A 72,089-nucleotide genomic window follows, 5' to 3' on the forward strand; every position below is an offset into this window, starting at 1 on the left:
CCCATAGAGGGCTATGGTGAAAAAGGAAATATCCTCAGATGAAATCTGGAAAGAAGCTTTCTGAGAAACTGCTTAGTGTTCTGTTAATTCATCTCACAATGTTACATCTTTATTTCGTGGATCTCTTTGCTAGCCTTATTTCTGTGGAATCTGAGAACAGATATTTCGGATCCCTTTGAAGACTATAGGGCCAAAGGAAATATCCTCCGATAACAAAGAGAAAGAAGCTTTCTGAGAAACTTCTTTGTGTTCTGTGAAATCATCTCACAGAGTTACAGCTTTCCCCTCAAGAAGCCTTTCGCTAAGACAGTTCTTGTGGAATTGGCAAAGTGATATTTGGAAGCCCACAGAGGGCTAGGGTGAAAAAGGAAATATCCTCAGATGAAATCTGGAAAGAAGCTTTCTGACAAACTGCTTAGTGTTCTGTTAATTCATCTCACAGTGTTACATCTGTAGTTCGTGGACCTCTTTGCTAGCCTTATTTCTGTGGAATCTGAGAACAGATATTTCGGATCCCTTTGAAGACTATGGGGCCAAAGGAATTATCCTCCGATAAGAAAGAGAAAGAAGCTTTCTGAGAAACTTCTTTGTGTTCTGTGAAATCATCTCACAGAGTTACAGCTTTCCCCTCAAGAAGCCTTTTGCTAAGACAGTTCTTGTGGAATTGGCAACGTGATATTTGGAAGCCCATAGAGGGCTGCGGTGAAAAAGGAAATATCCTAAGATGAAATCTGGAAAGAAGCTTTCTGAGAAACTGCTTAGTGTTCTGTTAATTCATCTCACAGAGTTACATCTGTATTTCGTGGATCTCTTTGCTAGCCTTATTTCTGTGGAATCTGAGCACAGATATTTCAGATCCCTTGGAAGACTATAGGGCCAAAGGAAATATCCTCCGATAACAAAGAGAAAGAAGCTTTCTGAGAAACTTCTTTGTGTTCTGTGAAATCATCTCACAGAGTTACAGCTTTCCCCTCAAGAAGCCTTTCGCTAAGACAGTTCTTGTGGAATTGGCAAAGTGATATTTGGAAGCCCATAGAGGGCTAGGTTGAAAAAGGAAATATCCTCAGATGAAATCTGGAAAGAAGCTTTCTGAGAAACTGCTTAGTGTTCTGTTAATTCATCTCACAGTGTTACATCTGTATTTCGTGGACCTCTTTGCTCGCCTTATTTCTGTGGAATCTGAGAACAGATATTTCGGATCCCTTTGAAGACTATAGGGCCAAAGGAAATATCCTCCGATAACAAAGAGAAAGAAGCTTTCTGAGAAACTTCTTTGTGTTCTGTGAAATCATCTCACATACTTACAGCTTTCCCCTCAAGAAGCCTTTTGCTAAGACAGTTCGTGTGGAATTGGCAACGTGATATTTGGAAGCCCCTAGAGGGCTATGGTGAAAAAGGAAATATCCTCACATGAAATCTGGAAAGAAGCTTTCTGAGAAACTGCTTAGTGTTCTTTTAACTCATCTCACAGAGTTACATCTGTATTTCGTGGATCTCTTTGCTAGCCTTATTTCTGTGGAATCTGAGCACAGATATTTCGGATCCCTTTGAAGACTATAGGGCCAAAGGAAATATCCTCCGATAACAAAGAGAAAGAAGCTTTCTGAGAAACTTCTTTGGGTTCTCTGAAATCATCTCACATACTTACAGCTTTCTCCTCAAGAAGCCTTTCGCTAAGACAGTTCTTGTGGAATTGGCAAAGTGATATTTGGAAGCCCATGGAGGGCTATGGTGAAAAAGGAAATATCCTAAGGTGAAATCTGAAAAGAAGCTTTCTGAGAAACTGCTTAGTGTTATGTTAATTCATCTCACAGAGTTACATCTGTATTTCGTGGATCTCTTTCCTAGCCTTATTTCTGTGGAATCTGAGCACAGATATTTCGGATCCCTTTGAAGACTGTAGGGCCAAAGGAAATATCCTCCGATAACAAAGAGAAAGAAGCTTTCTGAGAAACTTCTTTGTGTTCTGTGAAATCATCTCACAGAGTTACAGCTTTCCACTCACGAAGACTTTCGCTAAGACAGTTCTTGTGGAATTGGCAAAGTGATATTTGGAAGCCCATAGAGGGCTATGGTGAAAAAGGAAATATCCTCAGATGAAATCTGGAAAGAAGCTTTCTGAGAAACTGCTTAGTGTTCTGTTAATTCATCTCACAGTGTTACATCTGTATTTCGTGGATCTCTTTGCTACCCTTATTTCTGTGGAATCTGAGAACAGATATTTCGGATCCCTTGGAAGACTATAGGGCCAAAGGTAATATCCTCCGGTAACAAAGAGAAAGAAGCTTTCTGAGAAACTTCTTTGTGTACTGTGAAATCATTCTCACAGAGTTACAGCTTTCCCCTCAAGAAGCCTTTCGCTAAGACAGTTCTTGTGGAATTGGCAAAGTGATATTTGGAAGCCCCTAGAGGCCTAGGGTGAAAAAGGAAATATTCTCAGATGAAATCTGGAAAGAAGCTTTCTGAGAAACTGCTTAGTGTTCTGTTAATTCATCTCACAGAGTTACATCTGTATTTCGTGGATCTCTTTGCTAACCTTATTTCTGTGGAATCTGAGCACAGACATTTCGGATCCCTTGGAAGACTATAGGGCCAAAGGAAATATCCTCCGATAACAAAGAGAAAGAAGCTTTCTGAGAAACTGCTTTGTGTTCTGTGAAATCATCTCACAGAGTTACAGCTTTCCCCTCAAGAAGCCTTTCTCTAAGACAGTTCTTGTGGAATTGGCAAAGTGATATTTGGAAGCCCATAGAGGGCTAGGGTGAAAAAGGAAATATCCTCAGATGAAATCTGGAAAGAAGCTTTCTGAGAAACCGCTTAGTGTTCTGTGACTTCCACTCACAGAGTTACATCTGTATTTCGTGGATCTCTTTGCTAGCCTTATTTCTGTGGAATCTGAGCACAGATATTTCGGATCCCTTTGAAGACTATAGGGCCAAAGGAAATATCCTCGGATAACAAAGAGAAAGAAGCTTTCTGAGAAACTTCTTTCTGTTCTGTGAAATCATCTCACAGAATTACAGCTTTCCACTCAAGAAGCCTTTCGCTAAGACAGTTCTTGTGGAATTGGCAAAGTGATATTTGGAAGCCCATAGAGGGCTATGGTGAAAAAGGAAATATCCTCAAATGGAATCTGGAAAGAAGCTTTCTGAGAAACTGCTTAGTGTTCTGTTAATTCATCTCACAGAGTTACATCTGTATTTCGTGGATCTCTTTCCTAGCCTTATTTCTGTGCAATCTGAGCACAGATATTTCGGATCCCTTTGAAGACTATAGGGCCAAAGGAAATATCCTCCGATAACAAAGAGAAAGAAGCTTTCTGAGAAACTTCTTTGTGTTCTGTGAAATCATCTCACATACTTACAGCTTTCCCCTCAAGAAGCCTTTCGCTAAGAACGTTCTTGTGGAATTGACAAAATGATACTTGGTAGCCCATAGAGGACTATGGTGGAAAAGGAAATATCCTCAGATGAAATCTGGAAAGAAGCTTTCTGAGAAACTGCTTAGTGTTCTGTTAATTCATCTCACAGTGTTACATCTGTATTTCGTGGATCTCTTTTCTAGCCTTATTTCTGTGGAATCCAAGAACAGATATTTCGGATCCCTTTGAAGACTATAGGACCAAAGGAAATATCCTCCGATAACAAACAGAAAGAAGCTTTCTGAGAAACTTCTTTGTGTTCTGTGAAATCATCTCACAGAGTTACAGCTTTGCCCTCAAGAAGCCTTTCGCTAAGACAGTTCTTGTGGAATTGGCAAAGTGATATTTGGAAGCCCATAGAGGGCTAGGGTGAAAAAGGAAATATCCTCAGATGAAATCTGGAAAGAAGCTTTCTGAGAAACTGCTTAGTGTTCTGTTAATTCATCTCACAGTGTTACATCTGTATTTCGTGGAACTCTTTGCTAGCCTTATTTCTGTGGAATCTGAGAACAGATATTTCGGATCCCTTTGAAGATTATGGGGCCAAAGGAAATATCCTCCGATAACAAAGGGAAAGAAGCTTTCTGAGAAACTTCTTTGTGTTCTGTGCAATCATCTCACAGAGTTACAGCTTTCCCCTCAAGAAGCCTTTCGCTAAGACAGTTCTTGTGGAATAGGCAAAGTGATATTTGGAAGCCCATAGAGGGCTATGGTGAAAAAGGAAATATCCTGAGATGAAATCTGGAAAGAAGCTTTCTGAGAAACTGCTTAGTGTTCTGTTAATTCATCTCACAGTGTTACATCTTTATTTCGTGGATCTCTTGCTAGCCTTATTTCTGTGGAACCTGAGAACAGATATTTCGGATCCCTTTGAAGACTATAGGGCCAAAGGAAATATCCTCCGATAACAAACAGAAAGAAGCTTTCTGAGAAACTTCTTTGTGTTCTGTGAAATCACCTCACAGAGTTACAGCTTTCCCCTCAAGAAGCCTTTCGCTAAGACAGGTCTTGTGGAATTGGCAAAGTGATATTTGGAAGCCCATAGAGGGCTAGGGTGAAAAAGGAAATATCCTCAGATGAAATCTGGAAAGAAGCTTTCTGAGAAACTGCTTAGTGTCTGTTAATTCATCTCACAGTGTTACATCTGTATTTCGTGGAACTCTTTGCTAGCCTTATTTCTGTGGAATCTGAGAACAGATATTTCGGATCCCTTTGAAGATTATGGGGCCAAAGGAAATGTCCTCCGATAACAAAGGGAAAGAAGCTTTCTGAGAAACTTCTTTGTGTTCTGTGCAATCATCTCACAGAGTTACATCTTTCCCCTCAAGAAACCTTTCGCTAAGATAGTTCTTGTGGAATTGGCAATGTGATATTTGGAAGCCCATAGAGGGCTATGGTGAAAAAGGAAATATCCTCACATGAAATCTGGAAAGAAGCTTTCTGAGAAACTGCTTAGTGTTCTGTTAATTCATCTCACAGAGTTACATCTGTATTTCGTGGATCTCTTTGCTAGCCTTATTTCTGTGGAATCTGAGCACAGATATTTCGGATCCCTTAGAAGACTATAGGGCCAAAGGTAATATCCTCCGGTAACAAAGAGAAAGAAGCTTTCTGAGAAACTTCTTTGTGTTCTGTGAAATCATCTCACAGAGTTACAGCTTTCCCCTCAAGAAGCCTTTCGCTAAGACAGTTCTTGTGGAATAGGCAAAGTGATATTTGGAAGCCCATAGAGGGCTATGGTGAAAAAGGAAATATCCTCAGATGAAATCTGGAAAGAAGCTTTCTGAGAAACTGCTTAGTGTTCTGTTAATTCATCTCACAGTGTTACATCTTTATTTCGTGGATCTCTTTGCTAGCCTTATTTCTGTGGAACCTGAGAACAGATATTTCGGATCCCTTTGAAGACTATAGGGCCAAAGGAAATATCCTCCGATAACAAAGAGAAAGAAGCTTTCTGAGAAACTTCTTTGTGTTCTGTGAAATCATCTCACAGAGTTACAGCTTTCCCCTCAAGAAGCCTTTCGCTAAGACAGTTCTTGTGGAATTGGCAAAGTGATATTTGGAAGCCCATAGAGGGCTAGGGTGAAAAAGGAAATATCCTCAGATGAAATCTGGAAAGAAGCTTTCTGAGAAACTGCTTAGTGTTCTGTTAATTCATCTCACAGTGTTACATCTGTATTTCGTGGACCTCTTTGCTAGCCTTTTTTCTGTGGAATCTGAGAACAGATATTTCGGATCCCTTTGAAGATTATGGGGCCAAAGGAAATATCCTCCGATAACAAAGGGAAAGAAGCTTTCTGAGAAACTTCTTTGTGTTCTGTGCAATCATCTCACAGAGTTACAGCTTTCCCCTCAAGAAACCTTTCGCTAAGACAGTTCTTGTGGAATTGGCAACGTGATATTTGGAAGCCCATAGAGGGTTATGGTGAAAAAGGAAATATCCTCAGATGAAATCTGGAAAGAAGCTTTCTGAGAAACTGCTTAGTGTTCTGTTAATTCATCTCACAGAGTTACATCTGTATTTCGTGGATCTCTTTGCTAGCCTTATTTCTGTGGAATCTGAGCACAGATATTTCGGATCCCTTAGAAGACTATAGGGCCAAAGGAATTATCCTCGGATAACAAAGAGAAAGAAGCTTTCTGAGAAACTTCTTTGTGTTCTGTGAAATCATCTCACACAGTTACAGCTTTCCCCTCAAGAAGCCTTTCGCTAAGAGAGTTCTTGTGGAATTGGCAAAGTGATATTTGGAAGCCCATAGAAGGCGAGGGTGAAAAAGGAAATATCCTCAGATGAAATCTGGAAAGAAGCTTTCTGAGAAACTGCTTAGTGTTCTGTTAATTCATCTCGCAGAGTTACATCTGTATTTCGTGGAACTCTTTGCTGGCCTTACTTCTGTGGAATCTGAGAACAGATATTTCGGATCCCTTTGAAGACTATAGGGCCAAAGGTAATATCCTCCGGTTACAAAGAGAAAGAAGCTTTCTGAGAAACTTCTTTGTGTTCTGTGAAATCATATCACAGAGTTACAGCTTTCCCCTCAAGAAGCCTTTCGCTAAGACAGTTCTTGTGGAATTGGCAAAGTGATATTTGGAAGCCCATAGAGGGCTAGGGTGAAAAAGGAAATATCCTCAGATGAAATCTGGAAAGAAGCTTTCTGAGAAACTGCTTAGTGTTCTGTTAATTCATCTCACAGTGTTACATCTGTATTTCGTGGACCTCTTTGCTAGCCTTTTTTCTGTGGAATCTGAGAACAGATATTTCGGATCCCTTTGAAGATTATGGGGCCAAAGGAAATATCCTCCGATAACAAAGGGAAAGAAGCTTTCTGAGAAACTTCTTTGTGTTCTGTGCAATCATCTCACAGAGTTACAGCTTTCCCCTCAAGAAACCTTTCGCTAAGACAGTTCTTGTGGAATTGGCAACGTGATATTTGGAAGCCCATAGAGGGTTATGGTGAAAAAGGAAATATCCTCAGATGAAATCTGGAAAGAAGCTTTCTGAGAAACTGCTTAGTGTTCTGTTAATTCATCTCACAGAGTTACATCTGTATTTCGTGGATCTCTTTGCTAGCCTTATTTCTGTGGAATCTGAGCACAGATATTTCGGATCCCTTAGAAGACTATAGGGCCAAAGGAATTATCCTCGGATAACAAAGAGAAAGAAGCTTTCTGAGAAACTTCTTTGTGTTCTGTGAAATCATCTCACAGAGTTACAGCTTTCCCCTCAAGAAGCCTTTCGCTAAGACAGTTCTTGTGGAATTGGCAAAGTGATATTTGGAAGCCCATAGAAGGCTAGGGTGAAAAAGGAAATATCCTCAGATGAAATCTGGAAAGAAGCTTTCTGAGAAACTGTTTAGTGTTCTGTTAATTCATCTCGCAGAGTTACATCTGTATTTCGTGGACCTCTTTGCTAGCCTTATTTCTGTGGAATCTGAGAACAGATATTTCGGATCCCTTTGAAGACTATAGGGCCAAAGGAAATATCCCCCGATAACAAAGAGAAAGAAGCTTTCTGAGAAACTTCTTTGTGTTCTGTGAAATCATCTCACAGAGTTACAGCTTTCCCCTCAAGAAACCTTTCGCTAAGACAGTTCTTGTGGAATTGGCAACGTGATATTTGGGAGCCCATAAAGGGCTATGGTGAAAAAGGAAATATCCTCAGATGAAATCTGGAAAGAAGCTTTCTGAGAAACCGCTTAGTGTTCTGTGACTTCCACTCACAGAGTTACATCTGTATTTCGTGGATCTCTTTGCTAGCCTTATTTCTGTGGAATCTGAGCACAGATATTTCGGATCCTTTTGAAGTCTATAGGGCCAAAGGAAATATCCTCCGATAACAAAGAGAAAGAAGCTTTCTGAGAAACTTCTTTGTGTTCTGTGAAATCATCTCACAGAGTTACAGCTTTCCCCTCAAGAAGCCTTTCACTAAGACAGTTCTTGTGGAATTGGCAAAGTGATATTTGGAAGCCCATAGAGGGCTATGGTGAAAAAGGAAATATCCTCAGATGAAATCTGGAAAGAAGCTTTCTGAGAAACTGCTTAGTGTTCTGTTAATTCATCTCACAGTGTTACATCTTTATTTCGTGGATCTCTTTGCCAGCCTTATTTCTGTGGAATCTGAGAACAGATATTTCGGATCCCTTTGAAGACTATAGGGCCAAGGGTAATATCCTCCGGTAACAAAGAGAAAGAAGCTTTCTGAGAAACTTCTTCGTGTTCTGTGAAATCATCTCACAGAGTTATAGCTTTCCCCTCAAGAAGCCTTTCGCTAAGACAGTTCTTGTGGAATAGGCAAAATGATATTTGGAAGCCCGTAGAGGGCTATGGTGAAAAAGGAAATATCCTCAGATGAAATCTGGAAAGAAGCTTTCTGAGAATCTGCTTAGTGTTCTGTTAATTCATCTCACAGTGTTACATCTTTATTTCGTGGATCTCTTTGCTAGCCTTATTTCTGTGGAACCTGAGAACAGATATTTCGGATCCCTTTGAAGACTATAGGGCCAAAGGAAATATCCTCCGATAACAAACAGAAAGAAGCTTTCTGAGAAACTTCTTTGTGTTCTGTGAAATCATCTCACAGAGTTACAGCTTTCCCCTCAAGAAGCCTTTCGCTAAGACAGTTTTGTGGAATTGGCAAAGTGATATTTGGAAGCCCATAGAGGGCTAGGGTGAAAAAGGAAATATCCTCAGATGAAATCTGGAAAGAAGCTTTCTGAGAAACTGCTTAGTGTTCTGTTAATTCATCTCACAGTGTTACATCTGTATTTCGTGGACCTCTTTGCTCGCCTTATTTCTGTGCAATCTGAGAACAGATATTTCGGATCCCTTTGAAGACTATAGGGCCAAAGGAAATATCCTCCGATAACAAAGAGAAAGAAGCTTTCTGAGAAACTTCTTTGTGTTCTGTGAAATCATCTCACAGAGTTACAGATTCCCCTCAAGAAGCCTTTCGCTAGACAGTTCTTGTGGAATTGGCAACGTGATATTTGGAAGCCCATAGAGGGCTAGGGTGAAAAAGGAAATATCCTCACATGAAATCTGGAAAGAAGCTTTCTGAGAAACTGCTTAGTGTTCTGTTAATTCATCTCACAGAGTTACATCTGTATTTCGTGAATCTCTTTGCTAGCCTTATTTCTGTGGAATCTGAGCACAGATATTTCGGATCCCTTAGAAGACTATAGGGCCAAAGGAATTATCCTCGGATAACAAAGAGAAAGAAGCTTTCTGAGAAACTTCTTTGTGTTCTGTGAAATCATCTCACAGAGTTACAGCTTTCCCCTCAAGAAGCCTTTCGCTAAGACAGTTCTTGTGGAATTGGCAAAGTGATATTTGGAAGCCCATAGAAGGCTAGGGTGAAAAAGGAAATATCCTCAGATGAAATCTGGAAAGAAGCTTTCTGAGAAACTGCTTAGTGTTCTGTTAATTCATCTCGCAGAGTTACATCTGTATTTCGTGGACCTCTTTGCTAGCCTTATTTCTGTGGAATCTGAGAACAGATATTTCGGATCCCTTTGAAGACTATAGGGCCAAAGGAAATATCCCCCGATAACAAAGAGAAAGAAGCTTTCTGAGAAACTTCTTTGTGTTCTGTGAAATCATCTCACAGAGTTACAGCTTTCCCCTCAAGAAACCTTTCGCTAAGACAGTTCTTGTGGAATTGGCAACGTGATATTTGGAAGCCCATAAAGGGCTATGGTGAAAAAGGAAATATCCTCAGATGAAATCTGGAAAGAAGCTTTCTGAGAAACCGCTTAGTGTTCTGTGACTTCCACTCACAGAGTTACATCTGTATTTCGTGGATCTCTTTGCTAGCCTTATTTCTGTGGAATCTGAGCACAGATATTTCGGATCCTTTTGAAGACTATAGGGCCAAAGGAAATATCCTCCGATAACAAAGAGAAAGAAGCTTTCTGAGAAACTTCTTTGTGTTCTGTGAAATCATCTCACAGAGTTACAGCTTTCCCCTCAAGAAGCCTTTCACTAAGACAGTTCTTGTAGAATTGGCAAAGTAATATTTGGAAGCCCATAGAGGGCTATGGTGAAAAAGGAAATATCCTCAGATGAAATCTGTAAAGAAGCTTTCTGAGAAACTGCTTAGTGTTCTGTTAATTCATCTCGCAGAGTTACATCTGTATTTCGTGGAACTCTTTGCTAGCCTTACTTCTGTGGAATTTGAGAACAGATATTTCGGATCCCTTTGAAGACTATAGGGCCAAAGGAAATATCCTCCGGTAACAAAGAGAAGGAAGCTTTCTGAGAAACTTCTTTGTGTTCTGTGAAATCATAAAACAGAGTTACAGCTTTCCCCTCAAGAAGCCTTTCACTAAGACAGTTCTTGTGGAATTGGCAAAGTGATATTTGGAAGCCCATAGAGGGCTATGGTGAAAAAGGAAATATCCTCAGATGAAATCTGGAAAGAAGCTTTCTGAGAAACTGCTTAGTGTTCTGTTAATTCATCTCACAGTGTTACATCTTTATTTCGTGGATCTCTTTGCCAGCCTTATTTCTGTGGAATCTGAGAACAGATATTTCGGATCCCTTTGAAGACTATAGGGCCAAGGGTAATATCCTCCGGTAACAAAGAGAAAGAAGCTTTCTGAGAAACTTCTTCGTGTTCTGTGAAATCATCTCACAGAGTTATAGCTTTCCCCTCAAGAAGCCTTTCGCTAAGACAGTTCTTGTGGAATAGGCAAAATGATATTTGGAAGCCCGTAGAGGGCTATGGTGAAAAAGGAAATATCCTCAGATGAAATCTGGAAAGAAGCTTTCTGAGAATCTGCTTAGTGTTCTGTTAATTCATCTCACAGTGTTACATCTTTATTTCGTGGATCTCTTTGCTAGCCTTATTTCTGTGGAACCTGAGAACAGATATTTCGGATCCCTTTGAAGACTATAGGGCCAAAGGAAATATCCTCCGATAACAAACAGAAAGAAGCTTTCTGAGAAACTTCTTTGTGTTCTGTGAAATCATCTCACAGAGTTACAGCTTTCCCCTCAAGAAGCCTTTCGCTAAGACAGTTTTGTGGAATTGGCAAAGTGATATTTGGAAGCCCATAGAGGGCTAGGGTGAAAAAGGAAATATCCTCAGATGAAATCTGGAAAGAAGCTTTCTGAGAAACTGCTTAGTGTTCTGTTAATTCATCTCACAGTGTTACATCTGTATTTCGTGGACCTCTTTGCTCGCCTTATTTCTGTGCAATCTGAGAACAGATATTTCGGATCCCTTTGAAGACTATAGGGCCAAAGGAAATATCCTCCGATAACAAAGAGAAAGAAGCTTTCTGAGAAACTTCTTTGTGTTCTGTGAAATCATCTCACAGAGTTACAGATTCCCCTCAAGAAGCCTTTCGCTAGACAGTTCTTGTGGAATTGGCAACGTGATATTTGGAAGCCCATAGAGGGCTAGGGTGAAAAAGGAAATATCCTCACATGAAATCTGGAAAGAAGCTTTCTGAGAAACTGCTTAGTGTTCTGTTAATTCATCTCACAGAGTTACATCTGTATTTCGTGAATCTCTTTGCTAGCCTTATTTCTGTGGAATCTGAGCACAGATATTTCGGATCCCTTTGAAGACTATAGGGCCAAAGGAAATATCCTCGGATAACAAAGAGAAAGGAGCTTTCTGAGAAACTTCTTTGTGTTCTGTGAAATCATCTCACAGAGTTCCAGCTTTCCCCTCAAGAAGCCTTTCGCTAAGACAGTTCTTTTGTAATTGACATAGTGATATTTGGAAGCCCATAGAGGGCAACGGTGAAAAAGGAAATATCCTCAGATGAAATCTGGAAAGAAGATTTCTGAGAAACCGCTTAGTGTTCTGTCACTTCCACTCACAGAGTTACATCTGTATTTCGTGGATCTCTTTGCTAGCCTTATTTCTGTGTAATCTGAGCACAGATATTTCGGATCCCTTTGAAGACTGTAGGGCCAAAGTAAATATCCTCCGATAATAAAGAGAAAGAAGCTTTCTGAGAAACTTCTTTGTGTTCTGTGAAATCATCTCACAGAGTTACAGCTTTCCACTCACGAAGACTTTCGCTAAGACAGTTCTTGTGGAATTGGAAAAGTGATATTTGGAAACCCATAGAGGGCTACGGTGAAAAAGGAAATATCCTCAGATGAAATCTGGAAAGAAGTTTCTGACAAACTGCTTAGTGTTCTGTTAATTCATCTCACAGTGTTACATCTGTATTTCGTGGATTTCTTTGCTAGCCTTATTTCTGTGGAATCTGAGAACAGATATTTCGGATCCCTTTGAAGACTATGGGGCCAAAGGAATTATCCTCCGATAACAAAGAGAAATAAGCATTCTGAGAAACTTCTTTGTGTTCTGTGAAATCATCTCACAGAGTTACAGCTTTCCCCTCAAGAAGCCTTTCTCTAAGACAGTTCTTGTGGAATTGGCAACGTGATATTTGGAAGCCCATAGAGGGCTATGGTGAAAAAGGAAATATCCTAAGATGAAATCTGGAAAGAAGCTTTCTGAGAAACTGCTTAGTGTTCTGTTAATTCATCTCACAGAGTTACATCTGCATTTCGTGGATCTCTTTGCTAGCCTTATTTCTGTGGAATCTGAGCACAGATATTTCGGATCCCTTGGAAGACTATAGGGCCAAAGGAAATATCCTCCGATAACAAAGAGAAAGAAGCTTTCTGAGAAACTTCTTTGTGTTCTGTGAAATCATCTCACAGAGTTACAGCTTTCCCCTCAAGAAGCCTTTCGCTAAGACAGTTCTTGTGGAATTGGCAAAGTGATATTTGGAAGCACATAGAGGGCTGGGTTGAAAAAGGAAATATCCTCAGATGAAATATGGAAAGAAGCTTTCTGAGAAACTGCTTAGTGTTCTGTTAATTCATCTCACAGTGTTACATCTGTATTTCGTGGACCTCTTTGCGAGCCTTATTTCTGTGGAATCTGAGAACACATATTTCGGATCCCTTTGAAGACTCTAGGGCCAACGGAAATATCCTCCGATAACAAAGAGAAAAAAGCTTTCTGAGAAACTTCTTTGTGTTCTGTGAAATCATCTCACAGAGTTACAGCTTTCCCCTCAAGAAGCCTTTCGCTAAGACAGTTCTTGTGGAATTGGCAAAGTGATATTTGGAAGCCCATAGAGGGCTAGGGTGAAAAAGGAAATATCCTCACATGAAATCTGGAAAGAAGCTTTCTGAGAAACTGCTTAGTGTTCTGTTAATTAATCTCACAGTCTTACATCTGTATTTCTTGGACCTCTTTGCTAGCCTTATTTCTGTGGAATCTGAGAACAGATATTTCGGATCCCTTTGAAGACTATAGGGCCAAAGGAAATATCCTCCGATAACAAAGAGAAAGAAGCTTTCTGAGAAACTTCTTTGTGTTCTGTGAAATCATCTCACAGAGTTACAGCTTTCCCCTCAAGAAGCCTTTCGCTAAGACAGTTCTTGTGGAATTGGCAACGTGATATTTGGAAGCCCATAGAGGGCAATGGTGAAAAAGGAAATATCCTCACATGAAATCTGGAAAGAAGCTTTCTGAGAAACTGCTTAGTGTTCTGTTAATTCATCTCACAGAGTTACATCTGTATTTCGTGGATCTCTTTGCTAGCCTTTTTTCTGTGGAATCTGAGCACAGATATTTCGGATCCCTTAGAAGACTATAGGGCCAAAGGAAATATCCTCGGATAACAAAGAGAAAGAAGCTTTCTGAGAAACTTCTTTGTGTTCTGTGAAATCATCTCACAGAGTTACAGCTCTCCCTTCAAGAAGCCTTTCGCTAAGACAGTTCTTGTGGAATTGGCAAAGTGATATTTGGAAGCCCCTAGAGGGCTATGGTGAAAAAGGAAATATCCTCAGATGAAATCTGGAAAGAAGCTTTCTGAGAAACTGCTTAGTGTTCTGTTAATTCATCACACAGTGTTACATCTGTATTTCGTGGACCTCTTTGCTAGCCTTATTTCTGTGGAACCTGAGAACGGATATTTCGGATCCCTTTGAAGACTATAGGGCCATAGGAAATATCCTCCGATAACAAAGAGAAAGAAGCTTTCTGAGAAACTTCTTTGTGTTCTGTGAAATCATCTCACAGAGTTACAGCTTTCCCCTCAAGAAGCCTTTCACTAAGACAGTTCTTGTAGAATTGGCAAAGTGATATTTGGAAGCCCATAGAGGGCTATGGAGAAAAGGAAATATCCTCAGATGAAATCTGGAAAGAAGCTTTCTGAGAAACTGCTTAGTGTTCTGTTAATTCATCTCGCAGAGTTACATCTGTATTTCGTGGAACTCTTTGCTAGCCTTACTTCTGTGGAATCTGAGAGGAGATATTTCGGATCCCTTTGAAGACTATAGGGCCAAAGGTAATATCCTCCGGTAACAAAGAGAAAGAAGCTTTCTGAGAAACTTCTTTGTGTTCTGTGAAATCATCTCACAGAATTACAGCTTTCCCCTCAAGAAGCCTTTCGCTAAGACAGTTCTTGTGGAATTGGCAAAGTGATATTTGGAAGCCCATAGAGGGCTTTGGTGAAAAAGGAAATATCCTCAGATGAAATCTGGAAAGAAGCTTTCTTAGAAACTACTTAGTGTTCTGTTAATTCAACTCACAGTGTTACATCTTTATTTCGTGGATCTCTTTGCAAGCCTTATTTCTGTGGAATCAGAGAACAGATATTTCGGATCCCTTTGAAGACTATAGGGCCAAAGGTAATATCCTCCGGTAACAAAGAGAAAGAAGCTTTCTGAGAAACTTCTTTGTGTTCTGTGAAATCATCTCACAGAGTTACAGCTTTCCCCTCAAGAAGCCTTTCGCTAAGACAGTTCTTGTGGAATAGGCAAAGTGATATTTGGAAGCCCATAGAGGGCTATGGTGAAAAAGGAAATATCCTCAGATGAAATCTGGAAAGAAGCTTTCTGAGAAACTGCTTAGTGTTCTGTTAATTCATCTCACAGTGTTACATCTTTATTTCGTGGATCTCTTTGTTAGCCTTATTTCTGTGGAACCTGAGAACAGATATTTCGGATCCCTTTGAAGACTATAGGGCCATAGGAAATATCCTGCGATAACAAACAGAAAGAAGCATTCTGAGAAACATTTTTGTGTTCTGTGAAATCATCTCACAGAGTTACAGCTTTCCCCTCAAGAAGCCTTTCGCTAAGACAGTTCTTGTGGAATTGGCAAAGTGATATTTGGAAGCCCATAGAGGGCTAGGGTGAAAAAGGAAATATCCTCAGATGAAATCTGGAAAGAAGCTTTCTGAGAAACTGCTTAGTGTTCTGTTAATTCATCTCACAGTGTTACATCTGTATTTCGTGGACCTGTTTGCTAGCCTTATTTCTGTGGAATCTGAGAACAGATATTTCGGATCCCTTTGAAGATTATGGGGCCAAAGGAAATATCCTCCGATAACAAAGGGAAAGAAGCTTTCTGAGAAACTTCTTTGTGTTCTGTGCAATCATCTCACAGAGTTACAGCTTTCCCCTCAAGAAACCTTTCGCTAAGACAGTTCTTGTGGAATTGGCAACGTGATATTTGGAAGCCCATAGAGGGCTATGGTGAAAAAGGAAATATCCTCACATGAAATCTGGAAAGAAGCTTTCTGAGAAACTGCTTAGTGTTCTGTTAATTCATCTCACAGTGTTACATCTGTATTTCGTGGATCTCTTTGCTAGCCTTATTACTGTGGAATCCGAGAACAGATATTTCGGATCCCTTTGAAGACTATAGGACCAAAGGAAATATCCTCCGATAACAAAGAGAAAGAAGCTTTCTGAGAAACTTCTTTGTGTTCTGTGAAATCATCTCACAGAGTTACAGCTTTCCCCTCAAGAAGCCTTTCGCTAAGACAGTTCTTGTGTAATTGACAAAGTGATATTTGGAAGCCCATAGAGGGCAATGGTGAAAAAGGAAATATCCTCAGATGAAATCTGGAAAGAAGTTTTCTGAGAAACCGCTTAGTGTTCTGTGACTTCCACTCACAGAGTTACATCTGTATTTCGTGGATCTCTTTGCTAGCCTTATTTCTGTGGAATCTGAGCACAGATATTTCGGATCCCTTGGAAGACTATAGGGCCAAAGGAAATATCCTCCGATAACAAAGAGAAAGAAGCTTTCTGAGAAACTTCTTTGTGTTCTGTGAAATCATCTCACATACTTACAGCTTTCCCCTCAAGAAGCCTTTCGCTAAGACAGTTCTTGTGGAATTGGCAAAGTGATATTTGGAAGCCCATACAGGGCTATGTTGAAAAAGGAAATATCCTAAGATGAAATCTGGAAAGAAGCTTTCTGAGAAACTGCTTAGTGTTATGTTAATTCATCTCACAGAGTTACATCTGTATTTCGTGGATCTCTTTCCTAGCCTTATTTCTGTGGAATCTGAGCACAGATATTTCGGATCCCTTTGAAGACTGTAGGGCCAAAGGAAATATCCTCCGATAACAAAGAGAAAGAAGCTTTCTGAGAAACTTCTTTGTGTTCTGTGAAATCATATCACAGAGTTACAGCTTTCCCCTCAAGAAGCCTTTCGCTAAGACAGTTCTTGTGGAATTGGCAACGTGATATTTGGAAACCCGTAGAGGGCTATGGTGAAAAAGGAAATATCCTCACATGAAATCTGGAAAGAAGCTTTCTGAGAAACTGCTTAGTGTTCTGTTAATTCATCTCACAGTGTTACATCTGTATTTCGTGGATCTCTTTGCTAGCCTTATTTCTGTGGAATCTGAGCACAGATATTTCGGATCCCTTTGAAGACTATAGGGCCAAAGGAAATATCCTCCGATAACAAAGAGAAAGAAGCTTTCTGAGAAACTTCTTTGTGTTCTGTGAAATCATCTCACAGAGTTACAGCTTTCCCCTCAAGAAGCCTTTCGCTAAGACAGTTCTTGTGGAATTGGCAAAGTGATATTTGGAAGCCCATAGAGGGCTATGGTGAAAAAGGAAATATCCTCAGATGAAATCTGGAAAGAAGCTTTCTGAGAAACCGCTTAGTGTTCTGTGACTTCCCCTCACAGAGTTACATCTGTATTTCGTGGATCTCTTTGATAGCCTTATTTCTGTGGAATCTGAGCACAGATATTTCGGATCCCTTTGAAGACTATAGGGCCAAAGGAAATATCCTCGGATAACAAAGAGAAAGAAGCTTTCTGAGAAACTTCTTTGTGTTCTGTGAAATCATCTCACAGAGTTACAGCTTTCCCCTCAAGAAGCCTTTCGCTAAGACAGTTCTTGTGGAATTGGCAAAGTGATATTTGGAAGCCCATAGAGGGCTAGGGTGAAAAAGGAAATATCCTCAGATGAAATCTGGAAAGAAGCTTTCTGAGAAACTGCTTAGTGTTATGTTAATTCATCTCACAGTGTTACATCTGTATTTCGTGGACCTCTTTGCTAGCCTTATTTCTGTGGAATCTGAGCACAGATATTTCGGATCCCTTAGAAGACTATAGGGCCAAAGGAAATATCCTCCGATAACAAAGAGAAAGAAGCTTTCTGAGAAACTTCTTTGTGTTCTGTGAAATCATCTCACAGAGTTACAGCTCTCCCCTCAAGAAGCCTTTCGCTAAGACAGTTCTTTTGTAATTGGCAAAGTGATATTTGGAAGCCCATAGAGGACTATGGTGAAAAAGGCAATATCCTCAGATGAAATCTGGAAAGAAGCTTTCTGAGAAACTGCTTAGTGTTCTGTTAATTCATCTTGCAGAGTTACATCTGTATTTCGTGGAACTCTTTGCTAGCCTTACTTCTGTGGAATCTGAGAACAGATATTTCGGATCCCTTTGAAGACTATAGGGCCAAAGGTAATATCCTCCGGTAACAAAGAGAAAGAAGCTTTCTTAGAAACTTCTTGGTGTTCTGTGAAATCATATCACAGAGTTACAGCTTTCCCCTCAAGAAGCCTTTCGCTAAGACAGTTCTTGTGGAATTGGCAAAGTGATATTTGGAAGCCCATAGAGGGCTATGGTGAAAAAGGAAATATCCTCAGATGATATCTGGAAAGAAGCTTTCTGAGAAACTGCTTAGTGTTCTGTTAATTCATCTCACAATGTTACATCTTTATTTCGTGGATCTCTTTGCTAGCCTTATTTCTGTGGAATATGAGAACAGATATTTCGGATCCCTTTGAAGACTATAGGGCCAAAGGAAATATCCTCCGATAACAAAGAGAAAGAAGCTTTCTGAGAAACTTCTTTGTGTTCTGTGAAATCATCTCACAGAGTTACAGCTTTCCCCTCAAGAAGCCTTTCGCTAAGAGAGTTCTTGTGGAATTGGCAAAGTGATATTTGGAAGCCCACAGAGGGCTAGGGTGAAAAAGGAAATATCCTCAGATTAAATCTGGAAAGAAGCTTTCTGAAAAACTGCTTAGTGTTCTGTTAATTCATCTCACAGTGTTACATCTGTATTTCGTGGACCTCTTTGCTAGCCTTATTTCTGTGGAATCTGAGAACAGATATTTCGGATCCCTTTGAAGACTATGGGGCCAAAGGAATTATCCTCCGATAACAAAAGAAAGAAGCTTTCTGAGAAACTTCTTTGTGTTCTGTGAAATCATCTCACAGAGTTACAGCTTTCCCCTCAAGAAGCCTTTTGCTAAGACAGTTCTTGTGGAATTGGCAACGTGATATTTGGAAGCCCATAGAGGGCTATGGTGAAAAAGGAAATATCCTAAGATGAAATCTGGAAAGAAGCTTTCTGAGAAACTGCTTAGTGTTCTGTTAATTTATCTCACAGAGTTACATCTGTATTTCGTGGATCTCTTTGCTAGCCTGTTTTCTGTGGAATCTGAGCACAGATATTTCGGATCCCTTTGAAGACTATAGGGCCAAAGGAAATATCCTCCGATAACAAAGAGAAAGAAGCTTTCTGAGAAACTTCTTTGTGTTCTGTGAAATCATCTCACAGAGTTACAGCTTTCCCCTCAAGAAGCCTTTCGCTAAGACAGTTCTTGTGGAATTGGCAACGTGATATTTGGAAGCCCATAGAGGGCTATGGTGAAAAAGGAAATATCCTCACATGAAATCTGGAAAGAAGCTTTCTGAGAAACTGCTTAGTGTTCTGTTAATTCATCTCACAGTGTTACATCTGTATTTCGTGGATCTCTTTGCTAGCCTTATTACTGTGGAATCCGAGAACAGATATTTCGGATCCCTTTGAAGACTATAGGACCAAAGGAAATATCCTCCGATAACAAAGAGAAAGAAGCTTTCTGAGAAACTTCTTTGTGTTCTGTGAAATCATCTCACAGAGTTACAGCTTTCCCCTCAAGAAGCCTTTCGCTAAGACAGTTCTTGTGTAATTGACAAAGTGATATTTGGAAGCCCATAGAGGGCAATGGTGAAAAAGGAAATATCCTCAGATGAAATCTGGAAAGAAGTTTTCTGAGAAACCGCTTAGTGTTCTGTGACTTCCACTCACAGAGTTACATCTGTATTTCGTGGATCTCTTTGCTAGCCTTATTTCTGTGGAATCTGAGCACAGATATTTCGGATCCCTTGGAAGACTATAGGGCCAAAGGAAATATCCTCCGATAACAAAGAGAAAGAAGCTTTCTGAGAAACTTCTTTGTGTTCTGTGAAATCATCTCACATACTTACAGCTTTCCCCTCAAGAAGCCTTTCGCTAAGACAGTTCTTGTGGAATTGGCAAAGTGATATTTGGAAGCCCATACAGGGCTATGTTGAAAAAGGAAATATCCTAAGATGAAATCTGGAAAGAAGCTTTCTGAGAAACTGCTTAGTGTTATGTTAATTCATCTCACAGAGTTACATCTGTATTTCGTGGATCTCTTTCCTAGCCTTATTTCTGTGGAATCTGAGCACAGATATTTCGGATCCCTTTGAAGACTGTAGGGCCAAAGGAAATATCCTCCGATAACAAAGAGAAAGAAGCTTTCTGAGAAACTTCTTTGTGTTCTGTGAAATCATATCACAGAGTTACAGCTTTCCCCTCAAGAAGCCTTTCGCTAAGACAGTTCTTGTGGAATTGGCAACGTGATATTTGGAAACCCGTAGAGGGCTATGGTGAAAAAGGAAATATCCTCACATGAAATCTGGAAAGAAGCTTTCTGAGAAACTGCTTATTGTTCTGTTAATTCATCTCACAGTGTTACATCTGTATTTCGTGGATCTCTTTGCTAGCCTTATTTCTGTGGAATCTGAGCACAGATATTTCGGATCCCTTTGAAGACTATAGGGCCAAAGGAAATATCCTCCGATAACAAAGAGAAAGAAGCTTTCTGAGAAACTTCTTTGTGTTCTGTGAAATCATCTCACATACTTACAGCTTTCCCCTCAAGAAGCCTTTCGCTAAGACAGTTCTTGTGGAATTGGCAAAGTGATATTTGGAAGCCCATAGAGGGCTATGGTGAAAAAGGAAATATCCTCAGATGAAATCTGGAAAGAAGCTTTCTGAGAAACCGCTTAGTGTTCTGTGACTTCCCCTCACAGAGTTACATCTGTATTTCGTGGATCTCTTTGATAGCCTTATTTCTGTGGAATCTGAGCACAGATATTTCGGATCCCTTTGAAGACTATAGGGCCAAAGGAAATATCCTCGGATAACAAAGAGAAAGAAGCTTTCTGAGAAACTTCTTTGTGTTCTGTGAAATCATCTCACAGAGTTACAGCTTTCCCCTCAAGAAGCCTTTCGCTAAGACAGTTCTTGTGGAATTGGCAAAGTGATATTTGGAAGCCCATAGAGGGCTAGGGTGAAAAAGGAAATATCCTCAGATGAAATCTGGAAAGAAGCTTTCTGAGAAACTGCTTAGTGTTATGTTAATTCATCTCACAGTGTTACATCTGTATTTCGTGGACCTCTTTGCTAGCCTTATTTCTGTGGAATCTGAGCACAGATATTTCGGATCCCTTAGAAGACTATAGGGCCAAAGGAAATATCCTCCGATAACAAAGAGAAAGAAGCTTTCTGAGAAACTTCTTTGTGTTCTGTGAAATCATCTCACAGAGTTACAGCTCTCCCCTCAAGAAGCCTTTCGCTAAGACAGTTCTTTTGTAATTGGCAAAGTGATATTTGGAAGCCCATAGAGGACTATGGTGAAAAAGGCAATATCCTCAGATGAAATCTGGAAAGAAGCTTTCTGAGAAACTGCTTAGTGTTCTGTTAATTCATCTTGCAGAGTTACATCTGTATTTCGTGGAACTCTTTGCTAGCCTTACTTCTGTGGAATCTGAGAACAGATATTTCGGATCCCTTTGAAGACTATAGGGCCAAAGGTAATATCCTCCGGTAACAAAGAGAAAGAAGCTTTCTTAGAAACTTCTTGGTGTTCTGTGAAATCATATCACAGAGTTACAGCTTTCCCCTCAAGAAGCCTTTCGCTAAGACAGTTCTTGTGGAATTGGCAAAGTGATATTTGGAAGCCCATAGAGGGCTATGGTGAAAAAGGAAATATCCTCAGATGATATCTGGAAAGAAGCTTTGTGAGAAACTGCTGAGTGTTCTGTTAATTCATCTCACAATGTTACATCTTTATTTCGTGGATCTCTTTGCTAGCCTTATTTCTGTGGAATATGAGAACAGATATTTCGGATCCCTTTGAAGACTATAGGGCCAAAGGAAATATCCTCCGATAACAAAGAGAAAGAAGCTTTCTGAGAAACTTCTTTGTGTTCTGTGAAATCATCTCACAGAGTTACAGCTTTCCCCTCAAGAAGCCTTTCGCTAAGAGAGTTCTTGTGGAATTGGCAAAGTGATATTTGGAAGCCCACAGAGGGCTAGGGTGAAAAAGGAAATATCCTCAGATGAAATCTGGAAAGAAGCTTTCTGAAAAACTGCTTAGTGTTCTGTTAATTCATCTCACAGTGTTACATCTGTATTTCGTGGACCTCTTTGCTAGCCTTATTTCTGTGGAATCTGAGAACAGATATTTCGGATCCCTTTGAAGACTATGGGGCCAAAGGAATTATCCTCCGATAACAAAAGAAAGAAGCTTTCTGAGAAACTTCTTTGTGTTCTGTGAAATCATCTCACAGAGTTACAGCTTTCCCCTCAAGAAGCCTTTTGCTAAGACAGTTCTTGTGGAATTGGCAACGTGATATTTGGAAGCCCATAGAGGGCTATGGTGAAAAAGGAAATATCCTAAGATGAAATCTGGAAAGAAGCTTTCTGAGAAACTGCTTAGTGTTCTGTTAATTTATCTCACAGAGTTACATCTGTATTTCGTGGATCTCTTTGCTAGCCTGTTTTCTGTGGAATCTGAGCACAGATATTTCGGATCCCTTTGAAGACTATAGGGCCAAAGGAAATATCCTCCGATAACAAAGAGAAAGAAGCTTTCTGAGAAACTTCTTTGTGTTCTGTGAAATCATCTCACAGAGTTACAGCTTTCCCCTCAAGAAGCCTTTCGCTAAGACAGTTCTTGTGTAATTGACAAAGTGATATTTGGAAGCCCATAGAGGGCAATGGTGAAAAAGGAAATATCCTCAGATGAAATCTGGAAAGAAGTTTTCTGAGAAACCGCTTAGTGTTCTGTGACTTCCACTCACAGAGTTACATCTGTATTTCGTGGATCTCTTTGCTAGCCTTATTTCTGTGGAATCTGAGCACAGATATTTCGGATCCCTTTGAAGACTGTAGGGCCAAAGGAAATATCCTCCGATAACAAAGAGAAAGAAGCTTTCTGAGAAACTTCTTTGTGTTCTGTGAAATCATATCACAGAGTTACAGCTTTCCCCTCAAGAAGCCTTTCGCTAAGACAGTTCTTGTGGAATTGGCAACGTGATATTTGGAAACCCGTAGAGGGCTATGGTGAAAAAGGAAATATCCTCACATGAAATCTGGAAAGAAGCTTTCTGAGAAACTGCTTATTGTTCTGTTAATTCATCTCACAGTGTTACATCTGTATTTCGTGGATCTCTTTGCTAGCCTTATTTCTGTGGAATCTGAGCACAGATATTTCGGATCCCTTTGAAGACTATAGGGCCAAAGGAAATATCCTCCGATAACAAAGAGAAAGAAGCTTTCTGAGAAACTTCTTTGTGTTCTGTGAAATCATCTCACATACTTACAGCTTTCCCCTCAAGAAGCCTTTCGCTAAGACAGTTCTTGTGGAATTGGCAAAGTGATATTTGGAAGCCCATAGAGGGCTATGGTGAAAAAGGAAATATCCTCAGATGAAATCTGGAAAGAAGCTTTCTGAGAAACCGCTTAGTGTTCTGTGACTTCCCCTCACAGAGTTACATCTGTATTTCGTGGATCTCTTTGATAGCCTTATTTCTGTGGAATCTGAGCACAGATATTTCGGATCCCTTTGAAGACTATAGGGCCAAAGGAAATATCCTCGGATAACAAAGAGAAAGAAGCTTTCTGAGAAACTTCTTTGTGTTCTGTGAAATCATCTCACAGAGTTACAGCTTTCCCCTCAAGAAGCCTTTCGCTAAGACAGTTCTTGTGGAATTGGCAAAGTGATATTTGGAAGCCCATAGAGGGCTAGGGTGAAAAAGGAAATATCCTCAGATGAAATCTGGAAAGAAGCTTTCTGAGAAACTGCTTAGTGTTATGTTAATTCATCTCACAGTGTTACATCTGTATTTCGTGGACCTCTTTGCTAGCCTTATTTCTGTGGAATCTGAGCACAGATATTTCGGATCCCTTAGAAGACTATAGGGCCAAAGGAAATATCCTCCGATAACAAAGAGAAAGAAGCTTTCTGAGAAACTTCTTTGTGTTCTGTGAAATCATCTCACAGAGTTACAGCTCTCCCCTCAAGAAGCCTTTCGCTAAGACAGTTCTTTTGTAATTGGCAAAGTGATATTTGGAAGCCCATAGAGGACTATGGTGAAAAAGGCAATATCCTCAGATGAAATCTGGAAAGAAGCTTTCTGAGAAACTGCTTAGTGTTCTGTTAATTCATCTTGCAGAGTTACATCTGTATTTCGTGGAACTCTTTGCTAGCCTTACTTCTGTGGAATCTGAGAACAGATATTTCGGATCCCTTTGAAGACTATAGGGCCAAAGGTAATATCCTCCGGTAACAAAGAGAAAGAAGCTTTCTTAGAAACTTCTTGGTGTTCTGTGAAATCATATCACAGAGTTACAGCTTTCCCCTCAAGAAGCCTTTCGCTAAGACAGTTCTTGTGGAATTGGCAAAGTGATATTTGGAAGCCCATAGAGGGCTATGGTGAAAAAGGAAATATCCTCAGATGATATCTGGAAAGAAGCTTTCTGAGAAACTGCTTAGTGTTCTGTTAATTCATCTCACAATGTTACATCTTTATTTCGTGGATCTCTTTGCTAGCCTTATTTCTGTGGAATATGAGAACAGATATTTCGGATCCCTTTGAAGACTATAGGGCCAAAGGAAATATCCTCCGATAACAAAGAGAAAGAAGCTTTCTGAGAAACTTCTTTGTGTTCTGTGAAATCATCTCACAGAGTTACAGCTTTCCCCTCAAGAAGCCTTTCGCTAAGAGAGTTCTTGTGGAATTGGCAAAGTGATATTTGGAAGCCCACAGAGGGCTAGGGTGAAAAAGGAAATATCCTCAGATGAAATCTGGAAAGAAGCTTTCTGAAAAACTGCTTAGTGTTCTGTTAATTCATCTCACAGTGTTACATCTGTATTTCGTGGACCTCTTTGCTAGCCTTATTTCTGTGGAATCTGAGAACAGATATTTCGGATCCCTTTGAAGACTATGGGGCCAAAGGAATTATCCTCCGATAACAAAAGAAAGAAGCTTTCTGAGAAACTTCTTTGTGTTCTGTGAAATCATCTCACAGAGTTACAGCTTTCCCCTCAAGAAGCCTTTTGCTAAGACAGTTCTTGTGGAATTGGCAACGTGATATTTGGAAGCCCATAGAGGGCTATGGTGAAAAAGGAAATATCCTAAGATGAAATCTGGAAAGAAGCTTTCTGAGAAACTGCTTAGTGTTCTGTTAATTTATCTCACAGAGTTACATCTGTATTTCGTGGATCTCTTTGCTAGCCTGTTTTCTGTGGAATCTGAGCACAGATATTTCGGATCCCTTTGAAGACTATAGGGCCAAAGGAAATATCCTCCGATAACAAAGAGAAAGAAGCTTTCTGAGAAACTTCTTTGTGTTCTGTGAAATCATCTCACAGAGTTACAGCTTTCCCCTCAAGAAGCCTTTCGCTAAGACAGTTCTTGTGGAATTGGCAACGTGATATTTGGAAGCCCATAGAGGGCTATGGTGAAAAAGGAAATATCCTCACATGAAATCTGGAAAGAAGCTTTCTGAGAAACTGCTTAGTGTTCTGTTAATTCATCTCACAGAGTTACATCTGTATTTCGTGGATCTCTTTGCTAGCCTTATTTCTGTGCAATCTGAGCACAGATATTTCGGATCCCTTTGAAGACTATAGGGCCAAAGGAAATATCCTCCGATAACAAAGAGAAAGAAGCTTTCTGAGAAACTTCTTTGTGTTCTGTGAAATCATCTCACATACTTACAGCTTTCCCCTCAAGAAGCCTTTCGCTAAGACAGTTCTTGTGGAATTGGCAAAGTGATATTTGGAAGCCCATAGAGGACTATGGTGAAAAAGGAAATATCCTCAGATGAAATCTGGAAAGAAGCTTTCTGAGAAACCGCTTAGTGTTCTGTGACTTCCACTCACAGAGTTACATCTGTATTTCGTGGATCTCTTTGCTAGCCTTATTTCTGTGGAATCTGAGCACAGATATTTCGGATCCCTTTGAAGACTATAGGGCCAAAGGAAATATCCTCCGATAACAAAGAGAAAGAAGCTTTCTGAGAAACTTCTTTGTGTTCTGTGAAATCATCTCACAGAGTTACAGCTTTCCCCTCAAGAAGCCTTTCACTAAGACAGTTCTTGTAGAATTGGCAAAGTAATATTTGGAAGCCCATAGAGGGCTATGGTGAAAAAGGAAATATCCTCAGATGAAATCTGTAAAGAAGCTTTCTGAGAAACTGCTTAGTGTTCTGTTAATTCATCTCGCAGAGTTACATCTGTATTTCGTGGAACTCTTTGCTAGCCTTACTTCTGTGGAATTTGAGAACAGATATTTCGGATCCCTTTGAAGACTATAGGGCCAAAGGAAATATCCTCCGGTAACAAAGAGAAGGAAGCTTTCTGAGAAACTTCTTTGTGTTCTGTGAAATCATAAAACAGAGTTACAGCTTTCCCCTCAAGAAGCCTTTCACTAAGACAGTTCTTGTGGAATTGGCAAAGTGATATTTGGAAGCCCATAGAGGGCTATGGTGAAAAAGGAAATATCCTCAGATGAAATCTGGAAAGAAGCTTTCTGAGAAACTGCTTAGTGTTCTGTTAATTCATCTCACAGTGTTACATCTTTATTTCGTGGATCTCTTTGCCAGCCTTATTTCTGTGGAATCTGAGAACAGATATTTCGGATCCCTTTGAAGACTATAGGGCCAAGGGTAATATCCTCCGGTAACAAAGAGAAAGAAGCTTTCTGAGAAACTTCTTCGTGTTCTGTGAAATCATCTCACAGAGTTATAGCTTTCCCCTCAAGAAGCCTTTCGCTAAGACAGTTCTTGTGGAATAGGCAAAATGATATTTGGAAGCCCGTAGAGGGCTATGGTGAAAAAGGAAATATCCTCAGATGAAATCTGGAAAGAAGCTTTCTGAGAATCTGCTTAGTGTTCTGTTAATTCATCTCACAGTGTTACATCTTTATTTCGTGGATCTCTTTGCTAGCCTTATTTCTGTTGAACCTGAGAACAGATATTTCGGATCCCTTTGAAGACTATAGGGCCAAAGGAAATATCCTCCGATAACAAACAGAAAGAAGCTTTCTGAGAAACTTCTTTGTGTTCTGTGAAATCATCTCACAGAGTTACAGCTTTCCCCTCAAGAAGCCTTTCGCTAAGACAGTTTTGTGGAATTGGCAAAGTGATATTTGGAAGCCCATAGAGGGCTAGGGTGATAAAGGAAATATCCTCAGATGAAATCTGGAAAGAAGCTTTCTGAGAAACTGCTTAGTGCTCTGTTAATTCATCTCACAGTGTTACATCTGTATTTCGTGGACCTCTTTGCTCGCCTTATTTCTGTGGAATCTGAGAACAGATATTTCGGATCCCTTTGAAGACTATAGGGCCAAAGGAAATATCCTCCGATAACAAAGAGAAAGAAGCTTTCTGAGAAACTTCTTTGTGTTCTGTGAAATCATCTCACAGAGTTACAGATTCCCCTCAAGAAGCCTTTCGCTAGACAGTTCTTGTGGAATTGGCAACGTGATATTTGGAAGCCCATAGAGGGCTAGGGTGAAAAAGGAAATATCCTCACATGAAATCTGGAAAGAAGCTTTCTGAGAAACTGCTTAGTGTTCTGTTAATTCATCTCACAGAGTTACATCTGTATTTCGTGAATCTCTTTGCTAGCCTTATTTCTGTGGAATCTGAGCACAGATATTTCGGATCCCTTTGAAGACTATAGGGCCAAAGGAAATATCCTCGGATAACAAAGAGAAAGGAGCTTTCTGAGAAACTTCTTTGTGTTCTGTGAAATCATCTCACAGAGTTCCAGCTTTCCCCTCAAGAAGCCTTTCGCTAAGACAGTTCTTTTGTAATTGACAAAGTGATATTTGGAAGCCCATAGAGGGCAATGGTGAAAAAGGAAATATCCTCAGATGAAATCTGGAAAGAAGATTTCTGAGAAACCGCTTAGTGTTCTGTGACTTCCACTCACAGAGTTACATCTGTATTTCGTGGATCTCTTTCCTAGCCTTATTTCTGTGGAATCTGAGCACAGATATTTCGGATCCCTTTGAAGACTGTAGGGCCAAAGTAAATATCCTCCGATAATAAAGAGAAAGAAGCTTTCTGAGAAACTTCTTTGTGTTCTGTGAAATCATCTCACAGAGTTACAGCTTTCCCCTCAAGAAGCCTTTCGCTAAGACAGTTCTTGTGGAATTGGCAACGTGATATTTGGAAGCCCATAGAGGGCTATGGTGAAAAAGGAAATATCCTCACATGAAATCTGGAAAGAAGCTTTCTGAGAAACTGCTTAGTGTTCTGTTAATTCATCTCACAGAGTTACATCTGTATTTCGTGGATCTCTTTGCTAGCCTTATTTCTGTGCAATCTGAGCACAGATATTTCGGATCCCTTTGAAGACTATAGGGCCAAAGGAAATATCCTCCGATAACAAAGAGAAAGAAGCTTTCTGAGAAACTTCTTTGTGTTCTGTGAAATCATCTCACATACTTACAGCTTTCCCCTCAAGAAGCCTTTCGCTAAGACAGTTCTTGTGGAATTGGCAAAGTGATATTTGGAAGCCCATAGAGGACTATGGTGAAAAAGGAAATATCCTCAGATGAAATCTGGAAAGAAGCTTTCTGAGAAACCGCTTAGTGTTCTGTGACTTCCACTCACAGAGTTACATCTGTATTTCGTGGATCTCTTTGCTGGCCTTATTTCTGTGGAATCTGAGCACAGATATTTCGGATCCCTTTGAAGACTATAGGGCCAAAGGAAATATCCTCGGATAACAAAGAGAAAGAAGCTTTCTGAGAAACTTCTTTGTGTTCTGTGAAATCATCTCACAGAATTACAGCTTTCCACTCAAGAAGCCTTTCGCTAAGACAGTTCTTGTGGAATTGGCAAAGTGATATTGGGAAGCCCATAGAGGGCTAGGGTGAAAAAGGAAATATCCTCAGATGAAATCTGGAAAGAAGATTTCTGAGAAACTGCTTAGTGTTCTGTTAATTCATCTCACAGTGTTACATCTGTATTTCGTGGACCTCTTTGCTAGCCTTATTTCTGTGGAATCTGAGAACAGATATTTCGGATCCCTTTGAAGACTATAGGGCCAAAGGAAATATCCCCCGATAACAAAGAGAAAGAAGCTTTCTGAGAAACTTCTTTGTGTTCTGTGAAATCATCTCACAGAGTTACAGCTTTCCCCTCAAGAAACCTTTCGCCAAGACAGTTCTTGTGGAATTGGCAACGTGATATTTGGAAGCCCATAAAGGGCTATGGTGAAAAAGGAAATATCCTCAGATGAAATCTGGAAAGAAGCTTTCTGAGAAACTGCTTAGTGTTCTGTTAATTCATCTCACAGAGTTACATCAGTATTTCGTGGATCTCTTTGCTAGCCTTATTTCTGTGGAATATGAGAACAGATATTTCGGATCCCTTTGAAGACTATAGGGCCAAAGAAATATCCTCAGATAACAAAGAGAAAGAAGCTTTCTGAGAAACTTCTTTGTGTTCTCTGAAATCATCTCACATACTTACAGCTTTCCCCTCAAGAAGCCTTTCGCTAAGACAGTTCTTGTGGAATTGGCAAAGTGATATTTGGAAGCCCATAGAGGACTATGGTGAAAAAGGAAATATCCTCAGATGAAATCTGGAAAGAAGCTTTCTGAGAAACCGCTTTGTGTTCTGTGACTTCCACTCACAGAGTTACATCTGTATTTCGTGGATCTCTTTGCTAGCCTTATTTCTGTGGAATCTGAGCACAGATATTTCGGATCCCTTTGAAGACTATAGGGCCAAAGGAAATATCCTCCGATAACAAAGAGAAAGAAGCTTTCTGAGAAACTTCTTTGTGTTCTGTGAAATCATCTCACAGAGTTACAGCTTTCCCCTCAAGAAGCCTTTCACTAAGACAGTTCTTGTAGAATTGGCAAAGTAATATTTGGAAGCCCATAGAGGGCTATGGTGAAAAAGGAAATATCCTCAGATGAAATCTGTAAAGAAGCTTTCTGAGAAACTGCTTAGTGTTCTGTTAATTCATCTCGCAGAGTTACATCTGTATTTCGTGGAACTCTTTGCTAGCCTTACTTCTGTGGAATTTGAGAACAGATATTTCGGATCCCTTTGAAGACTATAGGGCCAAAGGAAATATCCTCCGGTAACAAAGAGAAGGAAGCTTTCTGAGAAACTTCTTTGTGTTCTGTGAAATCATAAAACAGAGTTACAGCTTTCCCCTCAAGAAGCCTTTCACTAAGACAGTTCTTGTGGAATTGGCAAAGTGATATTTGGAAGCCCATAGAGGGCTATGGTGAAAAAGGAAATATCCTCAGATGAAATCTGGAAAGAAGCTTTCTGAGAAACTGCTTAGTGTTCTGTTAATTCATCTCACAGTGTTACATCTTTATTTCGTGGATCTCTTTGCCAGCCTTATTTCTGTGGAATCTGAGAACAGATATTTCGGATCCCTTTGAAGACTATAGGGCCAAGGGTAATATCCTCCGGTAACAAAGAGAAAGAAGCTTTCTGAGAAACTTCTTCGTGTTCTGTGAAATCATCTCACAGAGTTATAGCTTTCCCCTCAAGAAGCCTTTCGCTAAGACAGTTCTTGTGGAATAGGCAAAATGATATTTGGAAGCCCGTAGAGGGCTATGGTGAAAAAGGAAATATCCTCAGATGAAATCTGGAAAGAAGCTTTCTGAGAATCTGCTTAGTGTTCTGTTAATTCATCTCACAGTGTTACATCTTTATTTCGTGGATCTCTTTGCTAGCCTTATTTCTGTGGAACCTGAGAACAGATATTTCGGATCCCTTTGAAGACTATAGGGCCAAAGGAAATATCCTCCGATAACAAACAGAAAGAAGCTTTCTGAGAAACTTCTTTGTGTTCTGTGAAATCATCTCACAGAGTTACAGCTTTCCCCTCAAGAAGCCTTTCGCTAAGACAGTTTTGTGGAATTGGCAAAGTGATATTTGGAAGCCCATAGAGGGCTAGGGTGATAAAGGAAATATCCTCAGATGAAATCTGGAAAGAAGCTTTCTGAGAAACTGCTTAGTGCTCTGTTAATTCATCTCACAGTGTTACATCTGTATTTCGTGGACCTCTTTGCTCGCCTTATTTCTGTGGAATCTGAGAACAGATATTTCGGATCCCTTTGAAGACTATAGGGCCAAAGGAAATATCCTCCGATAACAAAGAGAAAGAAGCTTTCTGAGAAACTTCTTTGTGTTCTGTGAAATCATCTCACAGAGTTCCAGCTTTCCCCTCAAGAAGCCTTTCGCTAAGACAGTTCTTTTGTAATTGACAAAGTGATATTTGGAAGCCCATAGAGGGCAATGGTGAAAAAGGAAATATCCTCAGATGAAATCTGGAAAGAAGATTTCTGAGAAACCGCTTAGTGTTCTGTGACTTCCACTCACAGAGTTACATCTGTATTTCGTGGATCTCTTTGCTAGCCTTATTTCTGTGTAATCTGAGCACAGATATTTCGGATCCCTTTGAAGACTGTAGGGCCAAAGTAAATATCCTCCGATAATAAAGAGAAAGAAGCTTTCTGAGAAACTTCTTTGTGTTCTGTGAAATCATCTCACAGAGTTACAGCTTTCCACTCACGAAGACTTTCGCTAAGACAGTTCTTGTGGAATTGGCAAAGTGATATTTGGAAACCCATAGAGGGCTACGGTGAAAAAGGAAATATCCTCAGATGAAATCTGGAAAGAAGTTTCTGACAAACTGCTTAGTGTTCTGTTAATTCATCTCACAGTGTTACATCTGTATTTCGTGGATTTCTTTGCTAGCCTTATTTCTGTGGAATCTGAGAACAGATATTTCGGATCCCTTTGAAGACTATGGGGCCAAAGGAATTATCCTCCGATAACAAAGAGAAATAAGCATTCTGAGAAACTTCTTTGTGTTCTGTGAAATCATCTCACAGAGTTACAGCTTTCCCCTCAAGAAGCCTTTCTCTAAGACAGTTCTTGTGGAATTGGCAACGTGATATTTGGAAGCCCATAGAGGGCTATGGTGAAAAAGGAAATATCCTAAGATGAAATCTGGAAAGAAGCTTTCTGAGAAACTGCTTAGTGTTCTGTTAATTCATCTCACAGAGTTACATCTGCATTTCGTGGATCTCTTTGCTAGCCTTATTTCTGTGGAATCTGAGCACAGATATTTCGGATCCCTTGGAAGACTATAGGGCCAAAGGAAATATCCTCCGATAACAAAGAGAAAGAAGCTTTCTGAGAAACTTCTTTGTGTTCTGTGAAATCATCTCACAGAGTTCCAGCTTTCCCCTCAAGAAGCCTTTCGCTAAGACAGTTCTTTTGTAATTGACAAAGTGATATTTGGAAGCCCATAGAGGGCAATGGTGAAAAAGGAAATATCCTCAGATGAAATCTGGAAAGAAGATTTCTGAGAAACCGCTTAGTGTTCTGTGACTTCCACTCACAGAGTTACATCTGTATTTCGTGGATCTCTTTGCTAGCCTTATTTCTGTGTAATCTGAGCACAGATATTTCGGATCCCTTTGAAGACTGTAGGGCCAAAGTAAATATCCTCCGATAATAAAGAGAAAGAAGCTTTCTGAGAAACTTCTTTGTGTTCTGTGAAATCATCTCACAGAGTTACAGCTTTCCACTCACGAAGACTTTCGCTAAGACAGTTCTTGTGGAATTGGCAAAGTGATATTTGGAAACCCATAGAGGGCTACGGTGAAAAAGGAAATATCCTCAGATGAAATCTGGAAAGAAGTTTCTGACAAACTGCTTAGTGTTCTGTTAATTCATCTCACAGTGTTACATCTGTATTTCGTGGATTTCTTTGCTAGCCTTATTTCTGTGGAATCTGAGAACAGATATTTCGGATCCCTTTGAAGACTATGGGGCCAAAGGAATTATCCTCCGATAACAAAGAGAAATAAGCATTCTGAGAAACTTCTTTGTGTTCTGTGAAATCATCTCACAGAGTTACAGCTTTCCCCTCAAGAAGCCTTTCTCTAAGACAGTTCTTGTGGAATTGGCAACGTGATATTTGGAAGCCCATAGAGGGCTATGGTGAAAAAGGAAATATCCTAAGATGAAATCTGGAAAGAAGCTTTCTGAGAAACTGCTTAGTGTTCTGTTAATTCATCTCACAGAGTTACATCTGCATTTCGTGGATCTCTTTGCTAGCCTTATTTCTGTGGAATCTGAGCACAGATATTTCGGATCCCTTGGAAGACTATAGGGCCAAAGGAAATATCCTCCGATAACAAAGAGAAAGAAGCTTTCTGAGAAACTTCTTTGTGTTCTGTGAAATCATCTCACAGAGTTACAGCTTTCCCCTCAAGAAGCCTTTCGCTAAGACAGTTCTTGTGGAATTGGCAAAGTGATATTTGGAAGCCCATAGAGGGCTGGGTTGAAAAAGGAAATATCCTCAGATGAAATATGGAAAGAAGCTTTCTGAGAAACTGCTTAGTGTTCTGTTAATTCATCTCACAGTGTTACATCTGTATTTCGTGGACCTCTTTGCTAGCCTTATTTCTGTGGAATCTGAGAACACATATTTCAGATCCCTTTGAAGACTCTAGGGCCAACGGAAATATCCTCCGATAACAAAGAGAAAGAAGCTTTCTGAGAAACTTCTTTGTGTTCTGTGAAATCATCTCACAGAGTTACAGCTTTCCCCTCAAGAAGCCTTTCGCTAAGACAGTTCTTGTGGAATTGGCAACGTGATATTTGGAAGCCCATAGAGGGCTATGGTGAAAAAGGAAATATCCTCACATGAAATCTGGAAAGAAGCTTTCTGAGAAACTGCTTAGTGTTCTGTTAATTCATCTCACAGTGTTACATCTGTATTTCGTGGATCTCTTTGCTAGCCTTTTTTCTGTGGAATCTGAGCACAGATATTTCGGATCCCTTAGAAGACTATAGGGCCAAAGGAAATATCCTCGGATAACAAAGAGAAAGAAGCTTTCTGAGAAACTTCTTTGTGTTCTGTGAAATCATCTCACAGAGTTACAGCTCTCCCTTCAAGAAGCCTTTCGCTAAGACAGTTCTTGTGGAATTGGCAAAGTGATATTTGGAAGCCCCTAGAGGGCTATGGTGAAAAAGGAAATATCCTCAGATGAAATCTGGAAAGAAGCTTTCTGAGAAACTGCCTAGTGTTCTGTTAATTCATCACACAGTGTTACATCTGTATTTCGTGGACCTCTTTGCTAGCCTATTTCTGTGGAATCTGAGAACGGATATTTCGGATCCCTTTGAAGACTATAGGGCCAAAGGAAATATCCTCCGATAACAAAGAGAAAGAAGCTTTCTGAGAAACTTCTTTGTGTTCTGTGAAATCATCTCACAGAGTTACAGCTTTCCCCTCAAGAAGCCTTTCACTAAGACAGTTCTTGTAGAATTGGCAAAGTGATATTTGGAAGCCCATAGAGGGCTATGGAGAAAAGGAAATATCCTCAGATGAAATCTGGAAAGAAGCTTTCTGAGAAACTGCTTAGTGTTCTGTTAATTCATCTCGCAGAGTTACATCTGTATTTCTTGGAACTCTTTGCTAGCCTTACTTCTGTGGAATCTGAGAAGAGATACTTCGGATCCCTTTGAAGACTATAGGGCCAAATGTAATATCCTCCGGTAACAAAGAGAAAGAAGCTTTCTGAGAAACTTCTTTGTGTTCTGTGAAATCATCTCACAGAGTTACAGCTTTCCCCTCAAGAAGCCTTTCGCTAAGACAGTTCTTGTGGAATTGGCAAAGTGATATTTGGAAGCCCATAGAGGGCTAGGGTGAAAAAGGAAATATCCTCAGATGAAATCTGGAAAGAAGCTTTCTTAGAAACTACTTAGTGTTCTGTTAATTCATCTCACAGTGTTACATCTTTATTTCGTGGATCTCTTTGCTAGCCTTATTTCTGTGGAATCAGAGAACAGATATTTCGGATCCCTTTGAAGACTATAGGGCCAAAGGTAATATCCTCCGGTAACAAAGAGAAAGAAGCTTTCTGAGAAACTTCTTTGTGTTCTGTGAAATCATCTCACAGAGTTACAGCTTTCCCCTCAAGAAGCCTTTCGCTAAGACAGTTCTTGTGGAATAGGCAAAGTGATATTTGGAAGCCCATAGAGGGCTATGGTGAAAAAGGAAATATCCTCAGATGAAATCTGGAAAGAAGCTTTCTGAGAAACTGCTTAGTGTTCTGTTAATTCATCTCACAGTGTTACATCCTTATTTCGTGGATCTCTTTGTTAGCCTTATTTCTGTGGAACCTGAGAACAGATATTTCGGATCCCTTTGAAGACTATAGGGCCATAGGAAATATCCTGCGATAACAAACAGAAAGAAGCATTCTGAGAAACTTTTTTGTGTTCTGTGAAATCATCTCACAGAGTTACAGCTTTCCCCTCAAGAAGCCTTTCGCTAAGACAGTTCTTGTGGAATTGGCAAAGTGATATTTGGAAGCCCATAGAGGGCTAGGGTGAAAAAGGAAATATCCTCAGATGAAATCTGGAAAGAAGCTTTCTGAGAAACTACTTAGTGTTCTGTTAATTCATCTCACAGTGTTACATCTTTATTTCGTGGATCTCTTTGCTAGCCTTATTTCTGTGGAATCAGAGAACAGATATTTCGGATCCCTTTGAAGACTATAGGGCCAAAGGTAATATCCTCCGGTAACAAAGAGAAAGAAGCTTTCTGAGAAACTTCTTTGTGTTCTGTGAAATCATCTCACAGAGTTACAGCTTTCCCCTCAAGAAGCCTTTCGCTAAGACAGTTCTTGTGGAATAGGCAAAGTGATATTTGGAAGCCCATAGAGGGCTATGGTGAAAAAGGAAATATCCTCAGATGAAATCTGGAAAGAAGCTTTCTGAGAAACTGCTTAGTGTTCTGTTAATTCATCTCACAGAGTTACATCTGTATTTCGTGAATCTCTTTGCTAGCCTTATTTCTGTGGAATCTGAGCACAGATATTTCGGATCCCTTTGAAGACTATAGGGCCAAAGGAAATATCCTTCGATTACAAAGAGAAAGAAGCTTTCTGAGAAACTTCTTTGTGTTCTGTGAAATCATCTCACATACTTACAGCTTTCCCCTCAAGAAGCCTTTCGCTAAGAACGTTCTTGTGGAATTGGTAAAATGATATTTGGTAGCCCCTAGAGGACTATGGTGAAAAAGGAAAAATCCTCAGATGAAATCTGGAAAGAAGCTTTCTGAGAAACTGCTTATTGTTCTGTCAATTCATCTCACAGTGTTACATCTGTATTTCGTGGATCTCTTTGCTAGCCTTATTACTGTGGAATCCGAGAACAGATATTTCGGATCCCTTTGAAGACTATAGGGCCAAAGGAAATATCCTCCGATAACAAAGAGAAAGAAGCTTTCTGAGAAACTTCTTTGTGTTCTGTGAAATCATCTCACATACTTACAGCTTTCCCCTCAAGAAGCCTTTCGCTAAGACAGTTCTTGTGGAATTGGCAAAGTGATATTTGGAAGCCCATAGAGGGCTATGGTGAAAAAGGAAATATCCTCAGATGAAATCTGGAAAGAAGCTTTCTGAGAAACCGCTTAGTGTTCTGTGACTTCCACTCACAGAGTTACATCTGTATTTCGTGGATCTCTTTGCTAGCCTTATTTCTGTGGAATCTGAGCACAGATATTTCGGATCCCTTTGAAGACTATAGGTCCAAAGGAAATATCCTCGGATAACAAACAGAAAGAAGCTTTCTGAGAAACTTCTTTGTGTTCTGTGAAATCATCTCACAGAGTTACAGCTTTCCCCTCAAGAAGCCTTTCGCTAAGACAGTTCTTGTGGAATTGGCAAAGTGATATTTGGAAGCCCATAGAGGGCTAGGGTGAAAAAGGAAATATCCTCAGATGAAATCTGGAAAGAAGCTTTCTGAGAAACTGCTTAGTGTTCTGTTAATTCATCTCACAGTGTTACATCTGTATTTCGTGGACCTCTTTGCTAGCCTTATTTCTGTGGAATCTGAGCACAGATATTTCGGATCCCTTAGAAGACTATAGGGCCAAAGGAAATATCCTCCGATAACAAAGAGAAAGAAGCTTTCTGAGAAACTTCTTTGTGTTCTGTGAAATCATCTCACAGAGTTACAGCTTTCCCCTCAAGAAGCCTTTCGCTAAGAGAGTTCTTGTGGAATTGGCAAAGTATTATTTGGAAGCCCACAGAGGGCTAGGGTGAAAAAGGAAATATCCTCAGATGAAATCTGGAAAGAAGCTTTCTGAAAAACTGCTTAGTGTTCTGCTAATTCATCTCACAGTGTTACATCTGTATTTCGTGGACCTCTTTGCTAGCCTTATTTCTGTGGAATCTGAGAACAGATATTTCGGATCCCTTTGAAGACTATGGGGCCAAAGGAATTATCCTCCGATAACAAAAGAAAGAAGCTTTCTGAGAAACTTCTTTGTGTTCTGTGAAATCATCTCACAGAGTTACAGCTTTCCCCTCAAGAAGCCTTTTGCTAAGACAGTTCTTGTGGAATTGGCAACGTGATATTTGGAAGCCCATAGAGGGCTATGGTGAAAAAGGAAATATCCTAAGATGAAATCTGGAAAGAAGCTTTCTGAGAAACTGCTTAGTGTTCTGTTAATTTATCTCACAGAGTTACATCTGTATTTCGTGGATCTCTTTGCTAGCCTGTTTTCTGTGGAATCTGAGCACAGATATTTCGGATCACTTTGAAGACTATAGGGCCAAAGGAAATATCCTCCGATAACAAAGAGAAAGAAGCTTTCTGAGAAACTTCTTTGTGTTCTGTGAAATCATCTCACAGAGTTACAGCTTTCCCCTCAAGAAGCCTTTCGCTAAGACAGTTCTTGTGGAATTGGCAAAGTGATATTTGGAAGCCCATAGAGGGCTAGTTTGAAAAAGGAAATATCCTCAGATGAAATCTGAAAAGAAGCTTTCTGAGAAACTGCTTAGTGTTCTGTTAATTCATCTCACAGTGTTACATCTGTATTTCGTGGACCTCTTTGCTAGCCTTATTTCTGTGGAATCTGAGAACAGATATTTCGGATCCCTTTGAAGACTATAGGGCCAAAGGAAATATCCTCCGATAACAAAGAGAAAGAAGCTTTCTGAGAAACTTCTTTGTGTTCTGTGAAATCATCTCACATACTTACAGCTTTCCCTTCAAGAAGCCTTTCGCTAAGACAGTTCGTGTGGAATTGGCAACGTGATATTTGGAAGCCCATAGAGGGCTATGGTGAAAAAGGAAATATCCTCACATGAAATCTGGAAAGAAGCTTTCTGAGAAACTGCTTAGTGTTCTTTTAATTCATCTCACAGAGTTACATCTGTATTTCGTGGATCTCTTTGCTAGCCTTATTTCTGTGGAATCTGAGCACAGATATTTCGGATCCCTTTGAAGACTATAGGGCCAAAGGAAATATCCTCCGATAACAAAGAGAAAGAAGCTTTCTGAGAAACTTCTTTGGGTTCTGTGAAATCATCTCACATACCTACAGGTTTCCCCTCAAGAAGCCTTTCGCTAAGACAGTTCTTGTGGAATTGGCAAAGTGATATTTGGAAGCCCATAGAGGGCTATGGTGAAAAAGGAAATATCCTAAGATGAAATCTGGAAAGAAGCTTTCTGAGAAACTGCTTAGTGTTCTGTGACTTCCACTCACAGAGTTACATCTGTATTTCGTGGATCTCTTTGCTAGCCTTATTTCTGTGTAATCTGAGCACAGATATTTCGGATCCCTTTGAAGACTGTAGGGCCAAAGTAAATATCCTCCGATAATAAAGAGAAAGAAGCTTTCTGAGAAACTTCTTTGTGTTCTGTGAAATCATCTCACATACTTACAGCTTTCCCTTCAAGAAGCCTTTCGCTAAGACAGTTCGTGTGGAATTGGCAACGTGATATTTGGAAGCCCATAGAGGGCTATGGTGAAAAAGGAAATATCCTCACATGAAATCTGGAAAGAAGCTTTCTGAGAAACTGCTTAGTGTTCTTTTAATTCATCTCACAGAGTTACATCTGTATTTCGTGGATCTCTTTGCTAGCCTTATTTCTGTGGAATCTGAGCACAGATATTTCGGATCCCTTGGAAGACTATAGGGCCAAAGGAAATATCCTCCGATAACAAAGAGAAAGAAGCTTTCTGAGAAACTTCTTTGTGTTCTGTGAAATCATCTCACAGAGTTACAGCTTTCCCCTCAAGAAGCCTTTCGCTAAGACAGTTCTTGTGGAATTGGCAAAGTGATATTTGGAAGCCCATAGAGGGCTAGGGTGAAAAAGGAAATATCATCAGATGAAATCTGGAAAGAAGATTTCTGAGAAACTGCTTAGTGTTCTGTTAATTCATCTCACAGTGTTACATCTGTATTTCATGGACATCTTTGCTAGCCTTATTTCTGTGGAATCTGAGAACAGATATTTCGGATCCCTTTGAAGACTATAGGGCCAAAGGAAATATCCTCCGATAACAAAGAGAAAGAAGCTTTCTGAGAAACTTCTTTGTGTTCTGTGAAATTATCTCACAGAGTTACAGCTTTCCCCTCAAGAAGCCTTTCGCTAAGACAGTTCTTGTGGAATTGGCAACGTGATATTTGGAAGCCCATAAAGGGCTATGGTGAAAAAGGAAATATCCTCAGATGAAATCTGGAAAGAAGCTTTCTGAGAAACTGCTTAGTGTTCTGTTAATTCATCACACAGAGTTACATCAGTATTTCGTGGATCTCTTTGCTAGCCTTATTTCTGTGGAATCTGAGCACAGATATTTCGGATCCCTTTGAAGACTATAGGGCCAAAGGAAATATCCTCAGATAACAAAGAGAAAGGAGCTTTCTGAGAAACTTCTTTGTGTTCTGTGAAATCATCTCACATACTTACAGCTTTCCACTCAAGAAGCCTTTCGCTAAGACAGTTATTGTGGAATTGGCAAAGTGATATTTGGAAGCCCATAGAGGACTATGGTGAAAAAGGAAATATCCTCAGATGAAATCTGGAAAGAAGCTTTCTGAGAAACCGCTCAGTGTTCTGTGACTTCCACTCACAGAATTACATCTGTATTTCGTGGATCTCTTTGCTAGCCTTATTTCTGTGGAATCTGAGCACAGATATTTCGGATCCCTTTGAAGACTATAGGGCCAAAGGAAATATCCTCGGATAACAAAGAGAAAGAAGCTTTCTGAGAAACTTCTTTGTGTTCTGTGAAATCATCTCACAGAGTTACAGCTTTCCCTTCAAGAAGCCTTTCGCTAAGACAGTTCTTGTGGAATTGGCAAAGTGATATTTGGAAGCCCCTAGAGGGCTATGGTGAAAAAGGAAATATCCTCAGATGAAATCTGGAAAGAAGCTTTCTGAGAAACTGCTTAGTGTTCTGTTAATTCATCACACAGTGTTACATCTGTATTTCGTGGACCTCTTTGCTAGCCTTATTTCTGTGGAATCTGAGAACGGATATTTCGGATCCCTTTGAAGACTATAGGGCCAAAGGAAATATCCTCCGATAACAAAGAGAAAGAAGCTTTCTGAGAAACTTCTTTGTGTTCTGTGAAATCATCTCATAGAGTTACAGCTTTCCCCTCAAGAAGCCTTTCACTAAGACAGTTCTTGTAGAATTGGCAAAGTGATATTTGGAAGCCCATAGAGGACTATGGTGAAAAGGAAATATCCTCAGATGAAATCTGGAAAGAAGCTTTCTGAGAAACTGCTTAGTGTTCTGTTAATTCATCTCGCAGAGTTACATCTGTATTTCGTGGAACTCTTTGCTAGCCTTACTTCTGTGGAATCTGAGAAGAGATATTTCGGATCCCTTTGAAGACTATAGGGCCAAAGGTAATATCCTCCGGTAACAAAGAGAAAGAAGCTTTCTGAGAAACTTCTTTGTGTTCTGTGAAATCATCTCACAGAGTTACAGCTTTCCCCTCAAGAAGCCTTTCGCTAAGACAGTTCTTGTGGAATTGGCAAAGTGATATTTGGAAGCCCATAGAGGGCTAGGGTGAAAAAGGAAATATCCTCAGATGAAATCTGGAAAGAAGCTTTCTGAGAAACTGCTTAGTGTTCTGTTAATTCATCTCACAGTGTTACATCTGTATTTCGTGGACCTCTTTGCTAGCCTTATTTCTGTGGAATCCGAGAACAGATATTTCGGATCCCTTTGAAGACTATAGGACCAAAGGAAATATCCTCCGATAACAAAGAGAAAGAAGCTTTCTGAGAAACTTCTTTGTGTTCTGTGAAATCATCTCACAGAGTTACAGCTTTCCCCTCAAGAAGCCTTTCGCTAAGACAGTTCTTGTGGAATTGGCAAAGTGATATTTGGAAGCCCATAGAGGGCTTTGGTGAAAAAGGAAATATCCTCAGATGAAATCTGGAAAGAAGCTTTCTTAGAAACTACTTAGTGTTCTGTTAATTCATCTCACAGTGTTACATGTTTATTTCGTGGATCTCTTTGCTAGCCTTATTTCTGTGGAATCTGAGAACAGATATTTCGGATCCCTTTGAAGACTATAGGGCCAAAGGTAATATCCTCCGGTAACAAAGAGAAAGAAGCTTTCTGAGAAACTTCTTTGTGTTCTGTGAAATCATCTCACAGAGTTACAGCTTTCCCCTCAAGAAGCCTTTCGCTAAGACAGTTCTTGTGGAATTGGCAACGTGATATTTGGAAGCCCATAGAGGGCTATGGTGAAAAAGGAAATATCCTCACATGAAATCTGGAAAGAAGCTTTCTGAGAAACTGATTAGTGTTCTGTTAATTCATCTCACAGAGTTACATCTGTATTTCGTGAATCTCTTTGCTAGCCTTATTTCTGTGGAATCTGAGCACAGATATTTCGGATCCCTTTGAAGACTATAGGGCCAAAGGAAATATCCTTCGATTACAAAGAGAAAGAAGCTTTCTGAGAAACTTCTTTGTGTTCTGTGAAATCATCTCACATACTTACAGCTTTCCCCTCAAGAAGCCTTTCGCTAAGAACGTTCTTGTGGAATTGGCAAAATGATATTTGGTAGCCCCTAGAGGACTATGGTGAAAAAGGAAATATCCTCAGATGAAATCTGGAAAGAAGCTTTCTGAGAAACTGCTTAGTGTTCTGTTAATTCATCTCACAGTGTTACATCTGTATTTCGTGGATCTCTTTGCTAGCCTTATTACTGTGGAATCCGAGAACAGATATTTCGGATCCCTTTGAAGACTATAGGACCAAAGGAAATATCCTCCGATAACAAAGAGAAAGAAGCTTTCTGAGAAACTTCTTTGTGTTCTGTGAAATCATCTCACAGAGTTACAGCTTTCCCCTCAAGAAGCCTTTCGCTAAGACAGTTCTTGTGTAATTGACAAAGTGATATTTGGAAGCCCATAGAGGGCAATGGTGAAAAAGGAAATATCCTCAGATGAAATCTGGAAAGAAGTTTTCTGAGAAACCGCTTAGTGTTCTGTGACTTCCACTCACAGAGTTACATATGTATTTCGTGGATCTCTTTGCTAGCCTTATTTCTGTGGAATCTGAGCACAGATATTTCGGATCCCTTGGAAGACTATAGGGCCAAAGGAAATATCCTCCGATAACAAAGAGAAAGAAGCTTTCTGAGAAACTTCTTTGTGTTCTGTGAAATCATCTCACATACTTACAGCTTTCCCCTCAAGAAGCCTTTCGCTAAGACAGTTCTTGTGGAATAGGCAAAGTGATATTTGGAAGCCCATAGAGGGCTATGGTGAAAAAGGAAATATCCTCAGATGAAATCTGGAAAGAAGCTTTCTGAGAAACTGCTTAGTGTTCTGTTAATTCATCTCAAAGTGTTACATCTTTATTTCGTGGATCTCTTTGTTCGCCTTATTTCTGTGGAACCTGAGAACAGATATTTCGGATCCCTTTGAAGACTATTGGGCCATAGGAAATATCCTCCGATAACAAACAGAAAGAAGCATTCTGAGAAACTTATTTGTGTTCTGTGAAATCATCTCACAGAGTTACAGCTTTCCCCTCAAGAAGCCTTTCGCTAAGACAGTTCTTGTGGAATTGGCAAAGTGATATTTGGAAGCCCATAGAGGGCTAGGGTGAAAAAGGAAATATCCTCAGATGAAATCTGGAAAGAAGCTTTCTGAGAAACTGCTTAGTGTTCTGTTAATTCATCTCACAGTGTTACATCTGTATTTCGTGGACCTCTTTGCTAGCCTTATTTCTGTGGAATCTGAGAACAGATATTTCGGATCCCTTTGAAGATTATGGGGCCAAAGGAAATATCCTCCGATAACAAAGGGAAAGAAGCTTTCTGAGAAACTTCTTTGTGTTCTGTGCAATCATCTCACAGAGTTACAGCTTTCCCCTCAAGAAACCTTTCGCTAAGACAGTTCTTGTGGAATTGGCAACGTGATATTTGGAAGCCCATAGAGGGCTATGGTGAAAAAGGAAATATCCTCACATGAAATCTGGAAAGAAGCTTTCTGAGAAACTGATTAGTGTTCTGTTAATTCATCTCACAGAGTTACATCTGTATTTCGTGAATCTCTTTGCTAGCCTTATTTCTGTGGAATCTGAGCACAGATATTTCGGATCCCTTTGAAGACTATAGGGCCAAAGGAAATATCCTTCGATTACAAAGAGAAAGAAGCTTTCTGAGAAACTTCTTTGTGTTCTGTGAAATCATCTCACATACTTACAGCTTTCCCCTCAAGAAGCTTTTCGCTAAGAACGTTCTTGTGGAATTGGCAAAATGATATTTGGTAGCCCCTAGAGGACTATGGTGAAAAAGGAAATATCCTCAGATGAAATCTGGAAAGAAGCTTTCTGAGAAACTGCTTAGTGTTCTGTTAATTCATCTCACAGTGTTACATCTGTATTTCGTGGATCTCTTTGCTAGCCTTATTACTGTGGAATCCGAGAACAGATATTTCGGATCCCTTTGAAGACTATAGGACCAAAGGAAATATCCTCCGATAACAAAGAGAAAGAAGCTTTCTGAGAAACTTATTTGTGTTCTGTGAAATCATCTCACAGAGTTACAGCTTTCCCCTCAAGAAGCCTTTCGCTAAGACAGTTCTTGTGTAATTGACAAAGTGATATTTGGAAGCCCATAGAGGGCAATGGTGAAAAAGGAAATATCCTCAGATGAAATCTGGAAAGAAGTTTTCTGAGAAACCGCTTAGTGTTCTGTGACTTCCACTCACAGAGTTACATATGTATTTCGTGGATCTCTTTGCTAGCCTTATTTCTGTGGAATCTGAGCACAGATATTTCGGATCCCTTGGAAGACTATAGGGCCAAAGGAAATATCCTCCGATAACAAAGAGAAAGAAGCTTTCTGAGAAACTTCTTTGTGTTCTGTGAAATCATCTCACATACTTACAGCTTTCCCCTCAAGAAGCCTTTCGCTAAGACAGTTCTTGTGGAATTGGCAAAGTGATATTTGGAAGCCCATACAGGGCTATGTTGAAAAAGGAAATATCCTAAGATGAAATCTGGAAAGAAGCTTTCTGAGAAACTGCTTAGTGTTATGTTAATTCATCTCACAGAGTTACATCTGTATTTCGTGGATCTCTTTCCTAGCCTTATTTCTGTGGAATCTGAGCACAGATATTTCGGATCCCTTTGAAGACTGTAGGGCCAAAGGAAATATCCTCCGATAACAAAGAGAAGGAAGCTTTCTGAGAAACTTCTTTGTGTTCTGTGAAATCATATCACAGAGTTACAGCTTTCCCCTCAAGAAGCCTTTCGCTAAGACAGTTCTTGTGGAATTGGCAACGTGATATTTGGAAACCCGTAGAGGGCTATGGTGAAAAAGGAAATATCCTCACATGAAATCTGGAAAGAAGCTTTCTGAGAAACTGCTTAGTGTTCTGTTAATTCATCTCACAGTGTTACATCTGTATTTCGTGGATCTCTTTGCTAGCCTTATTTCTGTGGAATCTGAGCACAGATATTTCGGATCCCTTTGAAGACTATAGGGCCAAAGGAAATATCCTCCGATAACAAAGAGAAAGAAGCTTTCTGAGAAACTTCTTTGTGTTCTGTGAAATCATCTCACATACTTACAGCTTTCCCCTCAAGAAGCCTTTCGCTAAGACAGTTCTTGTGGAATTGGCAAAGTGATATTTGGAAGCCCATAGAGGGCTATGGTGAAAAAGGAAATATCCTCAGATGAAATCTGGAAAGAAGCTTTCTGAGAAACCGCTTAGTGTTCTGTGACTTCCACTCACAGAGTTACATCTGTATTTCGTGGATCTCTTTGCTAGCCTTATTTCTGTGGAATCTGAGCACAGATATTTCGGATCCCTTTGAAGACTATAGGGCCAAAGGAAATATCCTCGGATAACAAAGAGAAAGAAGCTTTCTGAGAAACTTCTTTGTGTTCTGTGAAATCATCTCACAGAGTTACAGCTTTCCCCTCAAGAAGCCTTTCGCTAAGACAGTTCTTGTGGAATTGGCAAAGTGATATTTGGAAGCCCATAGAAGGCTAGGGTGAAAAAGGAAATATCCTCACATGAAATCTGGAAAGAAGCTTTCTGAGAAACTGCTTAGTGTTCTGTTAATTCATCTCACAGTGTTACATCTGTATTTCGTGGACCTCTTTGCTAGCCTTATTTCTGTGGAATCTGAGAACAGATATTTCGGATCCCTTTGAAGACAATAGGGCCAAAGGAAATATCCTCCGATAACAAAGAGAAAGAAGCTTTCTGAGAAACTTCTTTGTGTTCTGTGAAATCATCTCACAGAGTTACATCTTTCCCCTCAAGAAGCCTTTCGCTAAGACAGTTCTTGTGGAATTGGCAACGTGATATTTGGAAGCCCATAGAGGGCTATGGTGAAAAAGGAAATATCCTCACATGAAATCTGGAAAGAAGCTTTCTGAGAAACTGCTTAGTGTTCTGTTAATTCATCTCACAGAGTTACATCTGTATTTCGTGGATCTCTTTGCTAGCCTTATTTCTGTGGAATCTGAGAACAGATATTTCGGATCCCTTTGAAGACTATAGGGCCAAAGGAAATATCCTCCGATAACAAAGAGAAAGAAGCTTTCTGAGAAATTTTTTTGTGTTCTGTGAAATCATCTCACATACTTACAGCTTTCCCCTCAAGAAGCCTTTCGCTAAGACAATTCTTGTGGATTTGGCAAAGTGATATTTGGAAGCCCATAGAGGACTATGGTGAAAAAGGAAATATCCTCAGATGAAATCTGGAAAGAAGCTTTCTGAGAAACCGCTTAGTGTTCTGTGACTTCCACTCACAGAGTTACATCTGTATTTCGTGTACCTCTTTGCTAGCCTTTTTTCTGTGGAATCTGAGCACAGATATTTCGGATCCCTTAGAAGACTATAGGGCCAAAGGAAATATCCTCCGATAACAAAGAGAAAGAAGCTTTCTGAGAAACTTCTTTGTGTTCTGTGAAATCATCTCACAGAGTTACAGCTCTCCCCTCAAGAAGCCTTTCGCTAAGACAGTTCTTGTGGAATTGGCAAAGTGATATTTGGAAGCCCATAGAGGGCTAGGGTGAAAAAGGAAATATCATCAGATGAAATCTGGAAAGAAGATTTCTGAGAAACTGCTTAGTGTTCTGTTAATTCATCTCACAGTGTTACATCTGTATTTCGTGGACATCTTTGCTAGCCTTTTTTCTGTGGAATCTGAGAACAGATATTTCGGATCCCTTTGAAGACTATAGGGCCAAAGGAAATATCCTCCGATAACAAAGAGAAAGAAGCTTTCTGAGAAACTTCTTTGTGTTCTGTGAAATCATCTCACAGAGTTACAGCTTTCCCCTCAAGAAGCCTTTCGCTAAGACAGTTCTTGTGGAATTGGCAACGTGATATTTGGAAGCCCATAAAGGGCTATGGTGAAAAAGGAAATATCCTCAGATGAAATCTGGAAAGAAGCTTTCTGAGAAACTGCTTAGTGTTCTGTTAATTCATCACATAGAGTTACATCAGTATTTCGTGGATCTCTCTGCTAGCCTTATTTCTGTGGAATCTGAGCACAGATATTTCAGATCCCTTTGAAGACTATAGGGCCAAAGGAAATATCCTCAGATAACAAAGAGAAAGGAGCTTTCTGAGAAACTTCTTTGTGTTCTGTGAAATCATCTCACATACTTACAGCTTTCCACTCAAGAAGCCTTTCGCTAAGACAGTTCTTGTGGAATTGGCAAAGTGATATTTGGAAGCCCATAGAGGACTATGGTGAAAAAGGAAATATCCTCAGATGAAATCTGGAAAGAAGCTTTCTGAGAAACCGCTCAGTGTTCTGTGACTTCCACTCACAGAATTACATCTGTATTTCGTGGATCTCTTTGCTAGCCTTATTTCTGTGGAATCTGAGCACAGATATTTCGGATCCCTTTGAAGACTATAGGGCCAAAGGAAATATCCTCGGATAACAAAGAGAAAGAAGCTTTCTGAGAAACTTCTTTGTGTTCTGTGAAATCATCTCACAGAGTTACAGCTTTCCCTTCAAGAAGCCTTTCGCTAAGACAGTTCTTGTGGAATTGGCAAAGTGATATTTGGAAGCCCCTTGAGGGCTATGGTGAAAAAGGAAATATCCACAGATGAAATCTGGAAAGAAGCTTTCTGAGAAACTGCTTAGTGTTCTGTTAATTCATCACACAGTGTTACATCTGTATTTCGTGGACCTCTTTGCTAGCCTTATTTCTGTGGAATCTGAGAACGGATATTTCGGATCCCTTTGAAGACTATAGGGCCAAAGGAAATATCCTCCGATAACAAAGAGAAAGAAGCTTTCTGAGAAACTTCTTTGTGTTCTGTGAAATCATCTCACAGAGTTACAGCTTTCCCCTCAAGAAGCCTTTCACTAAGACAGTTCTTGTAGAATTGGCAAAGTGATATTTGGAAGCCCATAGAGGGCTATGGTGAAAAGGAAATATCCTCAGATGAAATCTGGAAAGAAGCTTTCTGAGAAACTGCTTAGTGTTCTGTTAATTCATCTCGCAGAGTTACATCTGTATTTCGTGGAACTCTTTGCTAGCCTTACTTCTGTGGAATCTGAGAAGAGATATTTCGGATCCCTTTGAAGACTATAGGGCCAAAGGTAATATCCTCCGGTAACAAAGAGAAAGAAGCTTTCTGAGAAACTTCTTTGTGTTCTGTGAAATCATCTCACAGAGTTACAGCTTTCCCCTCAAGAAGCCTTTCGCTAAGACAGTTCTTGTGGAATTGGCAAAGTGATATTTGGAAGCCCATAGAGGGCTAGGGTGAAAAAGGAAATATCCTCAGATGAAATCTGGAAAGAAGCTTTCTGAGAAACTGCTTAGTGTTCTGTTAATTCATCTCACAGTGTTACATCTGTATTTCGTGGACCTCTTTGCTAGCCTTATTTCTGTGGAATCCGAGAACAGATATTTCGGATCCCTTTGAAGACTATAGGACCAAAGGAAATATCCTCCGATAACAAAGAGAAAGAAGCTTTCTGAGAAACTTCTTTGTGTTCTGTGAAATCATCTCACAGAGTTACAGCTTTCCCCTCAAGAAGCCTTTCGCTAAGACAGTTCTTGTGGAATTGGCAAAGTGATATTTGGAAGCCCATAGAGGGCTTTGGTGAAAAAGGAAATATCCTCAGATGAAATCTGGAAAGAAGCTTTCTTAGAAACTACTTAGTGTTCTGTTAATTCATCTCACAGTGTTACATCTTTATTTCGTGGATCTCTTTGCTAGCCTTATTTCTGTGGAATCTGAGAACAGATATTTCGGATCCCTTTGAAGACTATAGGGCCAAAGGTAATATCCTCCGGTAACAAAGAGAAAGAAGCTTTCTGAGAAACTTCTTTGTGTTCTGTGAAATCATCTCACAGAGTTACAGCTTTCCCCTCAAGAAGCCTTTCGCTAAGACAGTTCTTGTGGAATTGGCAACGTGATATTTGGAAGCCCATAGAGGGCTATGGTGAAAAAGGAAATATCCTCACATGAAATCTGGAAAGAAGCTTTCTGAGAAACTGCTTAGTGTTCTGTTAATTCATCTCACAGAGTTACATCTGTATTTCGTGGATCTCTTTGCTAGCCTTATTTCTGTGGAATCTGAGAACAGATATTTCGGATCCCTTTGAAGACTATAGGGCCAAAGGAAATATCCTCCGATAACAAAGAGAAAGAAGCTTTCTGAGAAATTTTTTTGTGTTCTGTGAAATCATCTCACATACTTACAGCTTTCCCCTCAAGAAGCCTTTCGCTAAGACAATTCTTGTGGATTTGGCAAAGTGATATTTGGAAGCCCATAGAGGACTATGGTGAAAAAGGAAATATCCTCAGATGAAATCTGGAAAGAAGCTTTCTGAGAAACCGCTTAGTGTTCTGTGACTTCCACTCACAGAGTTACATCTGTATTTCGTGGACCTCTTTGCTAGCCTTTTTTCTGTGGAATCTGAGCACAGATATTTCGGATCCCTTAGAAGACTATAGGGCCAAAGGAAATATCCTCCGATAACAAAGAGAAAGAAGCTTTCTGAGAAACTTCTTTGTGTTCTGTGAAATCATCTCACAGAGTTACAGCTCTCCCCTCAAGAAGCCTTTCGCTAAGACAGTTCTTGTGGAATTGGCAAAGTGATATTTGGAAGCCCATAGAGGGCTAGGGTGAAAAAGGAAATATCATCAGATGAAATCTGGAAAGAAGATTTCTGAGAAACTGCTTAGTGTTCTGTTAATTCATCTCACAGTGTTACATCTGTATTTCGTGGACATCTTTGCTAGCCTTTTTTCTGTGGAATCTGAGAACAGATATTTCGGATCCCTTTGAAGACTATAGGGCCAAAGGAAATATCCTCAGATAACAAAGAGAAAGGAGCTTTCTGAGAAACTTCTTTGTGTTCTGTGAAATCATCTCACATACTTACAGCTTTCCACTCAAGAAGCCTTTCGCTAAGACAGTTCTTGTGGAATTGGCAAAGTGATATTTGGAAGCCCATAGAGGACTATGGTGAAAAAGGAAATATCCTCAGATGAAATCTGGAAAGAAGCTTTCTGAGAAACCGCTCAGTGTTCTGTGACTTCCACTCACAGAATTACATCTGTATTTCGTGGATCTCTTTGCTAGCCTTATTTCTGTGGAATCTGAGCACAGATATTTCGGATCCCTTTGAAGACTATAGGGCCAAAGGAAATATCCTCGGATAACAAAGAGAAAGAAGCTTTCTGAGAAACTTCTTTGTGTTCTGTGAAATCATCTCACAGAGTTACAGCTTTCCCCTCAAGAAGCCTTTCGCTAAGACAGTTCTTGTGGAATAGGCAAAGTGATATTTGAAAGCCCATAGAGGGCTATGGTGAAAAAGGAAATATCCTCAGATGAAATCTGGAAAGAAGCTTTCTGAGAAACTGCTTAGTGTTCTGTTAATTCATCTCAGAGTGTTACATCTTTATTTCGTGGATCTCTTTGTTAGCCTTATTTCTGTGGAACCTGAGAACAGATATTTCGGATCCCTTTGAAGACTATAGGGCCATAGGAAATATCCTCCGATAACAAACAGAAAGAAGCATTCTGAGAAACTTATTTGTGTTCTGTTAAATCATCTCACAGAGTTACAGCTTTCCCCTCAAGAAGCCTTTCGCTAAGACAGTTCTTGTGGAATTGGCAAAGTGATATTTGGAAGCCCATAGAGGGCTAGGGTGAAAAAGGAAATATCCTCAGATGAAATCTGGAAAGAAGCTTTCTGAGAAACTGCTTAGTGTTCTGTTAATTCATCTCACAGTGTTACATCTGTATTTCGTGGACCTCTTTGCTAGCCTTATTTCTGTGGAATCTGAGAACAGATATTTCGGATCCCTTTGAAGATTATGCGGCCAAAGGAAATATCCTCCGATAACAAAGGGAAAGAAGCTTTCTGAGAAACTTCTTTGTGTTCTGTGCAATCATCTCACAGAGTTACAGCTTTCCCCTCAAGAAACCTTTCGCTAAGACAGTTCTTGTGGAATTGGCAACGTGATATTTGGAAGCCCATAGAGGGCTATGGTGAAAAAGGAAATATCCTCACATGAAATCTGGAAAGAAGCTTTCTGAGAAACTGCTTAGTGTTCTGTTAATTCATCTCACAGAGTTACATCTGTATTTCGTGGATCTCTTTGCTAGCCTTATTTCTGTGGAATCTGAGCACAGATATTTCGGATCCCTTTGAAGACTATAGGGCCAAAGGAAATATCCTCGGATAACAAAGAGAAAGAAGCTTTCTGAGAAACTTCTTTGTGTTCTGTGAAATCATCTCACAGAGTTACAGCTTTCCCTTCAAGAAGCCTTTCGCTAAGACAGTTCTTGTGGAATTGGCAAAGTGATATTTGGAAGCCCCTTGAGGGCTATGGTGAAAAAGGAAATATCCTCAGATGAAATCTGGAAAGAAGCTTTCTGAGAAACTGCTTAGTGTTCTGTTAATTCATCACACAGTGTTACATCTGTATTTCGTGGACCTCTTTGCTAGCCTTATTTCTGTGGAATCTGAGAACGGATATTTCGGATCCCTTTGAAGACTATAGGGCCAAAGGAAATATCCTCCGATAACAAAGAGAAAGAAGCTTTCTGAGAAACTTCTTTGTGTTCTGTGAAATCATCTCACAGAGTTACAGCTTTCCCCTCAAGAAGCCTTTCACTAAGACAGTTCTTGTAGAATTGGCAAAGTGATATTTGGAAGCCCATAGAGGGCTATGGTGAAAAGGAAATATCCTCAGATGAAATCTGGAAAGAAGCTTTCTGAGAAACTGCTTAGTGTTCTGTTAATTCATCTCGCAGAGTTACATCTGTATTTCGTGGAACTCTTTGCTAGGCTTACTTCTGTGGAATCTGAGAAGAGATATTTCGGATCCCTTTGAAGACTATAGGGCCAAAGGAAATATCCTCCGGTAACAAAGAGAAAGAAGCTTTCTGAGAAACTTCTTTGTGTTCTGTGAAATCATCTCACAGAGTTACAGCTTTCCCCTCAAGAAGCCTTTCGCTAAGACAGTTCTTGTGGAATTGGCAAAGTGATATTTGGAAGCCCATAGAGGGCTAGGGTGAAAAAGGAAATATCCTCAGATGAAATCTGGAAAGAAGCTTTCTGAGAAACTGCTTAGTGTTCTGTTAATTCATCTCACAGTGTTACATCTGTATTTCGTGGACCTCTTTGCTAGCCTTATTTCTGTGGAATCCGAGAACAGATATTTCGGATCCCTTTGAAGACTATAGGACCAAAGGAAATATCCTCCGATAACAAAGAGAAAGAAGCTTTCTGAGAAACTTCTTTGTGTTCTGTGAAATCATCTCACAGAGTTAGAGGTTTCCCCTCAAGAAGCCTTTCGCTAAGACAGTTCTTGTGGAATTGGCAAAGTGATATTTGGAAGCCCATAGAGGGCTTTGGTGAAAAAGGAAATATCCTCAGATGAAATCTGGAAAGAAGCTTTCTTAGAAACTACTTAGTGTTCTGTTAATTCATCTCACAGTGTTACATCTTTATTTCGTGGATCTCTTTGCTAGCCTTATTTCTGTGGAATCTGAGAACAGATATTTCGGATCCCTTTGAAGACTATAGGGCCAAAGGTAATATCCTCCGGTAACAAAGAGAAAGAAGCTTTCTGAGAAACTTCTTTGTGTTCTGTGAAATCATCTCACAGAGTTACAGCTTTCCCCTCAAGAAGCCTTTCGCTAAGACAGTTCTTGTGGAATAGGCAAAGTGATATTTGAAAGCCCATAGAGGGCTATGGTGAAAAAGGAAATATCCTTAGATGAAATCTGGAAAGAAGCTTTCTGAGAAACTGCTTAGTGTTCTGTTAATTCATCTCACAGTGTTACATCTTTATTTCGTGGATCTCTTTGTTAGCCTTATTTCTGTGGAACCTGAGAACAGATATTTCGGATCCCTTTGAAGACTATAGGGCCATAGGAAATATCCTCCGATAACAAACAGAAAGAAGCATTCTGAGAAACTTATTTGTGTTCTGTGAAATCATCTCACAGAGTTACAGCTTTCCCCTCAAGAAGCCTTTCGCTAAGACAGTTCTTGTGGAATTGGCAAAGTGATATTTGGAAGCCCATAGAGGGCTACGGTGAAAAAGGAAATATCCTCAGATGAAATCTGGAAAGAAGCTTTCTGAGAAACCGCTTAGTGTTCTGTGACTTCCACTCACAGAGTTACATCTGTATTTCGTGGATCTCTTTGCTAGCCTCTTTTCTGTGGAATCTGAGCACAGATATTTCGGATCCCTTTGAAGACTATAGGGCCAAAGGAAATATCCTCCGATAACAAAGAGAAAGAAGCTTTCTGAGAAACTTCTTTGTGTTCTGTGAAATCATCTCACAGAGTTACAGCTTTCCCCTCAAGAAGCCTTTCGCTAAGACAGTTCTTGTGGAATTGGCAAAGTGATATTTGGAAGCCCATAGAGGGCTAGGGTGAAAAAGGAAATATCCTCAGATGAAATCTGGAAAGAAGCTTTCTGAGAAACTGCTTAGTGTTATGTTAATTCATCTCACAGTGTTACATCTGTATTTCGTGGACCTCTTTGCTAGCCTTATTTCTGTGGAATCTGAGCACAGATATTTCGGATCCCTTAGAAGACTATAGGGCCAAAGGAAATATCCTCCGATAACAAAGAGAAAGAAGCTTTCTGAGAAACTTCTTTGTGTTCTGTGAAATCATCTCACAGAGTTACAGCTCTCCCCTCAAGAAGCCTTTCGCTAAGACAGTTCTTGTGGAATTGTCAAAGTGATATTTGGCAGCCCATAGAGGACTATGGTGAAAAAGGAATTATCCTCAGATGAAATCTGGAAAGAAGCTTTCTGAGAAACTCCTTAGTGTTCTGTTAATTCATCTTGCAGAGTTACATCTGTATTTCGTGGAACTCTTTGCTAGCCTTACTTCTGTGGAATCTGAGAACAGATATTTCGGATCCCTTTGAAGACTATAGGGCCAAAGGTAATATCCTCCGGTAACAAAGAGAAAGAAGCTTTCTTAGAAACTTCTTGGTGTTCTGTGAAATCATATCACAGAGTTACAGCTTTCCCCTCAAGAAGCCTTTCGCTAAGACAGTTCTTGTGGAATTGGCAAAGTGATATTTGGAAGCCCATAGAGGGCTATGGTGAAAAAGGAAATATCCTCAGATGATATCTGGAAAGAAGCTTTCTGAGAAACTGCTTAGTGTTCTGTTAATTCATCTCACAATGTTACATCTTTATTTCGTGGATCTCTTTGCTAGCCTTATTTCTGTGGAATCTGAGAACAGATATTTCGGAACCCTTTGAAGACTATAGGGCCAAAGGAAATATCCTCCGATAACAAAGAGAAAGAAGCTTTCTGAGAAACTTCTTTGTGTTCTGTGAAATCATCTCACAGAGTTACAGCTTTCCCCTCAAGAAGACTTTCGCTAAGAGAGTTCTTGTGGAATTGGCAAAGTGATATTTGGAAGCCCACAGAGGGCTAGGGTGAAAAAGGAAATATCCTCAGATGAAATCTGGAAAGAAGCTTTCTGAAAAACTGCTTAGTGTTCTGTTAATTCATCTCACAGTGTTACATCTGTATTTCGTGGACCTCTTTGCTAGCCTTATTTCTGTGGAATCTGAGAACAGATATTTCGGATCCCTTTGAAGACTATAGGGCCAAAGGAAATATCCTCCGATAACAAAGAGAAAGAAGCTTTCTGAGAAACTTCTTTGTGTTCTGTGAAATCATCTCACATACTTACAGCTTTCCCTTCAAGAAACCTTTCGCTAAGACAGTTCGTGTGGAATTGGCAACGTGATATTTGGAAGCCCATAGAGGGCTATGGTGAAAAAGGAAATATCCTCACATGAAATCTGGAAAGAAGCTTTCTGAGAAACTGCTTCGTGTTCTTTTAATTCATCTCACAGAGTTACATCTGTATTTCGTGGATCTCTTTGCTAGCCTTATTTCTGTGGAATCTGAGCACAGATATTTCGGATCCCTTTGAAGACTATAGGGCCAAAGGAAATATCCTCCGATAACAAAGAGAAAGAAGCTTTCTGAGAAACTTCTTTGGGTTCTGTGAAATCATCTCACATACTTACAGCTTTCCCCTCAAGAAGCCTTTCGCTAAGACAGTTCTTGTGGAATTGGCAAAGTGATATTTGGAAGCCCATAGAGGGCTATGGTGAAAAAGGAAATATCCTCAGATGAAATCTGGAAAGAAGCTTTCTGAGAATCTGCTTAGTGTTATGTTAATTCATCTCACAGAGTTACATCTGTATTTCGTGGATCTCTTTCCTAGCCTTATTTCTGTGGAATCTGAGCACAGATATTTCGGATCCCTTTGAAGACTGTAGGGCCAAAGGAAATATCCTCCGATAACAAAGAGAAAGAAGCTTTCTGAGAAACTTCTTTGTGTTCTGTGAAATCATCTCACAGAGTTACAGCTTTCACTCACGAAGACTTTCGCTAAGACAGTTCTTGTGGAATTGGCAAAGTACTATTTGGAAAACCATAGAGGGCTATGGTGAAAAAGGAAATATCCTCAGATGAAATCTGGAAAGAAGCTTTCTGAGAAACTGCTTAGTGTTCTGTTAATTCATCTCACAGTGTTACATCTGTATTTCGTGGATCTCTTTGCTACCCTTATTTCTGTGGAATCTGAGAACAGATATTTCGGATCCCTTGGAAGACTATAGGGCCAAAGGTAATATCCTCCGGTAACAAAGAGAAAGAAGCTTTCTGAGAAACTTCTTTGTGTTCTGTGAAATCATCTCACAGAGTTACAGCTTTCCCCTCAAGAAGCCTTTGGCTAAGACAGTTATTGTGGAATTGGCAAAGTGATATTTGGAAGCCCATAGAGGGCTAGGGTGAAAAAGGCAATATCCTCAGATGAAATCTGGAAAGAAGCTTTCTGAGAAACTGCTTAGTGTTCTGTTTATTCATCTCACAGTGTTACCTCTGTATTTCGTGGACCTCTTTGCTAGCCTTATTTCTGTGCAATCTGAGAACAGATATTTCGGATCCTTTTGAAGACTATAGGGCCAAAGGAAATATCCTCCGATAACAAAGAGAAAGAAGCTTTCTGAGAAACTTCTTTGTGTTCTGTGAAATCATCTCACATACTTACAGCTTTCCCCTCAAGAAGCCTTTCGCTAAGACAGTTCTTGTGGAATTGGCAAAGTGATATTTGGAAGCCCATAGAGGACTATGGTGAAAAAGGAAATATCCTCAGATGAAATCTGGAAAGAAGCTTTCTGAGAAACCGCTTAGTGTTCTGTGACTTCCACTCACAGAGTTACATCTGTATTTCGTGGATCTCTTTGCTAGCCTTATTTCTGTGGAATCTGAGCACAGATATTTCGGATCCCTTTGAAGACTATAGGGCCAAAGGAATATCCTCGGATAACAAAGAGAAAGAAGCTTTCTGAGAAACTTCTTTGTGTTCTGTGAAATCATCTCACAGAATTACAGCTTTCCACTCAAGAAGCCTTTCACTAAGACAGTTCTTGTGGAATTGGCAAAGTGATATTTGGAAGCCCATAGAGGGCTATGGTGAAAAAGGAAATATCCTCAGATGGAATCTGGAAAGAAGCTTTCTGAGAAACTGCTTAGTGTTCTGTTAATTCATCTCACAGAGTTACATCTGTATTTCGTGGATCTCTTTCCTAGCCTTATTTCTGTGGAATCTGAGAACAGATATTTCGGATCCCTTTGAAGACTATAGGGCCAAAGGAAATATCCTCCGATAACAAAGAGAAAGAAGCTTTCTGAGAAACTTCTTTGTGTTCTGTGAAATCATCTCACAGAGTTACAGCTTTCCCCTCAAGAAGCCTTTCGCTAAGACAGTTCTTGTGGAATTGGCAAAGTGATATTTGGAAGCCCATAGAAGGCTAGGGTGAAAAAGGAAATATCCTCAGATGAAATCTGGAAAGAAGCTTTCTGAGAAACTGCTTAGTGTTCTGTTAATTCATCTCACAGTGTTACATCTGTATTTCGTGGACCTCTTTGCTAGCCTTATTTCTGTGGAATCTGAGCACAGATATTTCGGATCCCTTAGAAGACTATAGGGCCAAAGGAAATATCCTCCGATAACAAAGAGAAAGAAGCTTTCTGAGAAACTTCTTTGTGTTCTGTGAAATCATCTCACAGAGTTACAGCTCTCCCCTCAAGAAGCCTTTCGCTAAGACAGTTCTTGTGGAATTGGCAAAGTGATATTTGGAAGCCCATAGAGGGCTAGGGTGAAAAAGGAAATATCCTCAGATGAAATCTGGAAAGAAACTTTCTGAGAAACTTCTTTGTGTTCTGTGAAATCATCTCACAGAGTTACAGCTCTCCCCTCAAGAAGCCTTTCGCTAAGACAGTTCTTGTGTAATTGGCAAAGTGATATTTGGAAGCCCATAGAGGGCTAGGGTGAAAAAGGAAATATCCTCAGATGAAATCTGGAAAGAAGATTTCTGAGAAACTGCTTAGTGTTCTGTTAATTCATCTCACAGTGTTACATCTGTATTTCGTGGACCTCTTTGCTAGCCTTATTTCTGTGGAATCTGAGAACAGATATTTCGGATCCCTTTGAAGACTATAGGGCCAAAGGAAATATCCTCCGATAACAAAGAGAAAGAAGCTTTCTGAGAAACTTCTTTGTGTTCTGTGAAATCATCTCACATACCTACAGCTTTCCCTTCAAGAAGCCTTTCGCTAAGACAGTTCGTGTGGAATTGGCAACGTGATATTTGGAAGCCCATAGAGGGCTATGGTGAAAAAGGAAATATCCTCACATGAAATCTGGAAAGAAGCTTTCTGAGAAACTGCTTAGTGTTCTTTTAATTCATCTCACAGAGTTACATCTGTATTTCGTGGATCTCTTTGCTAGCCTTATTTCTGTGGAATCTGAGCACAGATATTTCGGATCCCTTTGAAGACTATAGGGCCAAAGGAAATATCCTCCGATAACAAAGAGAAACACGCTTTCTGAGAAACTTCTTTGGGTTCTGTGAAATCATCTCACATACTTACAGCTTTCCCCTCAAGAAGCCTTTCGCTAAGACAGTTCTTGTGGAATTGGCAAAGTGATATTTGGAAGCCCATAGAGGGCTATGGTGAAAAAGGAAATATCCTCAGATGAAATCTGGAAAGAAGCTTTCTGAGAAACTGCTTAGTGTTATGTTAATTCATCTCACAGAGTTACATCTGTATTTCGTGGATCTCTTTCCTAGCCTTATTTCTGTGGAATCTGAGCACAGATATTTCGGATCCCTTTGAAGACTGTAGGGCCAAAGGAAATATCCTCCGATAACAAAGAGAAAGAAGCTTTCTGAGAAACTTCTTTGTGTTCTGTGAAATCATCTCACAGAGTTACAGCTTTCACTCACGAAGACTTTCGCTAAGACAGTTCTTGTGGAATTGGCAAAGTGATATTTGGAAGCCCATAGAGGGCTATGGTGAAAAAGGAAATATCCTCACATGAAATCTGGAAAGAAGCTTTCTGAGAAACTGCTTAGTGTTCTGTTAATTCATCTCACAGTGTTACATCTGTATTTCGTGGATCTCTTTGCTACCCTTATTTCTGTGGAATCTGAGAACAGATATTTCGGATCCCTTGGAAGACTATAGGGCCAAAGGTAATATCCTCTGGTAACAAAGGGAAAGAAGCTTTCTGAGAAACTTCTTTGTGTTCTGTGAAATCATCTCACAGAGTTACAGCTTTCCCCTCAAGAAGCCTTTCGCTAAGACAGTTCTTGTGGAATTGGCAAAGTGATATTTGGAAGCCCATAGAGGGCTAGGGTGAAAAAGGAAATATCCTCACATGAAATCTGGAAAGAAGCTTTCTGAGAAACTGCTTAGTGTTCTGTTAATTCATCTCACAGAGTTACATCTGTATTTCGTGGATCTCTTTGCTAGCCTTATTTCTGTGGAATCTGAGCACAGATATTTCGGATCCCTTAGAAGACTATAGGGACAAAGGAAATATCCTCCGATAACAAAGAGAAAGAAGCTTTCTGAGAAACTTCTTTGTGTTCTGTGAAATCATCTCACAGAGTTACAGCTTTCCCCTCAAGAAGCCTTTCGCTAAGACAGTTCTTGTGGAATTGGCAACGTGATATTTGGAAGCACATAAAGGGCTATGGTGAAAAAGGAAATATCCTCAGATGAAATCTGGAAAGAAGCTTTCTGAGAAACTGCTTAGTGTTCTGTTAATTCATCTCACAGAGTTACATCAGTATTTCGTGGATCTCTTTGCTAGCCTTATTTCTGTGGAATCTGAGCACAGATATTTCGGATCCCTTTGAAGACTATAGGGCCAAAGGAAATATCCTCAGATAACAAAGAGAAAGAAGCTTTCTGAGAAACTTCTTTGTGTTGTGTGAAATCATCTCACATACTTACAGCTTTCCCCTCATGAAGCCTTTCGCTAAGACAGTTCTTGTGGAATTGGCAAAGTGATATTTGGAAGCCCATAGAGGACTATGGTGAAAAAGGAAATATCCTCAGATGAAATCTGGAAAGAAGCTTTCTGAGAAACCGCTTAGTGTTCTGTGACTTCCACTCACAGAGTTACACCTGTATTTCGTGGATCTCTTTGCTAGCCTTATTTCTGTGGAATCTGAGCACAGATATTTCGGATCCCTTTGATGACTATAGGGCCAAAGGAAATATCCTCGGATAACAAAGAGAAAGAATCTTTCTTAGAAACTTCTTTGTGTTCTGTGAAATCATCTCACAGAGTTACAGCTCTCCCCTCAAGAAGCCTTTCGCTAAGACAGTTCTTGTGGAATTGGCAAAGTGATATTTGGAAGCCCATAGAGGGCTAGGTTGAAAAAGGAAATATCCTCAGATGAAATCTGGAAAGAAGATTTCTGAGAAACTGCTTAGTGTTCTGTTAATTCATCTCACAGTGTTACATCTGTATTTGGTGGACCTCTTTGCTAGCCTTATTTCTGTGGAATCTGAGAACAGATATTTCGGATCCCTTTGAAGCCTATAGGGCCAAAGGAAATATCCTCCGATAACAAAGAGAAAGAAGCTTTCTGAGAAACTTCTTTGTGTTCTGTGAAATCATCTCACAGAGTTACAGCTTTCCCCTCAAGAAGCCTTTCGCTAAGACAGTTCTTGTGGAATTGGCAACGTGATATTTGGAAGCCCATAAAGGGCTATGGTGAAAAAGCAAATATCCTCAGATGAAATCTGGAAAGAAGCTTTCTGAGAAACTGCTTAGTGTTCTGTTAATTCATCTCACAGAGTTACATCAGTATTTCGTGGATCTCTTTGCTAGCCTTATTTCTGTGGAATCTGAGCACAGATATTTCGGATCCCTTTGAAGACTATAGGGCCAAAGGAAATATCCTCCGATAACAAAGAGAAAGAAGCTTTCTGAGAAACTTCTTTGTGTTCTGTGAAATCATCTCACATACTTACAGCTTTCCCCTCATGAAGCCTTTCGCTAAGACAGTTCTTGTGGAATTGGCAAAGTGATATTTGGAAGCCCATAGAGGACTATGGTGAAAAAGGAAATATCCTCAGATGAAATCTGGAAAGAAGCTTTCTGAGAAACCGCTTAGTGTTCTGTGACTTCCACTCACAGAGTTACACCTGTATTTCGTGGATCTCTTTGCTAGCCTTATTTCTGTGGAATCTGAGCACAGATATTTCGGATCCCTTTGATGACTATAGGGCCAAAGGAAATATCCTCGGATAACAAAGAGAAAGAAGCTTTCTGAGAAACTTCTTTGTGTTCTGTGAAATCATCTCACAGAGTTACAGCTTTCCCTTCAAGAAGCCTTTCGCTAAGACAGTTCTTGTTGAATTGGCAAAGTGATATTTGGAAGCCCATAGAGGGCTATGGTGAAAAAGGAAATATCCTCAGATGAAATCTGGAAAGAAGCTTTCAGAGAAACTGCTTAGTGTTCTGTTAATTCATCACACAGTGTTACATCTGTATTTCGTGGACCTCTTTGCTAGCCTTATTTCTGTGGAATCTGAGAACGGATATTTCGGATCCCTTTGAAGACTATAGGGCCAAAGGAAATATCCTCCGATTACAAAGAGAAAGAAGCTTTCTTAGAAACTTCTTGGTGTTCTGTGAAATTATCTCACATATTACAGCTTTCCCCTCAAGAGGCCTTTCGCTAAGACAGTTCTTGTGGAATTGGCAAAGTGATATTTGGAAGCCCATAGAGGACTATGGTGAAAAAGGAAATATCCTCAGATGAAATCTGGAAAGAAGCTTTCTGAGAAACTGCTTAGTGTTCTGTGACTTCCACTCACAGAGTTACATCTGTATTTCGTGGATCTCTTTGCTAGCCTTATTTCTGTGGAATCTGAGCACAGATATTTCGGATCCCTTAGAAGACTCTAGGGCCAAAGGAAATATCCTCCGATAACAAAGAGAAAGAAGCTTTCTGAGAAACTTCTTTGTGTTCTGTGAAATCATCTCACAGAGTTACAGCTCTCCCCTCAAGAAGCCTTTCGCTAAGACAGTTCTTGTGGAATTGGCAAAGTGATATTTGGAAGCCCATAGAGGGCTAGGGTGAAAAAGGAAATATCCTCAGATGAAATCTGGAAAGAAGATTTCTGAGAAACTGCTTAGTGTTCTGTTAATTCATCTCACAGTGTTACATCTGTATTTGGTGGACCTCTTTGCTAGCCTTATTTCTGTGGAATCTGAGAACAGATATTTCGGATCCCTTTGAAGCCTGTAGGGCCAAAGGAAATATCCTCCGATAACAAAGAGAAAGAAGCTTTCTGAGAAACTTCTTTGTGTTCTGTGAAATCATCTCACAGAGTTACAGCTTTCCCCTCAAGAAGCCTTTCGCTAAGACAGTTCTTGTGGAATTGGCAACGTGATATTTGGAAGCCCATAGAGGGCTATGGTGAAAAAGGAAATATCCTCACATGAAATCTGGAAAGAAGCTTTCTGAGAAACTGCTTAGTGTTCTGTTAATTCATCTCACAGAGTTACATCTGTATTTCGTGGATCTCTTTGCTAGCCTTATTTCTGTGGAATCTGAGCACAGATATTTCGGATCCCTTAGAAGACTATAGGGCCAAAGGAAATATCCTCCGATAACAAAGAGAAAGAAGCTTTCTGAGAAACTTCTTTGTGTTCTGTGAAATCATCTCAAAGAGTTGCAGCTTTCCCCTCAAGAAGCCTTTCGCTAAGACAGTTCTTGTGGAATTGGCAACGTGATATTTGGAAGACCATAGAGGGCTATGGTGAAAAAGGAAATATCCTCAGATGAAATCTGGAAAGAAGCTTTCTGAGAAACTGCTTAGTGTTCTGTTAATTCATCTCACAGAGTTACATCTGTATTTCGTGGATCTCTTTGCTAGCCTTATTTCTGTGGAATCTGAGCACAGATATTTCGGATCCCTTTGAAGACTATAGGGCCAAAGGAAATATCCTCCGATAACAAAGAGAAAGAAGCTTTCTGAGAAACTTCTTTGTGTTCTGTGAAATCATCTCACATACTTACAGCTTTCCCCTCAAGAAGCCTTTCGCTAAGACAGTTCTTGTGGAATTGGCAAAGTGATATTTGGAAGCCCCTAGAGGACTATGTTGAAAAAGGAAATATCCTCAGATGAAATCTGGAAAGAAGCTTTCTGAGAAACCGCTTAGTGTTCTGTGACTTCCACTCACAGAGTTACATCTGTATTTCGTGGATCTCTTTGCTAGCCTTATTTCTTTGGAATCTGAGCACAGATATTTCGGATCCCTTTGAAGACTGTAGGGCCAAAGGAAATATCCTCCGATAACAAAGAGAAAGAAGCTTTCTGAGAAACTTCTTTGTGTTCTGTGAAATCATCTCACAGATTTACAGCTTTCCACTCACGAAGACTTTCGCTAAGACAGTTCTTGTGGAATTGGCAAAGTGATATTTGGTAGCTCATAGAGGGCTATGGTGAAAAAGGAAATATCCTCAGATGAAATCTGGAAAGAAGCTTTCTGAGAAACTGCTTAGTGTTCTGTTAATTCATCTCACAGTGTTACATCTTTTTTTCGTGGATCTCTTTGCTAGCCTTATTTCTGTGGAATCTGAGAACAGATATTTCGGATCCCTTTGAAGACTATAGGGCCAAAGGTAATATCCTCTGATAACAAAGAGAAAGAAGCTTTCTGAGAAACTTCTTTGTGTTCTGTGAAATCATCTCACAGCGTTACAGTTTTCACCTCAAGAAGACTTTCGCTAAGACAGTTCTTGTGGAATTGGCAAAGTGATATTTGGAAGCCCATAGAGGGCTAGGGTGAAAAAGGAAATATCCTCAGATGAAATCTGGAAAGAAGCTTTCTGAGAAACTGCTTAGTGTTCTGTTAATTCATCTCACAGTGTTACATCTGTATTTCGTGGACCTCTTTGATAGCCTTATTTCTGTGGAATCTGAGAACAGATATTTCGGATCCCTTTGAAGACTATAGGGCCAAAGGAAATATCCTCCGTTAAAAAAGAGAAAGAAGCTTTCTGAGAAACTTCTTTGTGTTCTGTGAAATCATCTCACAGAGTTACAGCTTTCCCCTCAAGAAGCCTTTCGCTAAGACAGTTCTTGTGTAATTGGCAACGTGATATTTGGAAGCCCATAGAGGGCTATGGTGAAAAAGGAAATATCCTCACATGAAATCTGGAAAGAAGCTTTCTGAGAAACTGCTTAGTGTTCTGTTAATTCATCTCACAGAGTTACATCTGTATTTCGTTGATCTCTTTGCTAGCCTTATTTCTGTGGAATCTGAGCACAGATATTTCGGATCCCTTTGAAGACTATAGGGCCAAAGGAAATATCCTCCGATAACAAAGAGAAAGAAGCTTTCTGAGAAACTTCTTTGTGTTCTGTGAAATCATCTCACAGAGTTACAGCTTTCCCCTCAAGAAGCCTTTCGCTAAGACAGTTCTTGTGGAATTGGCAAAGTGATATTTGGAAGCCCATAGAGGACTATGGTGAAAAAGGAAATATCCTAAGAAGAAATCTGGAAAGAAGCTTTCTGAGAAACTGCTTAGTGTTCTGTTAATTCATCTCGCAGAGTTACATCTGTATTACGTGGAACTCTTTGCTAGCCTTACTTCTGTGGAATCTGAGAACAGATATTTCGGATCCCTTTGAAGACTATAGGGCCAAAGGTAATATCCTCCGGTAACAAAGAGAAAGAAGCTTTCTGAGAAACTTCTTTGTGTTCTGTGAAATCATCTCACAGAGTTACAGCTTTCCCCTCAAGAAGCCTTTCACTAAGACAGTTCTTGTGGAATTGGCAAAGTGATATTTGGAAGCCCATAGAGGGCTATGGTGAAAAAGGAAATATCCTCAGATGAAATCTGGAAAGAAGCTTTCTGAGAAACTGCTTAGTGTTCTGTTAATTCATCTCACAGTGTTACATCTTTATTTCGTGTAACTCTTTGCTAGCCTTATTTCTGTGGAATCTGAGAACAGATATTTCGGATCCCTTTGAAGACTATGGGGCCAAAGGAAATATCCTCCGATAACAAAGAGAAAGAAGCTTTCTGAGAAACTTCTTTGTGTTCTCTGAAATCACCTCACAGAGTTACAGCTTTCCCTTCAAGAAGCCTTTCGCTAAGACAGTTCCTGTGGTATTGGCAACGTGATATTTGGAAGCCCATAAAGGGCTATGGTGAAAAAGGAAATATCCTCACATGAAATTTGGAAAGAAGCTTTCTGAGAAACTGCTTAGTGTTCTGTTAATTCATCTCACAGTGTTACATCTGTATTTCGTGGACCTCTTTGCTAGCCTTATCTCTGTGGAATCTGAGAACAGATATTTCGAATCCCTTTGAAGACTATAGGGCCAAAGGAAATATCCTCTGATAACAAAGAGAAAGAAGCTTTCTGAGAAACTTCTTTGTGTTTTGTGAAATCATCTCACAGAGTTACAGCTTTCCCCTCAAGAAGCCTTTCGCTAAGACAGTTCTTGTGGAATTGGCAACGTGATATTTGGAAGCCCATAGAGGGCTATGGTGAAAAAGGAAATATCCTCACATGAAATCTGGAAAGAAGCTTTCTGAGAAACTGCTTAGTGTTCTGTTAATTCATCTCACAGAGTTACATCTGTATTTCGTGGATCTCTTTGCTAGCCTTATTTCTGTGGAATCTGAGCACAGATATTTCGGATCCCTTTGAAGACTATAGGGCCAAAGGAAATATCCTCCGATAACAAAGAGAAAGAAGCTTTCTGAGAAACTTCTTTGTGTTCTGTGAAATCATCTCACATACTTACAGCTTTCCCCTCAAGAAGCCTTTCGCTAAGACAGTTCTTGTGGAATTGGCAAAGTGATATTTGGAAGACCATAGAGGGCTACGGTGAAAAAGGAAATATCCTAAGATGAAATCAGGAAAGAAGCTTTCTGAGAAACTGCTTAGTGTTATGTTAATTCATCTCACAGAGTTACATCTGTATTTCGTGGATCTCTTTGATAGCCTTATTTCTGTGGTATCTGAGAACAGATATTTCGGATCCCTTTGAAGACTATAGGGCCAAAGGAAATATCCTCCGATAACAAAGAGAAAGGTGCTTTCTGAGAAACTTCTTTGTGTTCTGTGAAATCATCTCACAGAGTTACAGCTTTCCCCTAAAAAAGACGTTAACTAAGACAGTTCTTGTGGAATTGGCAAAGTGATATTTGGAAGCCCATAGAAGGCTAGGATGAAAAAGGAAATATCCTCAGATGAAATCTGGAAAGAAGCTTTCTAAGAAACTGCTTAGTGTTCTCTTAATTCATCTCACAGAGTTACATCTGTATTTCGTGGATCTCTTTGCTAGCCTTATTTCTGTGGAATCCGAGAACAGATATTTCGGATCCCTTTGAAGACTATAGGGCCAAAGGAAATATCCTCCGATAACAAAGAGAAAGAAGGTTTCTGAGAAACTTCTTTGTGTTCTGTGAAGTCATCTCACAGAGTTACAGCTTTCCCCTCAAGAAGCCTTTCGCTAAGACAGTTCTTGTGGAAACGGCAAAGTGATATTTGGAAGCCCATAGAGGGCTAGGGTGAAAAAGGAAATATCCTCAGATGAAATCTGGAAAGAAGCTTTCTGAGAATCCGCTTAGTGTTCTGTGACTTCCACTCACAGAGTTACATCTGTATTTCGTGGATCTCTTTGCTAGCCTTATTTCTGTGGAATCTGAGCACAGATATTTCGGATCCCTTTGAAGACTATAGGGCCAAAGGAAATATCCTCCGATAACAAAGAGAAAGAAGCTTTCTGAGAGACTTCTTTGTGTTCTGTGAAATCATATCACAGAGTTACAGCTTTCCCTTCAAGAAGCCTTTCGCTAAGACAGTTCTTGTGGAATTGGCAAAGTGATATTTGAAAGCCCATAGAGGGCTACGGTGAAAAAGGAAATATCCTCAGATGAAATCTGGAAAGAAGCTTTCTGAGAAACTGCTTAGTGTTCTGTTTATTCATCTCACAGAGTTACATCTGTATTTCGTGGATCTCTTTGCTAGCCTTATTTCTTTGGTATCTGAGAACAGATATTTCGGATCCCTTTGAAGACCATAGGGCCAAAGGAAATATCCTCCGATAACAAAGAGAAAGGTGCTTTCTGAGAAACTTCTTTGTGTTCTGTGAAATCATCTCACAGAGTTACAGCTTTCCCCTAAAAAAGACGTTAACTAAGACAGTTCTTGTGGAATTGGCAAAGTGATATTTGGAAGCCCATAGAAGGCTAGGATGAAAAAGGAAATATCCTCAGATGAAATCTGGAAAGAAGCTTTCTAAGAAACTGCTTAGTGTTCTGTTAATTCATCTCACAGAGTTACATCTGTATTTCGTGGATCTCTTTGCTAGCCTTATTTCTGTGGAATCCGAGAACAGATATTTCGGATCCCTTTGAAGACTATAGGGCCAAAGGAAATATCCTCCGATAACAAAGAGAAAGAAGGTTTCTGAAAAACTTCTTTGTGTTCTGTGAAATCATCTCACAGAGTTACAGCTTTCCCCTCAAGAAGCCTTTCGCTAAGACAGTTCTTGTGGAAACGGCAAAGTGATATTTGGAAGCCCATTGAGGGCTAGGGTGAAAAAGTAAATATCGTCAGATGAAATCTGGAAAGAAGCTTTCTGAGAATCCGCTTAGTGTTCTGTGACTTCCACTCACAGAGTTACATCTGTATTTCGTGGATCTCTTTGCTAGCCTTATTTCTGTGGAATCTGAGCACAGATATTTCGGATCCCTTTGAAGACTATAGGGCCAAAGGAAATATCCTCCGATAACAAAGAGAAAGAAGCTTTCTGAGAGACTTCTTTGTGTTCTGTGAAATCATATCACAGAGTTACAGCTTTCGCTTCAAGAAGCCTTTCGCTAAGACAGTTCTTGTGGAATTGGCAAAGTGATATTTGAAAGCCCATAGAGGGCTACGGTGAAAAAGGAAATATCCTCAGATGAAATCTGGAAAGAAGCTTTCTGAGAAACTGCTTAGTGTTCTGTTTATTCATCTCACAGAGTTATATCTGTATTTCGTGGATCTCTTTGCTAGCCTTATTTCTGTGGTATCTGAGAACAGATATTTCGGATCCCTTTGAAGACTCTAGGGCCAAAGGAAATATCCTCCGATAACAAAGAGAAAGAAGCTTTCTGAGAAACTTCTTTGTGTTCTGTGAAATCATCTCACAGAGTTACAGCTTTCACCTCAAGAAGACTTTCGCTAAGACAGTTCTTGTGGAATTGGCAAAGTGATATTTGGAAGCCCATAGAGGGCTAGGGTGAAAAAGGAAATATCCTCAGATGAAATCTGGAAAGAAGCTTTCTGAGAAACTGCTTAGTTTTCTGTTAATTCATCTCACAGTGTTACATCTGTATTTCGTGGACCTCTTTGATAGCCTTATTTCTGTGGAATCTGAGAACAGATATTTCGGATCCCTTTGAAGACTATAGGGCCAAAGGAAATATCCTCCGTTAACAAAGAGAAAGAAGCTTTCTGAGAAACTTCTTTGTGTTCTGTGAAATCATCTCACAGAGTTACAGCTTTCCCCTCAAGAAGCCTTTCGCTAAGACAGTTCTTGTGGAATTGGCAACGTGATATTTGGAAGCCCATAGAGGGCTATGGTGAAAAAGGAAATATCCTCACATGAAATCTGGAAAGAGTCTTTCTGAGAAACTGCTTAGTGTTCTGTTAATTCATCTCACAGAGTTACATCTGTATTTCGTGGATCTCTTTGCTAGCCTTATTTCTGTGGAATCTGAGCACAGATATTTCGGATCCCTTTGAAGACTTCAGGGCCAAAGGAAATATCCTCCGATAACAAAGAGAAAGAAGCTTTCTGAGAAACTTCTTTGTGTTCTGTGAAATCATCTCACAGAGTTACAGCTTTCCCCTCAAGAAGCCTTTCGCTAAGACAGTTCTTGTGGAATTGGCAAAGTGATATTTGGAAGCCCATGGAGGGCTAGGGTGAAAAAGGAAATATCCTCAGATGAAATCTGGAAAGAAGCTTTCTGAGAAACTGCTTAGTGATCTGTTAATTCATCTCACAGTGTTACATCTGTATTTCGTGGACCTCTTTGCTAGCCTTATTTCTGTGGAATCTGAGAACAGATATTTCGGATCCCTTTGAATACTATAGGGCCTAAGGAAATATCCTCCGATAACAAAGAGAAAGAAGCTTTCTGAGAAACTTCTTTGTGTTCTGTGAAATCATCTCACAGAGTTACAGCTTTCCCCTCAAGAAGCCTTTCGCTAAGACAGTTCTTGTGGAATTGGCAACGTGATATTTGGAAGCCCATAGAGGGCTATGGTGAAAAAGGAAATATCCTCACATGAAATCTGGAAAGAAGCTTTCTGAGAAACTGCTTAGTGTTCTGTTAATTCATCTCACAGAGTTACATCTGTATTTCGTGGATCTCTTTGCAAGCCTTATTTCTGTGGAATCTGAGCACAGATATTTCAGATCCCTTTGAAGACTATCGGGCCAAAGGAAATATCCTCCGATAACAAAGAGAAAGAAGCTTTCTGAGAAACTTCTTTGTGTTCTGTGAAATCATCTCACAGAGTTACAGCTTTCCCCTCAAGAAGCCTTTCGCTAAGACAGTTCTTGTGGAATTGGCAAAGTGATATTTGGAAGCCCATAGAGGGCTATGTTGAAAAAGGAAATATCCTCAGATGAAATCTGGAAAGAAGCTTTCTGAGAAACTGCTTAGTGTTCTGTTAATTCATCTCACTGAGTTACATCTGTATTTCGTGGATCTCTTTCCTAGCCTTATTTCTGTGGAATCTGAGAACAGATATTTCGGATCCCTTTGAAGAGTATAGGGCCAAAGGAAATATCCTCCGATAGAAAAGAGAAAGAAGCTTTCTGAGAAACTTCTTTGTGTTCTGTGAAATCATCTCACAGAGTTACAGCTTTCCCCTCAAGAAGCCTTTCGCTAAGACAGTTCTTGTGGAATTGGCAAAGTGATATTTGGAAGCCCATAGAGGGCTATGGTGAAAAAGGAAATATCCTCAGATGAAATCTGGAAAGAAGCTTTCTGAGAAACTGCTTAGTGTTCTGTTAATTCATCTCACAGTGTTACATCTGTATTTCGTGGACCTCTTTGCTAGCCTTATTTCTGTGGAATCTGAGAACAGATATTTCGGATCCCTTTGAAGACTATAGGGCCAAAGGAAATATCCTCCGATAACAAAGAGAAAGAAGGTTTCTGAGAAACTTCTTTGTGTTCTGTGAAATCATCTGACAGAGTTACAGCTTTCTCCTCAAGAAGCCTTTCGCTAAGACAGTTCTTGTGGAATTGGCAACGTGATATTTGGAAGCCCATAGAGGGCTAGGGTGAAAAAGGAAATAACCTCACATGAAAGCTGGAAAGAAGCTTTCTGAGAAACTGCTTAGTGTTCTGTTAATTCATCTCACAGTGTTACATCTGTATTTCGTGGACCTCTTTGCTAGCCTTATTTCTGTGGCATCTGAGAACAGATATTTCGGATCCCTTTGAAGACTATAGGGCCAAAGGAAATATCCTCCGATAACAAAGAGAAAGAAGCTTTCTGAGAAACTTCTTTGTGTTCTGTGAAATCATCTCACAGAGTTACAGCTTTCCCCTCAAGAAGCCTTTCGCTAAGACAGTTCTTGTGGAATTGGCAACGTGATATTTGGAAGCCCATAGAGGGCTAGGGTGAAAAAGGAAATATCCTCACATGAAAGCTGGAAAGAAGCTTTCTGAGAAACTGCTTAGTGTTCTGTTAATTCATTTCACAGAATTACATCTGTATTTCGTGGATGTCTTTGCTAGCCTTATTTCTGTGGAATCTGAGCACAGATATTTCGGATCCCTTTGAAGACTATAGGGCCAAAGGAAATATCCTCAGATACCAAAGAGAAAGAAGCTTTCTGAGAAACTTCTTTGTGTTCTGTGAAATCATCTCACAGAGTTACAGCTTTCCCCTCAAGAAGCCTTGCACTAAGACAGTTCTTTAGTAATTGGCAAAGTGATATTTGGAAGCCCATAGAGGACTATAGTGAAAAAGGAAATATCCTCAGATGAAATCTGGAAAGAAGCTTTCTGAGAAACTGCTTAGTGTTCTGTTAATTCATCTCAAAGAGTTATATCTGTATTTCGTGGATCTCTTTGCTAGCCTTATTTCTGTGGAATCTGAGCACAGATATTTCGGATCCCTTTGAAGACTATAGGGCCAAAGGAAATATCCTCCGATAACAAAGAGAAAGACGCCTTCTGAGAAACTTCTTTGTGTCCTGTGAAATCATCTCACAGAGTTACAGCTTTCCGCTCAAGAAGCCTTTCGCTAAGACACTTCTTGTGGAATTGGCAAACTGATATTTGGATGCCCTTAGAGGGCTATGGTGAAAAAGGAAATATCCTCAGATGAAATCTGGAAAGAAGCTTTCTGACAAACTGCTTAGTGTTCTGTTAATTCATCTCACAGAGTTACATCTGTATCTCGTGGATCTCTTTGCTAGCCTTATTTCTGTGGAATCTGAGAACAGATATTTCGGATCCCTTTGAAGAATACAGGGCCAAAGGAAATATCCTCCGATAACAAAGAGAAAGAATCTTCCTGGAAACTTCTCTGTGTTCTGTGAAATCATCTCGCAGAGTTACAGATTTCCCCTCAAGAAGCCTTTCGCTTAGACGGTTCTTGTGGAACTGGCAAAGTGATATTTGGAAGACCATAGAGGGCTACGGTGAAAAGGGAAATATCCACATATGAAACCTGGAAAGAAGCTTTCTGAGAAACTGCATAGTTTTCTGTTAATTCATCCCACAGAGTTACATCTGTATTTCGTGGATCTCTTTGCTAGCCTTATTTCTGTGGAATCTGAGAACAGATATTTCGGATCCCTTTGAAGACTATGGGGCCAAAGGAAATATCCTCCGATAACAAAGAGAAAGAAGCTTTCTGAGAAACTTCTTTGTGTTCTGTGAATTCATATCACAGAGTTACAGCTTTCTGCCCAAGAAGCCTTTCATTAACACAGTTCTTGTGGAATTGGCAACGTGATATTTGGAAGCCCATAGAGGGCTATGTTGAAAAAGGAAATGTCCTCAGATGAAATCTGGAAAGAAGCTTTCTGAGAAACTGCTTAGTGTTCTGTTAATTCATCTCACAGAGTTACATGTGTATTTCGTGGATCTCTTTGCTAGCCTTATGTCTGTGGAATCTGAGAACAGATATTTCGGATCCCTTTGAAGACTATTGGGCCAAAGGAAATATTCTCCGATAACAAAGAGAAAGACGCTTTCTGAGAAACTTCTTGGTGTCCTGTGAAATCATCTCACAGAGTTACAGCTTTCCGCTCAAGAAGCCTTTCGCTAAGACAGTTCTTGTGGAATTGGCAAAGTGATATTTGGATGCCCATAGAGGGCCATGGTGAAAAAGGAAATATCCTCAGATGAAATCTGGAAAGAAGCTTTCTGACAAACTGCTTAGTGTTCTGTTAATTCATCTCACAGAGTTACATCTGTATTTCGTGGATCTCTTTGCTAGCCTTATTTCTGTGGAATCTGAGAACAGATATTTCGGATCCCTTTGAAGACTATAGGGCCAAAGGAAATATCCTCCGATAACAAAGAGAAAGAAGCTTTCTGAGAAACTTCTTTGTGTTCTGTGAAATCATCTCACAGAGTTACAGCTTTCCCCTCAAGAAGCCTTTCGCTAAGACAGTTCTTGTGGAACTGGCAAAGTGATATTTGGAAGACCGTACAGGGCTATGGTGAAAAGGGAAATATCCACATATGAAATCTGGAAAGAAGCTTTCTGAGAAACTGCATAGTTTTCTGTTAATTCATCCCACAGAGTTACATCTGTATTTCGTGGATCTCTTTGCTAGCCTTATTTCTGTGGAATCTGAGAACAGATATTTCGGATCCCTTTGAAGACTAGGGGCCAAAGGAAATATCCTCCGATAACAAAGAGAAAGAAGCTTTCTGAGAAACTTCTTTGTGTTCTGTGAATTCATCTGACAGAGTTACAGCTTTCCCCTCAAGAAGCCTTTCGCTAAGACAGTTTTTGTGGAATTGGCAAAGTGATATTTGGAAGCCCATAGAGGTCTATGGTGAAAAAGGAAATATCTTCAGATGCAATCTGGTAAGAATCTTTCTGAGAAACTGCTTAGTGTTCTGTTAATTCATCTCACAGAGTTACATCTGTATTTCGTGGATCCTTTTGCTAGCCTTATTTCTTTGGAATCTGAGAACAGATATTTCGGATCCCTTTGAAGACTGTAGGGCCAAAGGAAATATCCTCTGATCACAAAGAGAAAGAAGCTTTCTGAGAAACCTCTTTGTGTTCTGTGAAATT

Source organism: Macaca mulatta, chromosome 5, assembly GCF_049350105.2.
Source record: "Macaca mulatta isolate MMU2019108-1 chromosome 5, T2T-MMU8v2.0, whole genome shotgun sequence".
In the NCBI taxonomy this organism is placed as follows: domain Eukaryota; kingdom Metazoa; phylum Chordata; class Mammalia; order Primates; family Cercopithecidae; genus Macaca; species Macaca mulatta.